General features: G+C 53.5%; 2 protein-coding genes across 3 annotated transcripts in view; one reads left to right on the forward strand and one right to left on the reverse strand.

Annotated features, from left to right (window-relative positions):
• Positions 1–9817: 9817 nt before the first annotated feature.
• Positions 9818–46470, reverse strand: COTL1 (coactosin like F-actin binding protein 1). Its single transcript, XM_045533709.1, has 4 exons — positions 46232–46470; positions 45994–46076; positions 24097–24254; positions 9818–11095 (listed from the first exon to the last, which is right to left on the reverse strand). Exons 1-4 carry the CDS (start codon positions 46306–46308, stop codon positions 10985–10987), a joined length of 429 nt encoding a protein of 142 aa, XP_045389665.1. The 5' UTR covers positions 46309–46470; the 3' UTR covers positions 9818–10984.
• An 18203-nt stretch (positions 46471–64673) lies between these two features.
• KLHL36 (kelch like family member 36) overlaps positions 64674–70506 on the forward strand; it is a 13248-nt gene continuing 7415 nt past the window's right edge. The window contains exons 1-2 of one of the 2 annotated variants that reach the window (XM_045533711.1): positions 64674–64689; positions 66999–67142. In XM_045533711.1, the coding sequence (XP_045389667.1) occupies positions 67083–67142 (60 nt within the window). In that variant the 5' untranslated portion in view covers positions 64674–64689; positions 66999–67082. Of the gene's footprint in view, positions 64690–64904; positions 64969–66998; positions 67143–70506 lie in introns of those variants that run through there. The other variant, XM_045533710.1, reaches the window with a different exon arrangement.

The following is a 70506-nucleotide window of genomic DNA, read 5'->3' on the forward strand; positions in this document are numbered from 1 at the left end:
AGACCCTTGCAAAACTGAGGGGCTGGCTGGGGGCCGGCTCTAGGCTGCAGTAGTGACCCCCAGAGCTGCAAAACTGACCCACCAGGGGAGCTGCCACGAGCAGGAAGGCAGAGAATCAGAAAGCTGCCTCTGGACTGCTGGGTCCAGAGCACAACCTCAAGCTGCAATCCAGGAGTCAGAGCCCCAGGCCTGCCTCTGCACCCGCCGTAGACACCCGCAAACTAGAGACCGACAACAATATCCCCAAACCTCACTTGCCAAGAGAAAGCAGGGCACCAAGAGGTGGCTTCTGCCTCCCTCCTGTCTTCCAACTCTCACGTGAACGCATTTAATTGGCACAATCAAACTCACACCCAGTACCCTAGCTCCAGGAGAACTTGGGTAATTTGTTTTTAACTTTTCAGCATTGGCGGCACTAGACGGAGTTGGGAATGAATGTTCATTGCCAAGAGTCATTATCCAGGACAGCGACTAAACCACCGGAGGTCAAAGACCCAGACTGGGGCCTGGGAGATGGGCAGAATCTCTCTACAAGGTCTGACACCATGTCCACGGGCCCAGCGGTAAGGAGAGGCTCGCCAGGCCCCTCTAGGCTGTTTCTAGGATGACCTCAGCCGCAGTAGCAGGGGTCAAGTTTTGCTGCTTTAACCTCAGTGCGGCTGTACAGGTTGACTTCTGCTAAGCTCACACTCGGATTATTACTGATAATCACCATCTTAACAGCCATTCTGCGCTGAGTGGCTGCTGTCTGCCAAGCACTGCGCTGAGTGCCTGCGGGTTACCATGCATCAGATACTTTGCAGCAACCTTATAAGATGCAGACTACTGTTGCGGTAATTATTTAAAAGGTGATAAAACCAAGGCTCAGAGAGGCTTTGCAACTTGCCCAAGGTCACACAGCAAGTGAATGACAGAGCCAGGATTAGAACCCATTTTCTTAACCACAATGACACGGGCTGCCACTATTCATTTTGGCTTTCTTTTTATATGAGAAGACAAACTGTGCTTCCTCCATGCAGTTCGTTTGGCAGACAATTGTTCCAAAACACAGAATGCATGGGGAGGTAAACAAGAAAAGGAATCATTTGTGGGGGAGGAACCAGCACCTGTGGTGCTGAATGATCCCTGCGCTCCCTTTCGGAGCTGACTCTGTTCTACGAGCACGGAGCCCGCCTGCTCATTCCCCACTCGAGAGCAGCTGGAACTGCATCCACGCTGGAAGTTACTACCCATGGAGTCAGGGTGCGGGTGGGGTGGGGGAGCGGTGCGGCTGCTTGGAGGATGCCCTGCAATCTTCCCCGAAGCAATCTGCAATATGGTCCCAGAGTTGCCATAGCAACTCCCCATCTGGGCGATTTAAATGAAATAAAGAAAGCATCTTCTGTCTCTAGACTATTGTGACTTTGGAGAATGATTCCTTCAACCGATACTAACAGTGTCACCGAGGGGTGGCAAACTCCAATGCTTGCGGGAACCAGAGAGTTAACAGAAAGAAGCTAATGAAAGGATGACAGAGAGATTAAGTGGATAGCCGGGGGCTGGGGGGCCCTGGGGCTGCACCCGCCTCACCCACCATCTGTACAGGCAGCTGTAACCCAGCCTCAGCCCCTTGTTACTCCACAGGAACGTAAATCCGGGGCTATTGGATGTTTGGATTTATCAATAATAATTGAGACGCAGATTTTTTATGTGAAAATCTTTCCATCTTTGAATGTTGGCCACCGATTCGAAATTTGGGGTGGGGATTCTGGGCACTGTTGTGCAGGTCCTGCACTGCACAACTCCGGGGCAACTGTTGCATGTTAGTTCAAGTGAGCAGGCTCCCCGCAGTAGGGCATTGCACCCCACGCAGCCAAGTGTGTGAAGTCCTGTCCCATCAGGGAGCCAAACACGGCTTGTGTGACACCAGCTTGCCAATCCCAGCTCTCTAAATATCCAGCCATAGAGGTTTGTCTAAATCAATCACGGTACAGCCATCCAATATAAACCAAAAAAAAGATGGGTAATATTCATTGATGTGAAAAAGTGTTCGCCATATACTGCTAAGTGAAAAGAGCAGGTTACAAAAATATAGAGTATAATATAGAGTATAACCTTAAATTTTGAAAATAAATATGTGCTAATTAAAAAGTCCACAAGGCTGTGACGACAGTTACCTCTGAGAGGTGGGGCGTGAGGTCATTTTTATCTTCCTCCGCTTTATCTGTTTTCTCAATATTTTTAGGATGGCATGTAATACTTATAAAGGAATTAGGTTCATTCAAAAATTCTTCTAAAATGGAATCAAAGTTTCTTTTCTAGCAAAAAGGAGGAGGGTGGAGCTGTGGTCAAAAATCACAGTTCTCAATCAAGCTGGACGTGCCAGCCTCGCCTTGCGCGTGTTTAAACTGCGCCCAAGTCGGGGTCGCTGACTCTACATCCCAGGTGTGCCTGGCCTGAGAGGTGGCTTGTGGACTTGCCTTTCAAACAAGCTTCCAGGTGACGCTGATGCTGGGGTCCCCAGGCCACCCGTTACTGGAGAAAGAGCGAGATTAGGCTCCATCGTCTGCTAAGACATTCCCATCAGAGATCTAAGAATCACCTGGAAACTTGCTCGACCTGCAGATTCTGGGACCCATCCCCAAAGAGCGGAACTCACTGGGTCTGGCGTGGGGCCCGGGGACCTGCATTGTGGCAAACATGCAGGGTGCTTTTGCTGCAGGAGGTCTGGGGACAGCCTTTGAGAAGCATAGCTCTCCACACTTACGCTCCAGATGGGGTTAGGGTTGCTGATCTCTGCGGCACGGGCCGCTTAGGTGCCAACCATTCGTTAAGTGGGGAGTTACTGGGCTCCTGCTGCTGGTGGGCACTGGGCCAGGCTCCCTGCAGGGGTGGTGGGCAGCGCGTGGGGGGCATCTAGGGGGCCGGGGAACTGGGTACACGGAAGACGGAGATGAGGGCCCTGGCATGGGCCTGAGGCAGGCAGTCTGCAGGGTGGTGCTGGGGACTCCTGGGGACATTCTCCCTCTTGGTCTTTCAGACCAACAATGTTGTTTACAGCAGCAACCAGCTGCACGTCAGTGTTTGAACCTTCAGACTCGAAACCCGTGCTCCTGAGCAGCGACCCGTCTTTCCTGCCCACGACTGGGCCTCTGGGCGAAGCCTTATTACTTTTTTCCTGAGCTTCCTGCTGACTCTCCGCCAGGTGTACTTTAAACCAAGGCACCTGTGCAGGTGAGCGGGTGTGCTATGTGAATTCCCTCGTCTGTTAAAAAAAGCATTTCTGAACTTCTGCATTCCAGACAGAAAACTAGGGAAGACCCTGCGCCGAGTTCCCACCTGCTCCCTGCACAGACGCCAACCTTTAACGGAGAATATTTCCTCCGGCTCTTTAGAACCAAGTGAACCAGACACACAGGAGCCCCCCTCCGCGCCCGCCCTCCCTGCCGGCACCCGCCGTCCTCCCCACTGCAGTCCACGGGCTTCTGCCCACGTGCTAAGAGCACAGCCCACACCCGAGACTGTTTGGAGACGTAGCCCGAGGGCGATCACTGTGCCCTCCTGGCTGTGTCAATCGCCTTTACAGCCACCTTTGTGTCTGGGATTGATCGTTAGCATCTCGGCTTGACTCGCCTATGCACACCCTCCCCGCTTTGGCACGGCCTTGGCAGTCACATCAGACACAGGAACCGCTGGGGACAAGCCAAGCAGCAAAGAACAGCCTGTCACCGTCTACCCGAGTTCTCTGGATTTACGCGACATAACCCACGGCCGCCTTCAGTGCCAGTTCACAGGGGCCCGTTGACTCCGTCTTCCCCCATCGCAGGGGCAGCTCCTCAAACAGGTTCCCAGCCAGGCAGACAGGGCAGCCCCTCCCCGGGCTCACGGGGGAGCGGAGTTCTCGCCACAGCCCTGTGTGCCGTTAGCTTCAGGGCAGCACCTGCCTCTCCAGCCCGGAAGGAGCCAAAGTCCCACACCTGCCACGGGGGAGAGCGTGGCAGAGCCCCAGCCCTGCGGCACAGTGGTGTCTTAAGGCTCCTCCAGAGATGATTAAAAGCGAAGAGGAGTCAGAGTCAGCGGTGCAAGCCTCTGGGGGTGGAGAAGGTGGACAGGGACACAGGACGGCTGCCATTCCAGGGACAGGACTGGGGACAGAGCCAGAGGTGGGAGCCAGCACTCAGGCAGACAAAGCCAGGAAGCCGCTGGCCTCTTTGCCTGGTTCGGGATGGACGGGTCTGACCCTGGTCTGAGCAGACCTGGGCCGGGCCCCACCTCCTCCCCGCTCAGGCAGGGGGGCTCCGGTGAAGCCCAGCTCGCCAATCCCTTAGTGAGCACCTACCGAGTGCGAGGCCTCCCGCCAGGCACTGGGGACAGGCACCTGCCCTGGAGGGGCTCCCAGCCAGGGGGGAGGGAAGAGGTAGGTAAGTTCCCTGGGGCTGCCGTAGCCAAGGACCACAGGCTGGGGGCTCACGCACAGACATTTGTTCGCTCACAGTTCTGGGGTCAGAAGTCCAAAATCCAGGTGCGGGCAGAGCCATGCTCCCTCTGGAGGCTCCGGGGGGGGGGGGGGCAGTCCTTCCTGCCTCTTAAAGCTCCGATGGGTGGATGGGGGGGTCCAGGTGTCCTCACCGCACTCCACCTGCGTCTCCCCGCGGCCTTTCCTCCCGTCTCTCCTCTCTCTCGTCTCCAGCTCAAATCTCCCTCTGCCGCCTCTCATGAGATTTGGGGTCCACCCTAAATCCAGGCTGGTCTTTCACTTAATTACATCTGTAAAGACCCTTTTCGCAAATAGGGTCATGTTCACGGGTTCTGGGGCACGGATGTATCTTCTGGGAGCCACCATTCTGCCCCCTTCACAGGGTGTGGGAACCTTCTAGAAGAGGCAGACCAGTAGAGACCAGTCTCTAGAGAGGGAGCAGCAGGAAGGACAGCAGGGTCCGGATTGGAGCACGGGAGGAGGGAGGTGGACAAAGTCCCAGCCAGAGAGACAAACAGGCCCCCGCTGGGAGTGTGACCGTGGTCCCAGGCGGTGAGGTGCTCTTGGTGGGGGGAGGGTTGACTGCGGCTGCAGTTTGGGGGTGAAATTCTCTGCTAAGTTTAGGATGAACTTTTCTGACAGACAAGAAAAGGCTTGAAAATAAGGCATAATCCTGAAAGAAAAAAAACACTAAAAATGCTTTCTCTTGGTTTCATGACTTGAGCATTTATTTATATCCAAATGACAATGGACCCTCGCAGGTCCCTGGGCTGTCAGGGTCCCGGGCTGCTCCAGGCAGCAGGGGGTGGCGGGGGACAGACCTCAGAGCTAAAGGCCATTCCGGGGTGAAGGTCAAGCTCGTGCCCACCGTGGAGATTCTCGCTCCAAACTGTGGGAGAAGGCAGCGGGATGGGGCTCCTCTAGTGTGACTCATTTTGTGGCACCCTGGAGCCCAAATACCTTCAGCCTCCTCCCTGGCTCTGCCCCTGGGGACAGAACTGCCCCGAGGTGTGGGGGAGTCACAGCTCCTTCCTCCTGAGACAGAACGGATCTCGCGGATGCCTCGGATTCCGGATTCCGGACGCGGCCTGTCCTGTCTGATGACGGCGCGTGTCGCCCAGGCCCGGGCTCCGTCTTAACTATTCTGCTTTGAAGTTCTTACGGAAGGTCACGTTGTACCTGTTCTTTGGCCAGACTTGCACGTGGCTCCCGGCCAGACTCTGACTTCTCTGTCTCTGGGATGCAGGTGTCCAAGGCTGTGACTCAGCACATTCCAATCAAGCCGTGGAGAATCAAGGTCGGGGCCACTGCCCGACTGAACTATGCTTCCAGGTCTTTCCTGGAGGGTCAGAATGGCTCGTGTGCAAAAGACCCCCAGACAGCAGTGTCACATGGTCCTCCAGGAGATGCCCCCAGAACTGTGCTGTCCCCTGAGCTGGGGAAAGACTGGCCATGGCATCCACGCAGTCGGGGACCGGGGCCGCGGTGGGTCTGGCTGCCTGCCCTACTCCTCTGTGTAGGCAGCAGCCCATTGCCGGAACCCCCGCTCCACCCCGCCTGCAGCCTGGGGGACCGCCTGTCATGGGGCTGGTCCTGGACACGGGGGCGGCTGGGGACCCGGGGGAGAACTGGCCAGTTGCTTCCCCTGGCACAGGGTACTGGAGCTCACTCCCTCCTGCGTCCGTGCCTGTGAGACCCCCCAGCACGGGCTGAGGAGGAGACGCTGGAGCCCGGCACTGCCTGGGTTCAAATCCCGGCTTGGCCGTCTCCCAGGTGAGCATGGTGGGCTGCATTTCTGTTCACACATATTTGGCGACCCTCCTTGCAGGCGGAGGATGCATCGCTGCCCTGCTGAACTGCTGACTTTCGTGGCTGCGAGACTTGCCCCGGGAACTCCTCGGGGGATCACGCACCCTGCCTAAGGTCGCACAGCCTGCAACGGTGGAGCTGGGATTCGAACCTTTCCCCTCGCAGCACCCCCCTTCCCACTGGGGGTCTAAGAGCCACGCTGCCCCCGCCCAAGCCCCACCCAGCTGTCAGCCTGCTCTGGCGTTGACAGCAGGGCGGAAGGGCAGACGGGCTCCATCACTGCCCTGGTGTGAGGCTGGGGCTGCTCATGGCCCCCGCCCTTTCCCAGGACAGGATGGGGTCCCAGGACCATGCAGAGTCACCATGGTAACATTAGCAGATGACATCGTGCCAGGCCCTTTACAAGTCTCATCCCGTTTAGTCCTTACGATGAATGCGTGAGGTCAGTACTGTCATCATGGCCCGATTTTACAGAGGAGGAAACCGAGGCTCAGAGAGGTGACGGAACCAGCCCAGGATCCCTTGGCTGGGAAGCTGCAGACCTCGGACCCCAGCCTGAGCCCAGAGCTGAGCTCTGAGCCCCGGCCTGTGTGGCTGCCTGTTCCTCACGGGTCACCTGGCGCCGGCCTGTTCTGTTTTTCTCTCTGTTCTACGGCTCACTAAGAAACGGGGCAACGGGAGCCTGTACCGAGGACAGCCCATCCGCAGGGGCGCTGGGGGAAGCCTCTCCCCAGCCAGGAGGGTGCCCTGGGGCTGGACCCCTCCCTCCAGCCCCAGATAACCCCTGGGGTGTAAACGCCTGAGGGAGGGAAGTTGAGGCACAGAAGCATCCCCGGGGTCAATCAGCCAGGAGCAGCCTCCCCGAGGGCACAGAGGTGACACTCTGAGTATCTGTTCTTCACCTGAGCGTGAGGACAGGACGGTTTGCTCCGCCTGCACCCCAGGCCAAGCACAGTGCTGATCATAGTTAGGTGTTGTGCTTTTGAGAAAGACCACAACTTTCTTGGCAAGCCTCCCATTGAGAGGTGCGGTCCCTGTCCCCTCCCCTTGACTCTGGGGGGCTTAAGACCACTTCCCCCAATAATACAGCAGGAACGGTGCCTTGAGACCTGCCATGGCCAGGTCAGGAAAGGCCACGAAGCTTCCTCCTGGTTCTATTGGGATGCTGAGAGCCAGCCACCGTGTATGAAGTCCAGCAACCCCAAGGCCGCCATGCGGGAGGGACCATACGTGAATGCTCCAATCCACAGCCCAGCTGAGCTCCTGGATGCCAGCCACCAGCAGCAGCCAGCCCCAGAAGAGGGCCGGTGTGGACATCCAGCTCAGCCAATCTGTCCACGACCAAATGAGAGAGCCCTGCAGGCAAGAACCGCCCTGCTGAGCCCTTCCTAGGTGCCTGCACTACCACGTCAAGGGCAAGATAAAATGGTTGTTATTTTATACCATTTAGGTTCATTGGGTAATTTGTTACACAGCAGTAGTAACTGGAACAGCTGTCGAATAAGTAAATAAATTCAGAGTGTATATACGCTAGGCCCGATCGGGGAGCAGCCAGGCCTCGGCAGGGGCAGGCCTGGGTGGGGTAGCTCCAGCTGCATTGCCAGCCACCTGCCAGGTGCTAGGTCCAGGGTTAATGGGAGGATAGAGGTGGAGCTTCTCTGCCTTCAGAGAGCTCACAATCCCATCAGACCCTCCAGTAAAGGCCCAAGCTGTACTTATTTGAATTAAAGCCAAACCCCTCGACATACAGACAAGCTGCTCCAGGCCCCAGGCCACCCCTCCTGGAGCCTGTGTCCACACTCCCATCCCCTCACCCCCTTTGCCCGCCTTACTCCTCTGCTCCCCGAGTTGTCAGCTCAGGTGCCACCTCCTCAGGGAAGCCCTCCTTGATACCTCAACCAGGTCCAGGGACTTTGCAATCTTCTCTTGTAAAACCTGGGCCTTTTTCTCAAAAGAGGGCTTATTCTCAGCTGTCACTGTGTGCCCACCGGTGGGACCAGCTGATTAATATCCCTCATCCCTGCTAGACTCAGCCTCCCTGAGGGCGGGCACTGTGTCTTGAGTTTGTTCACCACTGGGTCCCCTAATGAGGCCAGTGTCTGGCACACAGTAGGTGCTCAACAAACACCCATCTGCACTCACCCTTCAAGATTCCACTTGCAAGAGGAACCCACAGGAGGGAGACACAGGCCTTCCGGTTCCGCCTGCCCCAGGTCAGGCCACTTCTGCAGCCGTGTGGACAGGAAAAGGTGGCGTTTGCTCAGGCCTGGCACTCTGATTTCAGAGGTCTGGGATGGAGGCCTCACCTGTACTTTCAAAGCTCCCAGGGATCCTTATTCACAGTCAGGGATGAGACCCCGGGCCTAGGGGCAGATTTGAGAGAGTCCCTTGCTCTTGCTATGCCACCTCTTATTTGGGACAGGGAGTGGGGAAGGCGGTGAGCCGAGGGTAGGGTCCAGCAGGCCAGGAGGTTCCAGGACAGGATCAAGGGCTTGGAGGGCCAGAGTGCATGAGAGTGACGTGAAGACACACCCCTTCTGAGCCCACCTTCTGTGGCGGTAGCTAAAGCTCCTATGCTGGGAAGCAAGGGACCTAGTTTAGCTCCCTGTGTTCTAAGTATAGGAAAAAACACAAGCCCACAGAGGTGACGGGGACTAGTGGCAGGCATGAGGTGATAACATGGTACCCTTACAGACGCCCTCTGCAAGCGTAATTGTCACTGCTCCTTAAGCCTTCCTCTGCAATAGGCAAGGTTGTGGCCCATTTTGCAGATGAGGAAATCAAGGCTCAGAGAGGTTAACTGACTTGCCTAGAGCCACACAGCTGTGAACAGACGAGCAGGTATTAGAACCCAGATGTGGCTGGGGCAGGCCAGGGTTGGGATGGTGACAACCCTCAGCCCCCATCCCCTGGGCAGCGCAGCCTTGGCCTTGGCCTTGGCCTTGCCCACACCGTATAGGATTCCTTCCTGCTCCGATTTTGGCTTCTGCCCTCTCCCTGCCCCCGCCCTGCCCCGCACGCAGCTGCTCCAAGCCCGGTCGCCTGTGCGTGTAAAACTCTGGCCTGATTCTCAGTTCCCACCGGATCCGGTGTGCTGGAAGTGCAGGTTTTCAGCTCTAGGACAACCTCAGAAAGGGTGTCACGGCCAAGCCAAAGGGGACGCTTCCTCTTGGCTTTTCCTGAAAAGACAGAAAGGAGTGTTCCGGCTCCCACTCAAAAAGGATGGCAACCTGCAGTCATGTCACTATCCCAAATCCTGGGCCTCCCCACTCCCCTCTCAAGCCACAGCTCCAGGAACGGCGGGAGACCTGGGTTCAAGTCCCAGCCCTGCCGCTTTCTGCCTGGGTAACCTTGGGTGAATTAGTCTCTCTGAGCCTCAGTTTCCATAAAATGGGAAGCACCTATGTCTCATGGCTGTTAAGAATTAAACAAGCTACTGAATGTGAACAAGCCCCACGCAGCCCCACAAATGCCTCTTCCATCTGAACGTGAGGATGATTGCCTGTGTTCCTAAAGAAAGAAAACTCTGCGTGACAAATCGGAAAAGCAAACTGGTTTTTGAAAAACAAAAACGTTTATTTCTGTAAACTGTCTGAGTGCAGAGATGTTCCTCACGACCCCAATACAGTACAGATTTCTTCCCCAAAATGAAATGAGCAAGGAAAAAAAGAAAAAGAACTCTATAAAATGCGCTCATGAAGAACCAAGCCAATCTCATCTTTCTTTAGAAACAAAACCAATCCTTTTGCATTTGCGGTGCGGGCCTAGGATCGAAACCACAGACTTCCGGGTGGCCGTGGGGGCCGGAGCAGCCCTTGGGCCGGGCCATCCCCGCTGCTCGCAGGGACCTCGCTGAACGTAAGGGGTCAGTTCTCAGTTCTACCTAAATTGCTGCTCCCCACCCCGGGCCTCCCTCCCTAACATCTTGTCACTTTGGGAGCCCCTGAGGTTATCCCTGAAATATTCCTCCGGTCAACTCTGGACTCTGACTTGGCCTCCTCTCCAAGCCACAAGGAAATCTCAGTCACAAGGGTGGGAACAGGGGGCGGTTTCAGACCATGCGGCAAAGCCCCTGCCAGGCAAGTTTTAAGGCAAAATTTTATCTTATGGAGGCCAGACCCACACTTGTCACCACCCAGCAATGCTGTCGCTGCTGTTGACCATGGAGCGTAGGCAACTCTGAGTGGGACCGGGTGACCCTGGAGCCGACTCTGGGAGGTGGGCGGCGGCCCCACGGGATAAATGCGTGTGCTTATGAAGGCTGCAGTCGCGGGCGCAGCTCGGCGGTGACCGGGAGGCTGAGCCGCAGGAAACCCAGGTGGCGGCCCCGGCCCAGGCTGCGGAAGCCACGAGGGGTCATGGTGAAGCCCACGGGGCAGGCCTCGTCGCGTATGAGAGAAATGCCAGGAAAAGGGGTCACCGCCGCAGGCACCTCAGAGCTGATGACATGCAGGACCTTGGCATCCAAATGATTTTTCTTTAGAACAAAAAAGAGGGGGAATAAAGAAAAAGATCAAAGAAAGATGTTCCATGAGCTTCATGAGATGGGGCACAGCAGGGTTCGCGGGGGAAGCGGGAAGGGGTCTGGGGTGCGGACACAGGGTGGCGGGCGCTGCCTCTCGTGGCTTCTCCTCGGCCTGCTGGGCTGGTGGGCTGGTGGCTGAGGCCGGCGGTCCCCTCCCCGGGGAGCAGGCGGTGACCTTGGCGAGGAGGGCGGGGCTACTCCGTCTGGGCGTCGTAGTTGGCTCCCCCCGCCTTCTTCAGCTCGCTCTTGATGAAATCCTCCTCCAGCTCCTTGCGGTCGCTGATCACGAACTCTTTAGCGAAATTCTACAAGGACAAAAACACACATGGTTCCTATGAAGAGGAAAAGGACGTGATCCAAGTGCGGCTCCGGCAACACGCTAGGCAGTGTTGGCACCTGAAACAGGGGCGAGCAACCACGATGAAAGCTTGGCAGCGGGGCTGACTGGCAGGGGAACACGCCTAGAGACTGGGCCTGGGTGAAGGTGACACGCTGTGTCTTCCCACAACCACAGGGACGGGCCAGTGTGAGCTCTGCCACCTTCCAGCTGCGTGACCCGGGCAAGTCCCTTCAACTCTCTGTGCCTCAACTTCCGCATCTGTGAAAAACCATCTTGTCGGGAGAACAATAGGTTATGAGGTTGGGAAGGCAGGTGGATGTGCTGGTAAATGTTTATGTAACTCCTGACTCTCCAAAAAAAAGGAGGAGGAAAACTCACCTGTAGCGTTTGCCCATTTCCATGGTGTAAATATTCTATGCCCAGAAGGGTTGTGTCACCATCCGTGGAGTTGGGAAGGGAGAGGCATGACAGGTTCTCTCGGCCCCCACTGGTCGCAATGGTGCGGGGCTTCCGGTCCGAGGTCTGAGTGACCAGCCCGGGCACGTACTGGGCTGTCCAGCCACGCTCAGCTACTTGAGGGCAGGGGCTTCATTCGCATTCATTCAACAAACACCACTCCACGTTATGGGGCTGCAGAGCTGAGCAAAACGGGCACACAGGTGTCGCCCACGTAACCCACAGGCCTGGCACACACGAGGCACTTGGTGAATGTTCGTGGCGTGAATGAGTGAAGCGGGTGATGTGGCGAATCAGATAACCCTGAGCTATGGTGACAGACAGGAATACAGGAAAAGCTACCAAAACTACAAATAACAACTCTAAAGGTCAGAAAATCATCCACGTAAAAAAGTCCACAAGGAACTAATGTAAACAAGGACGACCGTCACTAAGTACTTAATATGCGCCAGGCACCGTGCAGTCGTGCTGAGAATGACACGTTAGCAAATACCATTTTCAAAACACTTCGATAGGACCAGCAACTCCACCCCTGGAGACCTGCGCAGGGGGGTGGAAGCACACGCCCACCCACGCGCTCGCACCCAGACGCACGTGGCACGGTGACGGCCAAAACCGGGAAACCACCCAATGTCACCAGCAGATGAGCAAATACACAAGACCTGGTCCAGCCACACCTGGAATATTATTCAGCCTGGCAAAGGAACGAAGTCCTGCTACGTGCCACAACGTGGATGAGCCGCAAAGACGTGACGCTAAGTGAAAGAAGCGAGTCACAAAAGACCACGTATTGTCTGGTTCCATTTACATGAAATGTCTCAAAAAGGGAACTCCACAGAGACAGAAAGCGGATGAGTGGTTTGGTTACCGGGGGCTGGAGAAGGGAACGGAAGATGCTAGAAATGTTCTAAAATTGGGATTGTGGCGATGGTTGCAAAGGTCTGCAAATTTACTAAAAATCACTGAATCGTATACACTGAGGATGAGTTAATTTTGTAGTACATAAATCACCTCAGTAAAGTTGTTTTTAAAAAATCCTGTAAGATAATCAATATTATTTCCATTTTAAAGACGAGAAAACAAAGGCCAGAGGTCACAATACTTGCCCAAAGTCACACAGCTGGAAGGTCCAGTTGACTCTAAAGCTGGCATGTTACGAGAGGCACCATCGCCTTTTGGGGTGAGGAAAATGTTTTGGGGACCAGGTGGAAGTGGTGGCCACACAACATCTCGAATGTACGAAATGCCACTGAGTCGTACATTTTGAAATGGTTAATTTTATGTTAAGGGAATTTCACCTCCATTTAAAACCAAAACCAAACCAAAAAAGTCACCATTCTACCAAGAAGAATGACTAAAGCAGGAGAACCCCCCAAGGTCAAGTTTTACAGTAAAAAGACAAACACCTGGTGCCAAAGCCTCCAAGAATGCTAACAGGGAGGGAGGAGGGAGGTTAACACTTATCGGGCAGCTGATAAGTGCCAGGCACGGCCTCCATCATTCTCTCATGCAATCGCCCTCAGTATATTGGCTTTCTTATTTTTTTTAAGATAAGACCCCTGGGCTGGGCTTGGAGAGATTTGTTCAGAATGACAAAACACCCTGCCGTTCCGCCACACCGTGTCACTGAGTGTGCGTGCAGGGGACCCGTGTAATGAGAGAACACGAGCTGAACTGAGAGCCAGAAAGGAGAACTGAGAATTCATGCATCTCTCATCCCGAGACCCCGCGGCATGCAAGAGGGGCAGAGAGCACCCAAGCACCCAGGAGCAGGAAGCCGAAAGCTCAGGATGCCTGTAGAAGGAAGTCCAAGGTCCCCGGCTTTGTGATAGCCATATATGGCCGTCTAAAGAAGTAAGAAGGCGTGATGTTTGTGTTGGTTAGCTATTACAAGATGTGGATTAAGCAGAAGTCAGTTTGATAAGGTCTAAGAAATCTAAAGTGAAGTGTTGATGGAGCTACGTGCCGTCCACCCTAAAACCACAGGTACCTGGGAAATCAAATTATAACCCAAATAAGCAGCAAAACAGGTGGCAGACTCTAGGAAAATGACATAACAATAAACGTAAATGAACAAAATTACGTTTAAAAATGCTGTTTCAAAGGACAGTAAAAAGCAACCCCAAACCCTATGCCACATACCAGAAACATGTTTAAAACCAAAAGATTAGCAAAACATGATTCCATGTTATAAAAACTATACATATAGAAAAGTAACCATAGGCCGGGTGTCGTGGCTCACACCCGTAATCCTAGCACTCTGGGAGGCCGAAGTGGGAGGATCGCTTGAGCCCAGGAGTTCAAGACCAGCCTAAGCAAGAGCAAGACCCCATCTCTACTAAAAACAGAAAAATTAACTGGGTGCGGTGGTGAGTACCTATAGCCCCAGCTACTTGGGAGGTTGAGGCAGGAGGATCACTTGAGCCCAGGAGTTTGAGGTTGCACTGAGCTATAATGACGCCACTGCACTCTACACAGGGCAACATAGCAAGACTCTGTCTCGAAAAGAAAAGAAAAGAAAAGAAGAGGGGAGGGGAGGGGAGGGGAGAGGAGAGAAAAGAAGAGAAAAGAAAAGAAAAGAAAAGAAAAGAAAAGAAAAGAAAAGAAAAGAAAAGAAAAGAAAAGAAAAGAAAAGGGGAGGGGAGGGGAGGGGAGAGGAGAGAAAAGAAGAGAAAAGAAAAGAAAAGAAAAGAAAAGAAAAGAAAAGAAAAGAAAAGAAAAGAAAAGAAAAGAAAAGAAAAGAAGAGGGGAGGGGAGGGGAGGGGAGAGAAAAGAAAAGAAAAGAAAAGAAAAGAAAAGAAAAGAAAAGAAAAGAAAAGAAAAGAAAAGAAACGAAACCATATGATCTCTGAAAAGGTTTAAAACAAACTGAATCTAACAAGATAGAGAGGCCACCATACAACTGGATGACCCTTTTGGATCAGCCCAATGTCCTTTCCTCTCTACCTCAGTAGACGGGATGGAAGACTATTTTGTCCACAGAAGGCATGTTGTTACAGTGACTGCTTACAAGTCTTAAAGACAGTCATCCAGTGATCCGATTACTGCCAAAAAGAAGGGTACAGATCAAGTGTCTTAACACAGTCAACCGGCTCGCGCCTCCAAGTCCTACCTTACCGTAACATTTCATTTCCAATTTATCCTCAGGGAGACACCAGAGAAACTGTAGACAATCAAGTCCTTCCTCCTTCTTTACTGAAACTTTTTTCTCTTCTAATGACCAACACAGGCCCTTGAAACCTGCGCTCACCCCTTCGTTGGCAGAGGCCCAGGGAGAGACCCAGAGAGGGTGAGCCATTCATCCTGTGGCACAGCGACGTCACGGCCAACGTCACCGGGGGGCCCCCGACTGCCCGGCCCCCGAGGCTGCCGGAGCAGAAGGAACCCATCAGAGACGCCAGAGCAAGATGTGCCAGGGTGGTGGGGGCACTGTCACCTGTGCCTGCAGAAAGATTTTCTGTGTTTTGTCTGGGAACGTGGTGTTCCTCTCTGGCAGCTTCCAGACAAGGGACTTTTCCTTTTTTTGGCCACAGCAGGACTTTTCAAAGAGGCCCCATCCAGCTCAGCCCCCATCAAAATAGGTTGGAAATATGCAACCATCAAGTTAAGACGAGTTTTGCTCCTGTGACCTTCCCAAGGGCACCTATGTTCATGCCTCAAAGATGCAGAGCAGATGCCGGCCCCTTGCCCGCGGAAGGCGCTCTGGCAAAGGATGAGGCTCAGGGACCAGCGGAGCTCTGTGCAGAGTCGAGCATCGGTTTGCAAGGCTCGTTTAAAAAGTACACACATATTTCCCATCCTTGGCTTTAAATCATGCCTTTCATTTTTAAATGGCTCCCACCTGCCTGGGTTTAAACCCCAGAGCGCTGGGAGTAGGTTTGGGCCAAATACAAACAGGGACAGTTGTCCACATGCCCCTCCGGCAGCTGGCCCTCCCTAGGGACTCAACCTCCCCGAGCTCAGTCTCCTTATCTGCACATGGGGACAGCAACAGCCCCTGTGTCCTGGGCCGCTGTGAGGATCTTGTGAGCGTGCAAAGTGCTGGGACACTTGATGAGTGTGCCCGGCACAGAGTGAGGGACATTTTACACGGCTGTGGGCTCCCCTTCATCCTCAAGCTTGTAGGGGAATTTAAGATACAAAGAAGTTCTCGGAACTGCTCAGAGCAAAGGCTGGTTCCTCTTCTCCCCCTTCCCAGTGTTTACTTTTCAGCGAAGGAAAGTCCCAGGAATTCCTCTGAATAACCAAGGCGGTGACACTGGCGGAGACAGGATGGTAAATCCAATCCCCTGGGTTGGCTGCGGGGGGACAGGGAGGAGCCGTCGGGGGAGAACTGTCAGGTCTTCTACTCAGAGCGTCTGGACCGTGGTATCTCCCTAACCGCCGTGGAGAACCCGGGTTTCGGGTTGGGGGGAAGTTCTGGGAAGAAAAAGGTGAGTGGGGATTCTTTGGGACAGTTAAATCTGTGATATCAGCAATGCACACTTTTATAAAGTGAGGCCAGGGAGGAGAGGTGATCTTCGTTGTATCCAAAGACAATGAAAGCTAAAGCAATTCATTCTTCCCACAAGCACGTGTTTATTGAACACTTATTATAGGCCATAGACTCTCCTAGGCTCTGGGAGTCGAAATTCTGGCATTTATGGGCCTCTCTGAGGGACTGAGACCAGAAAAAGAGGAGCAGGGCCCTAAAACGCCCTGAAGGGAGCGTTCAGTGGCTCTGGGCCCCGCTTTCCATCTCCGTGAAAGAAGGCGGCTGCACAAAGGGTCTCCCAGGGCTTTCCCCACTGGTGGTCCGGGGACCGACACCCAAGCCTCGGGAGCACATGGACATGGACAAAGTTCCACCGTGGACATCAGAGTCCGAGGGGCGCTGGGGAGAACTGCCACAGAAAAGTCGGCTTTGGGCTCAGGGCACGGCTCTCAAAGCGAAGGCTGAGCCGGCTCCAGGCCTATTCCACATCCTGGCAAAAAACGTAGGGGATAGAATCTCTTCTCCCACGTGCATGAGATGGGGGGGGCAGACACGTGCTGGCCACAGTGACGCGTCTTTCCCCCCAAGTGCATGAAGATTAATTATAAACCACAGACCGTAGAGGGCAGAAGGAAAGCAGTCAGTCCCGCACACCCTGCGTCTTGCTAGGAGAAGGACCACCTCCAGGGAGCGTGGGCCAAAGGAAAGCGCACCCCACACAGCTGCCAGCCCCTCCCGGCCCCACGCTGCCCCTCCTACAACTGTTCCAAAGTGCTTGAAAGACCAAGGTTTTTTAAATCCTACCAGCAAGGTGTAATTGACTCAAAAAGAACAGGTTGTTATAAGAGGCATGAGTCATCCTAGAAAATGGGGAAAAAACAAACAGATCAGAATGGCACGGCTGAGCGTGTGACAGATAAGGGAGCAATGGCACCTGTGTCACCCTCACAGCTCAGGAGTGAGCGACCCTGCTTCACTAGGGAGAGAACAAAGGACAAGAGAGAGGCACACAGCTATGATTCAGGTAGGCCCGGGGTGAGCATCTAATGAAGATGGAAGGAGGAAGGCCTGGCGTCCCAAGAACACGCTGTGACTAGGCTTGGGACAAAACTGAATAGGGACAGTTGTTCCTATGCCTGGAATCCTGACACCTGCAGGGCCGCCCACCTCTTTAGCATTTGGGCAACTGCCTAGAGTCTAACCCTCGGCTTTCCTAACCACAGATATGTACAGAAGCCCAACTCCACCTCGTCTGACTTCAGACTGTTGCTTCATCCAGCCCAGGGACAGCAAGAACGTGGGAAACGTACCCTACTCTCCCCTCCCGTGTCCACAGCAGACATCACAAATCAATCCTGGCACTTTCCCCGCTGAGTCCAGGCTTAACCTCAGAATCCCTCTTAATCCAGAACTCCAAATAGCCCATGCCTGCTGATCAGTTGATAAGCTAGAGATTAACTCCAGGTTCAGGTCAACTTCTGCTCAGTCAAAAGTGTGCCTAGCACTTCATGTTGCTCAGCCACAACCCTGTTTGGGAATTTTTCCCAAAGAAATAACAGAATTTTTTTTAAATGACAACACATATACTCAAAGATGTTCATTGCCAGTAAATACCAGACCATTTCCGTTTTTCAACAAAAATTGAATAAGTGAACAGTATCTATGTTGAACGCTTTATATACATCAGGCACTTATTATATACAGTACCTTACTTGATCTTCACAATCCCATGCGTTAAATATTATCATCCCCATTTTTCAGATGAGGAAATTGAGGATCAGGGAGGTGACGCAGCCAGCAAAAGGTCACGTGATTAACTCCACGCCAAGGTCTTTACGTGAAGCAGGGACACATACACACACCCCACGCACGTACACACACACACACACACACACACACACAGGAGCAAACACACAACATGGGTATCGGACTTACATGTGTTGTGCTACGCTCACAAAATAGTATTTGGTCATTAAAATTACGAAAACTGAAGACATTTGTGAAATGTTAAGAGAAAAGACACAGCTGTGTCTCTGCTACCATAAAGGCTGCGTAGAAACACGGGCCATGAGGCAGGGCCCCACGGAGGCAGGGAAATCTCTGCGCGGCGTGGAGGGTGGCAGCTGGCCACCGCGCTCCTTCACTGCATCTGAGCGCTTTTGCAAGCCACAGCGATTGGGGTAAAATCACCAACCGCCACTTTGTCTTCCTGGGAGAAGAGGGAGAGTGGGAGCCTGGGCTTGCTCCAGAGGGGAATCTCAAAAGACAGAATGTCCAGGGACAAATGCTGGCCAGAGGGGACAGAGGTGGGCACCGGTACCGGAAGCAACGGGAGCAAAGACGCTGGTGCAGAGCGACAGGACTGAGAGTGCGGCAGCCTCCAGCCTCCACCCAGCATGTGGAAACGCTCAGCTCACACAGGAGGCCCTTGGGTTCATTTCGTCCGGCCCCTTCGATCAGGACCTGTACTCGTCCTAGCCAGGTGTCCTCAGGGCACGGCGACTGCACTGGACTGACTGTCGGGAACCACCGCATCGGGGCATCAGGAGGCCAGCTGCTGGCAGGTGACCCGGGCAGGTGCAATGCTAAGGCAGGCCGGCTGGCCAAGGGCTGGCACCTGGCCTGGAGCTTCGCGAAGGGCAGGCAGCCCACAGCCTGCTGGGCAGACCTGTTTGCGCAGTAAAGTGGCCTCATTTACATGCTAGGCCCAAACCCAGGGTGTGGGGCTCTCCCCTCTCCCCTAAGAGCTTTTCACCCCTTTGGTAACAGGAGCACCAAGCTGGCTCCTCCACTCTCCCGTTTAAAGTCTTCCCAGAGCCCCCCCACGGCTTTAAAGTGGTCTCCGGTCCCTCACCACAGGCTTCTGCCTCAACACTCAGCGTGGCTCAAGAATGCATCCTCTCCAAGCCTCAGTTTCCCCATCTGTGTATTGGGGGTGAGACAGCACCTGGCACTGCATGCGTGGTACCTGGTACCACCGTTCATAGGCCGCTGGAGAGCTTTCCACTTTTCAATCAGGTAGTCTGTGTTTTCAAAATATATGAGAGGAGCCACGGGAAGCCCTGCTGCGGGCTGGCCCAGGTGACATGCATGGGACCGAAAGGCCTTCTGGCTTTGAGACTACACCTCCTTCCATGAGCCACTGGCTTGAAGAAGTGTAAACACCCCAGGTGAAAACAAACAGCTGACAGTCCTGGGGCAGTGAGGCTCCATGGCTGGTCCCTGGCTGGTCCCTGGAGAGCCGAGGCAGCTCATGCCCCGCAAAGGGGGGTGGTGGCCGGGCAAGTCTCATTGCCCAGAGCTGCGTGGGCTCCCCCAGCCGCCCCTCGCGGGCTCCCACTTCTGCTTTCCACCGAAACAAAAGCAAGGCCTTTGGAAATGTCACCCGCCCCCGAATCCCTCCCTGGGTGTAACCGGCTTCCACAGTTGAATTCAAACCAAAGAACAGTTACTGCGAGTTTGTTAGCGTCTGTCCTAGCAATACACAAAGAACCCGGATGGACAGCTTCATTTCTTCTCTGTTTGAGCACCTACCGTGCCTGCACACAGCACCGTCCAGGCGCTGGGAGTCCCGTGTAGTACGGTAGCCATGGCTCGGGGAGCCGCCTGCCCTCAGGGGCTTACTTTCTAGCAGGGCACTTAGTTATAATTCCTGGAACCTGGACCACAGTGGAAACAGATACCGAAGCAATTAACTCTGATGGAGCCTGGTAGGGGTGTGGGGTAAAGAATCAGGGTCAGCTGAGCGTGTGATCCCAGCATTTTGGGAGGCTGAAGTGGGAGGATCGCTTGAGGCCAGGAGTTCGAGGCTGACACTGCACTCCAGCCTGGGCAACAGAGTGAGACCATCTCAAAAAAAAAAAAAAAATCAGGGTTTTGAAGGATAAATAAGAGTTTACCAAGAGTCACCAACACTTACATTGTCATTTTCACAAGTGAGAACACAGAAATTCTAGAGAGAAAATTACTTGCCCAAGGTCCTACAGCTGTGCGCTGATGAAGCCAGAATACGGACTTGAGTCTCACTCCCCGAAGGCCAGGATGTTTTCCATTTGACAGAGCAGCACAACAGTGTTCAGTTTCCAGTTTAAAAAAGTTTCCACCATCGAGAAAGAGGGAAAGCCAGTAAATTTAAAAACAAATGTGCATGAGCAACACGAGTTTATACAACTCGTATAGCCGTAGACGCGTGTCTACACAGGAAAGCGTCCACATTCCACTTACAGCCTCTGACCGGTTTCCTTGGTGCGGGAAGACTTTGGAAACGTGTGGGGAGGGGATGTGACTGAGTCGGGGCCCTGAGACCACAGTCTGGCTTCCAGGCTTAGCCCCCGCCACATCCAACCCTGGGCAAGGCATGCCACTTCCTTCGGTCTCGGGCTCCGCATCCGGGAAAAGGAATAAATGACTTAATATGTGGAAGGTCTGCAAAGGGTGTCAGGCACATAGCAGGGACACGAGCTGTTGTTACTGATGTATTTGCCACATTGGTACAAAAGAGGTGCTCAGAGGGGAGGGCTGGGTACACCTGGCCCTGGGTGGATGGGATCCCGTATTGAAGCTGCCCCTGCTTCTGGGCTCAGAAGCATCAGAAGAGACCCTGAGCTGCGGGGTCTGCTCCACTCCTGAAACGCTGTCCTCCCGCCCCCACAGATCCTTGGAGGAAACAACCTCTGTCGTTCTCTTTTCCCAGTGCTGGAAGCTGGACATTCCCTCTGGATACTTGGCTCTGGGAACCCTCATATTATGTTAAAAAATAAATAAAAGCATCACATGAGGAAAACCGTTTTGCAAGACAAGCACGATGCATCATTGACCGGGTCTGGCTCTAAATCAAGATAGCCGGGCCCCGGCGCAGGGCAGGTCGCTGTCAGCAGCCACCACATTGTCCCAACAATCTCGTGAAAGACACGAGAACAATGGGGCCGATGTTCTGTCCCGGGCACCAGCCGGGCACTTCTGTGTGGCAGACGGCAGCTGTGGCGAGGCAGCCGTGCGTGCTGCGTGCTCAGCTCATTCCAGGGACTCAGGTCTGGGCGCCACAATCGCCCGGCCCACCACACCCGGCAGCCCCTGTGGCCTGGCTGGCACCTGTGGCCTGGCTGGCACCTGGCTTGTTTCCCCCCAGCCACAGATGCCACTCAGGCTCTCAGTCTGGCTCTGAATACAGACCCAGAGTGGAACCTCCTGACCATTCATGGGTCCAGGGTCTCGCCCCAGCTCTGTTACTTGTTGGCTGTGGGTTCAGGGCAGGACCTATCACTGGTCTGAGCCTCAGTTTCCCCCTATGCCGGCACACCTACGTGGCAGGCCAAAGATGAAGTATGGATTGTCTCAAGTTAGCACTGGCAAGCGTGGGTGAGGCCAGGACCTTTCTGTGTTGCTGACAGCTGTGACTTTGGTCCAGGCCATTTGCAAGACAATTAGGCAATTGGGGAACAAGATTCACATCCCATAGCTCAGCATAGGCATCTACCATCTCCTAAGGAAATAACCCACAACGTAGAAACATTTTCCACCCAAACTGTGCGTCATGGTGTTGTCTAAAAGGGAAAACTGGAAGTAACAGCTACTACTTCCAGGGTCATTACCAGACACTGTTCTAAACACTTTCTCTATATTTGTTTATTTAATCCCCACAGCAACCCTAACAGTCAGATGCTACATTAGACGTCAAGTGACTGAGGCCCAGAGAGGGTAAGCAACGTGCCCCAGGCCACACAGCAAGTGATGAGGCTGAATGTAAACCCACACCATCTGGCTCAAAAGTCAGACCACTGCACTCTACTGCCTCTTTGTCAAAGTCAAATAAGGTTCTTTGTTAAAGGTAAAATGGCTTCATAAAAAAATTACCCCATTTTAAAAAAAGAAAAAGAAAAATTTTCACAATATGCCAAAGTAGAATATGACACAGCAACTCATCCAATTCATCACTTCACAGATGAGGAAACTGAGGCCCGGGGAGAGAGAGGGACTCGCCCGTGTTCAGACGGGCAGTTAGTGGCACAAAGGGCATCCCTCTCGGTTCCAGTCACTCTGCCTCAGTGACGTGCAACCAACTTCCACTCGCCCCGTTTCCTGCAAAGCACCAGGATGGTGTAAATTACTTTATTACAACAGAAGTCAAGGATCTATTCATACCGTAATCTTAAAACTGAAAGTGAATCCACTTATTCTTCACATGGAAATGATGGCGAAAGGCAGCTGGAGAAGTGACCCAGTCCCAGGACATGGGATCCGGGGTGGCCCAGCCGGAAGCTCCCTTAGAGAACATCTGGTCTGAGTGTCCGTTAGGCAGAGGGAGAACTGACACATGCCAGTACCGGCATGACTTTAGTGACCAGCCTGAACAACATAGTGAGACCCCATCTCTACAAAAACTAGAAAAATTAGCCGGGCATGGTGGTGCACACCTGTAGTCCCAGCTACTTGGGAGGCTGAGGCAGGAGGATCGCTTGAGCCCGGGAGTTTGCGGTTGCTGTGAGCTACGATGACGCATACCTTTTAAAACTGATTCCCATGACTAATAATGCCAGAACAGAACCCCATACCTCCTGAGAATGTATTCTAAAGAAACAATTCAATGGAAGAGAAAAAGGAGCTGTGTGTATTAAAATGTTGCTTGGAACAACATTTATAAAAAGAAACATTGGAAGCAACTCAAGAGGCCACGCACAGGGGAACATTCAGTACATGACGGTGCACTTGTGAAGTGGGACACGCTGCTACAGAAAAACACTAACTGCAAAGACAACGCAGCCACATAATTTATGAAATGATATTAACCTGAAAACGAAAGCAGCTGCCGACCACAGTGAGATCTCGGGCCGCGCCTGCCGCAGCGAGGAGGGGCAGGGGGAGATCAGAAAATAGGCAGATTATTTTTTAAATAAAATTTTTATTCTGGAAGAGTTTTAGACTTACAGAAAAGTTATAAGAGATGGTACTGAGAGTTTCCCATCCCCACAACACACACACACACACACACACACACACACACACACACACACACACTCACACTCACACTCACACTCACACTGTTTCCCCAGCTGTTAACGTCACACTCCTGCGGTACGTGTGTCACAGTGAAACAGCCAGCTCTGGTGTTGGTGTTCCAATTAACCAAACTGGGTTGTATTCAGATTTCACCAGTTTTTCTGCTCATGAGTCTACTCCAGAATTGGATTGTGACCCAGAATCACATTGTATATAGCCTATTTTTTGTCTGTTTTTGTTTTGCAATTCAGTGGTTTTTGGTATACTCACACATATGTGCACCGACTGTGACAGTCAATTTTAGGGCATTTTCATCACCTCATAAAGAAATCCTGCATCTTTTAGCTATGCTCCCCCCCCACCGTTAGCCTGTTACTTTTAAACATGTATCTTATTGTGAGCCAATTACACTGTTTCGTATCTGCAAAGCAATGCACGTGGGGCGGGGGTGGTGCTGGGGCCCCTTGTCTGCGGCTGGGAGCGAGTCCTTCCTTTATGAGGTTTGGAGGGGAAAGAGCTCTCTCTCCCTCACCTACCCCTCCTCTGGGTTGGCTTTTTGGAATTCAGGTTTCCTCTTCTCAACATGACCCCACACCCTAACCCCAAACAGACCACCTTAAAAGCTTCCAGCATTGAAAGTGCTGATTTTCTTCAATGGCCAGAATGTTAAAGCACCATTGAGAAAGGCCACACGTTGACCCCCCACAGGATCCCCACGGCCACCACGGCCACCACGGCCGCCACGGGAGCCAGCCCCCTTCTCTGCGGGCGACCTGCCCCACCCACAGGGTAGACCAGCTGCCACGTTCCTGCCGTGGTGCCCAGGATCGTGAGCACAGTCACCTTCTCCAAGCCACATTCTTAAACAACTTGACCATTTCACCAGTGGCTCTAGGGTCCAGAGACACAGCAGGGCCTGTTCAAAGTCTCAGCAAAGTCCCAGACCCAGGAGTCAGGCCCAGCCCTCTCTGCCCCTGCCGGATGGCGAACCTTTTGCGTGGAATGACCTCCCCGGCCCCGAAGGAACACGGGAGACTTACCTGCACGACCTCCTTCACCAGGGTCTTGTCCGTGCCGGTCTTGGCGCGCTGCAGCCCGCTGACGTTCTCGCCGACCCACGTGATGAGGGCGAACTTGGACCTCTTGCTCATGGCGTCCCCGGTGGTGAAGCGCACGAACGCAAACAGCCGGACGTCATCTGTGGCCAACAGCAAAGACAGAATACCCAAAACCACGTCCTCGGAGAGGCTCTGAGCCACGAGTGTGGCCGGAGCCGCGCGGCGGGGGTCCAGGCACAAGCACCAGCGCGGAAGGCGGGAAGGAGGCTTCATACGTTGACCTCGGCCAACGCTCCCGCCTTTAATCCTGACAGTAGCACTTAAGCCTCCGGTGCCCGTTTCACGAGGGACACGAGGTTCAGCAAGGCCACGTGACACGCCCAAGGTCGTGCAGGCAGCTCGAGGCCATGCTGGGGTTTGAATCCAGGCCCCTGGCTGCAACCCCACCACCCTCACACCGTCAAGCCTCAAACTGGATCCCAGTTAGGGAACAGAAATTCAACTCTTCTTACCCTCAATCCTTGAGCTCCTGCCTGGAATGGGAAAGCCACGCCCAGAGCGCCCGGGAAGGGCTGGGGTAGAGGCGGGAACCAGGAGAAAGTGGCCCCTACTCTGGCCTGGGCTGCAGCTCCAGGCCCAGCGGGGATGCTTAGCTTACGGCTGGACAGTGAGGCCAGGGACGAATCCTGCATGTGACTCCACTGGGCGTGTCATGCTTGTTATACAGTCGCTTCTATTAAAATGACTTTGGGGGCAACTCTGTCCCACTGATCTATGCTAAGCTTTGTCTCAGAGCCACGCTGTTTTCGTTATCGTCACTTCAGAGTCTCTCACAACCCACCTCACCCAGCTCCCCATCCCTTGATGCTCTGCGTCAGCAAAATGGCATTCGATGTTCCTGAGCGTTTAAAGTGACGTGTGTGCGAGCAGCCCCCTAGGACAGGCCGCGACTGTGGACCTCAGCACTGGGGACGTTTGGGGCTGGCCCATTCTCAGCGCCGGGACCACCCCACACTTTGTGGGGTGTTGAGCAGCATCTCTCGCCCTCACTAGATGCCAGGACCAGCCCCCAGTTGTGACAACCAAAAACACCTCCGGACATTGCCAGATGGCCCCTGCGGGGCAGAACACCCGAGTTGAGAAACTCTGGTCTAGACACAGTTTGTGTCTGCATTTAATCAGGACCCATGTCGGGTTCCCACCACAGTTCTGCACTTCACGGAAGACATCGCATAGCTTCACTCAGCTTCACTCCTAAGTACTTCATATTTTAATTTCCATTTTCAATGAGATCTCATTACAGTTCCTAACCGGCACCCACAGGCCCACAGGGACGCGACTGGTTTGGAGCTCTTCGTCTGTGTCAGCCACCGTGACGAACCCCTGTGTTCTCACAGGGCTCTCAGTTGCTGGCTTTAGGGCTTCTCGGGTACCCGAGGATGCCACCCAGTGATACATTCGCTTCTTAAACATGGGAGGGACTCGAGCCACAGGGGATCTTCCCAAATGCAGATCCTGATGCAGCAGGTCTGGGGGGAGCCCCAGGGGGTACCTGAGCCCAGGGGTCAGTAGGTGACAAGGCAGTGGGGACAGAAGAACGGATGGTCTCAGAGGCATTGCAAGGGCCTGGTGACCGGCTGGACACGAGGACAGGAGTCCCCAGGAGACCATGCAGGCAAGAGCTCCACCTGTCCCTCCCAGGCCCCTGCCTTAATTCCCAAGCCTGGGTCTCGGATGCCTCATCTGTAAAACAGGTGATTCTTCTTGTCCTTCCCAGTTTTTTCCTTTATTGAGATAAAAAGTCAGAAAATTCACCCTTTCAACCATTTTAAAGTATACAACTCAGTGGCTTTAAGTACACTCACCTGTTGTGCAACCATCGCCCCCATCTAATTCCAGAACATTTACGTCACCCCAAAAGGAACCCATGTCCCCGTCAGCAGTCACTCCCCATTCTCCACCCTCCTCCGCCAGGCCCTGGCAACCGCTAATCCACTCTCTGTGGCTACGGATTTGCTGTTCTGGACGTTTCATAGAAACGCAGTCATCAGTGCATGGCCTTTGTGGCCGGGTTCTGACACTCGGTGTCTTGCTTTCAAGGTCGGTCCCTGTTGCGCCTGTATCAGCACTTCCCTCCTTTAGACAGCCCGATGGCACATTCCATCGGACGACAGCCCACATGTGGCCCGTCCACTCATCAGTTCGTAGACATTCAGGTCGCTACCAAACTGGGGCGATTCCCCCCCATCAGTCACCCACGCAGAGTAAACGTGAAAGCTACAAACCCACCTGGCCCAAGAGGTACAAGGACAGGACCTTGTCCTTGTACTTAAAGCCACTGCCACAGGGCAGAGCTGCCAAGCGGTCACCACACACAGGAAACGCGAGAGTGAGTCTGCAGACCGGCACCCGCAGGCTGAGACGGGAGAAGCCCGGCAGCCGCAAGCCTGTCCCAGCAGCCAGCGTGGCCGGGACGCCAGTGCCGCTCTGCCTAGTGCTGTCCCTGGCGTTGTCCGGGCACCGGCACCGAAGTGTTTAATTAAATTGCAGCCTTGACCTGAGGGGGAGGAGGGCCCGGCACAGCCCAGCTGCCTCCCCGACTGGATCTCACAAGCAAGAGAGCACAGCGAGTCTGTTTCCATGGCAACCACTCTGTGTTTCCCATTTCCACGCTGGTCAGCCCAGACACGCGGGTTCCAGTGACTGCCTGTGGATCAAGCTGCCCGTCTCTGGCCAAAGCCTCTGTGTGGGAAAGTCACTGGCCCCGCTTTGGGCCAACGCAGTTTTTGGAGGCCCTGACCCCCTGTTCAGCCCAGTGCCGAGCCCCCACCGCCTCTCTTCCCGATGTCACCCACTCCCGTGGCCCTGGCCAGCTTCTCTGGGCAACACTACGCCTGTTCCAAGGTCCGCCCTCTCCGCTGGCTGCTGCATGTCTCCACCCGGCCGTCCTCGGCGCACCCCCAACTCTCCAAGTCCGTTCCTCCGCCTTTCAGACCTTCCCGTTCTACCTCGGGCAGCTCCGCCTCCCTCTAGGGTCGTCCAGGTTCTCGCTGGAGAGCAAGCGTTCTCCCAGTTAAACTGTCCCACACACCGGCCCAGGGCCTGGCAGAGAGGGACGCATGATAAGTCAGTCACCCCACCCCTCGCCCCAAGGGCATTGGGAACCTTCCAGAGCCACAGGCTGATGATGTCATTTAAATTATCATGGGAGGGGGGGAAGAGGGACGTGGTTTCCTGGGTGACTGCTCAGTGCTTATCTGACAATAGTTTGGTCAAACAAGATTGCTGACAGGCGTGTTTTTGGAAATCCACTGGAGATGTGGCATGACCGGGAATGTCAGCTGAGTCCCAGGCTGCTGGTCCGACCTGAGGCTGCTCCCCCTCGCTCACCCTGAAGGAGGTTCCAGCCCCTTCGACCTCAGCCTGGGCATCGCAGGAGGAAGTGCTGGCCCTTCATCCCGGCTCGCTGGGGGATTTCCTTCCCTCTCCTGGTCAGACAAGGGCAGCCATGGCACCGTCAGTGGGGAGCGTCATGCGCCCTCGGTCACCTCCTGCTGACATCGCTGTCATATGCAGGAAAACTCGGGCACATCCACGGAAGAGCACAGCGAAACATCATCATATATATATTTTACTGCGTGTGCGTGTATGTGTACAAGTATGTATGTGCGTGTGCTGAGATGGCCAAACTGGCCAGAAGAAGGTTGGAACCTGGGCTTCCCGTCACCCCCACTGTGCCACTCGGTTCCAGTGAGGCCAATGGTCCGTCTTTGCAGATGGAGGTGGAGGGTCCAGCTCAGGCAGAGGAGAGAGGGAGACTGGGCCACCCCCGAGGGGAACACTGGACCAGGACGTCACCCATACACAGGCACCGGGAGACAGGGGCCCCAAGCTCCTCCTGCGGGGGGGCATCTGCAGGGCAATGGTCTGCACCTGCTGCCCCAGGCTCAGCCTGCTCTGCGGCATCCAGGGTAAGAGTTTGAGTCCCAGAATCCATTAGAAACTTCCCCTCACTGAGCACCAGCTCTGTGACCTAGATCAGATTCCTGAATGTCTAAAGGCCTCGGTTTGCTCATCTGCAAAATGTGTCCAATACTTATCTGATAAAGTGGTTGTGAGGATGAAATGGAAAAGAAATGAGAGGGAAGGACTTGGCCCCTGGGGACAGGTGCTGGGTTTGGACCCCCCCACACACAATGACTCGGCTCTCAGGCCCCCAGGGGCCTCCTAATTGCCAAATCCAACCAGCAGCATCTTCTCTGTGCGCATATGCGCACCTGAGCCCTTGGTGCCACGGCACTCTGAACCGTTTCCAACCCCGCCCTTCTTGAAATGCTCCCTCCCCGCCGCACCCAGGACATGGCGCCTCTCGGTTCTCAGCAGAGCGCCAATCCTGCCTCCTCCTTCCTTCTGCCTCCACTTGAACACTCCCCGAGGTTCCAACTCGTCCCTCCTTTCCCCTGACACTCTGTCCCTACGGGATCTGGGCTATTACGGCCAGGACACTGGGCCCTCAGACACCCTCGTCCCTGCCCTCACGGCTGCCAACCAGCCTGTGCCCCCAGCTAGGCGGGCAGAGTCTGCACCTGTTGCGTTCCGTGTCCTGGCACCTCACGCGCCTCACATACCAACATTCGCCGTGGCAACCTGGTCCGCTGACGGGAGCACACACGCCAGAGACAAGCGGGCCAGGGCCCGAGCCCAGCTAGCTGCCTTTACAGCTCCGTAACGTCAGATAAGAATCTTCATGCTCTGAGCCTCGGTTGTTCCAGCTGTAGAATGGGGACAACTTTCTATACCCAGCAAACCTACGCCCATTCTGCCGGGTTTCAAAGTGGAGGCTCCTGGGCACACACAGAGTCCCTGGGTCACTCATTGCATGAGTCTTTCTCACGGGCCTGCTACGTGCCAATCACAGGGCCATGTGCCGAGGGAGACAGAGGAGACCGTGAGGGCCCAGGGGGTGCCAGAGGCCCACGGCTACTGCATACTTCTAGGCACTAGTGTAAGTGCTTACGTGGATTGGCATGTTTTGTCATCCCAACTTCTCTATGAGGTCAGCACTGCTCACGGGCCCATTTCACAGATGAGGAAACGGAGGCTCGGAGACATGAGATAGTAAGGAGCCCGACAACTCCTCCCTGCCCGCTGGAGAACAGGTGACGCCTGGAGCAGCAGTTCCCACAGTGTGGCCCTGGGACCAGCTGCAGCTGCAGCCACAGCCCCCAGGAACTTACTAGAAGTGTGAATTCTCAGGGTCCACTCAGACCTACTGATTCAGAAACCCTGAGGATGGGGCCCGGAAATGATACCTGAAGGAGCCACCCAGGGTGATTTTGACACTGGCAGCGTGAGAACCACTGGCTTAGAGAGAGAGGTGAGAAGGGGAAACCGGCAAAGGCCTCCAGGGCCAGAAGCTGAAGCCCTCAAAGTCCAGCCCCGCCCCCTTCCCTCCTGCCCCTTTCATTTTAGGGCAGTGACAGTGTAAAGAAGCTTCCTGTGTGGCCTTTTCAAGGCTGTCATTTACAGAATTGAAGCACCTAGGCGGGTTCCTGAGCAATGCACCAACACAGACCACCGGCGACTCTCCCTCCCCGCAAATCCCACACCCCCAGACGGGGAGAAGCCAGGGGTAGGAAAAGACCCACTGAACAACGGCCCAGGTAACAGTGAGCTCTTTCTGTGGGCGTAGCTCCAGCTCGCCTGTCTGAAAACAAGCCCCGATTAGCGAGTAAAGCCCCATCTCGGGGGAGACGTCACCCGTGACAAAGCAAGGCCAGGAGCCCCTTCCTGGGGACTGTCATGTCCTTCTGGCCAGTGCCATGCGCTCAAAGCCCAGGCCGACTGCCCTGAGGACGGCCCCGATTCAGGGGCTGTGAACACCCTCCACTTCCCACCCGCTGAGAATCTTGCTCATGGAAAGCCAGTTGGCACGCAGCATTAATGAAACTCCACTTTCAAAAGAACTTGACCCTTGGGTTGGTCTATGAAGCCTCACCACGGGCTGGCAAAGGGCTGTCCTTGTGAAATGGCTCCTGGTGAGGACCCCTCGAGACCTGGAAACCCCAGGCAGGGCCCACGGGTAGGTAAAGGGAACCTTAGTCCAAAGTCCAGCTCACCTCTTCGGGCCTCTTTGCCTCCATTTACTGGGTAAGTTCATGTACGTCAACGAATCATCACATGTCTGTGTCTCCCCTTCCCATTTCCTCCTCCTCCCGACCCCCTGGAAGAGAGAGAGAGGCAGGAAGGAAAGGCCCCGCACAAGAGGAGGAAAGGCCAGGAGGGGCGAAGGGGAGGAGGCGAGTGGGGGACTGAGTAGGGGTGCTGGGGACGGGGGAGAAACACAATGGTGACAGAGGGAGAGGATGACCCTTGGGGGATGGGAAGAGGGTTCAGGAAAAAAAGGGGGCAGTCAGGATTCACCAGAATCACCAAAGCCACCAGAATGAGCTGCTCTAACAATTTCCCCAAAATTATAAGTGGCATAGAATCTCTACCAAGCGCTCAAGCACTGCCCCTGCCCTCCCGTCTCCCCTCCCACCGGAACTTGAACTCTCCGGAGGCTCAGGTCATCACTGAGGAGCAGATTCCGACCAATCCCACGCAGCATTCTCTCCAGGGTGTCCCTGAACCAGAATCCACATTGACTGAGGGGCCCTGCCTTGCCCCAAAAGGGAAGTGAGTCTCTGGCTGTCCCCAAAGCCAGTCCTGACCAGAGGACCAAACTCCAGGGGACTGGGGATCTGCTATGGACCAAGCACTGTGAGACTTTCTTACTGTTTTGCAAATGCTTTGAACAATTCTTTTTTCATTATACACAAAACACATACTAGGTGTAAAATAATAAGAAATACAAATAAGGCCCCACCACCTAAGTAACCCCAATAAACTTTTTGGCACAAGTCCTTGTGATCTTTTTAGCTACTTTCGTATCTGTCCCATTCTTGGCATAGCCCCAGCACCCATCACAGCGCCAGGCACCCTATACGTTATCTGTGGACCAATGGAAGGAAAAAAAAGAGAGAATAATTTCATAATTTCCACCCAACACTGAACTTCAGAGCAAGACAAAAGAAAGGAGGAAGGTGAAGACGGGAGGAAATTGCCCCAGGGCCCGCCAAGATTGCAGCTGGCTCTAAAGCTGACCTTACCTTATATAGACTCCTAGGAGGTTATGCAAACAAGGTTCAGGAAGGGGAAAAACAACCCACACACCACAAAGCTGAGCTGTCAGCTTCCACCCAGGGAGCTCCCTGGAGTGAGCATGAAAGGAAATGGGAAGGGATTCTAAAGTCCTGCCGCCCAGAACAAGGACGGAGCTGGACAGGAGCCACAGCAGCGGCTGCTTCTAGCGGGCTGCTGATGGGGGGAGCCCGGGCAGCGACAGGGCAAGGCCTGGGGAAGGGGAACGAAGGGGACCGTGTCCTCTCTGCACCAAGGAGGAAGGAGGGCCCGGGGTGCCCGTATCTGTAGGAGGGAGGGGACGGAGGCCCGAGGCTGGAAGGAGTCAGCTTCATCCCTTGAAGTTGAAGGGAGAATTCTCATGTCTAAGAGGCCTCACTTTTCCCAAAGTGACTTTTATACTTTCCATTGATTGATAAAACAAAACAAAACAAAACAAAAAGCCCTCCTCCTGTCCCACTCAAAAAATTTTTAGAAAATGCTAAAAGGCATTAAAAAAAATAAAGAAAACCCATCACCCCAGAAACAGAGGCCCTGTTTCCGTTTTGCTTTATTCCTCGCAGAGGATGAACGAGGTCGTGCTCATTTCTGCCACCTGCGCTGCAGGTGCGCTACCTACACGCACCGTTTCCGCACCGTTTCCGCACTGAGATCGCAGAAAATGCTGCTGGAGGCTTCGTCCCGCCCACGACCCAAAGCAGGAGCCCTCGCCAAGATCCTGACTAATTGAGTTTTCATTAGCTGTGAATGACCCAGCTTCCCCAGGGTGACAGAACACAGAAAGTGGAGTACAAGATAGCCAGAGGGAAAGAGAGATGACGACTTCGGGAGACCCCCGGGAACAGGCTGATCTGGATACACAACACGACAAGGAGAGCGGAGGCTTCCCCCCATGACAAAGCACCAGCATTTTTTCAAAAAATGATTATACTTTACTTCCTTACATGGAAGTCAGCATGCTGTAGCCAGCTCGGCCTTCTGACTCAGAGCCTGGGTCCCGGGGGGCTCTGAGCACATCATTGCAGCGTCTGTGACGAGCCGCCCGGGCCCGCAGGCGGGTCCGGCGCCCGACCGCCCCGGCACCGCCCGGCCCGGCTCGCGCCACTCTGTATTGTGACTGCTTTGTACAGTTTTGCTGCGTCTCCCTTTGCTGCTGGTGGGTTATTTGACAAACGCCAACTGACAATCTGTGATACAGGGACTTTGCTGAGTAAGACACAATCCCTACCCTGAAAAAACACACACTCCAGCACGGCACACAAAAACCCGGCGTGCGAATGCAATGAAATCACTGCCGTGCCAAAGGGCTGTTACCGGGTGTTACGGGAACATCAGAGAAAGCAGGAAATTTAACTCTGCCTGGGGAGTTGTGATCAGGGCGGGCTTCAGAGAGGGGGTGATGTCTGTTCTGGGTCTTGAAGGATGACTTAGAGTGCACCCAGCAAGCAGGGTAAGGACGAAGGGGACGTGTTAACAATTTGAGGAGTAGATTCTAACCAGGCAAAAGCAACAGCGTCTGCTGGCAAGTTCAAAGTGCTTCCCCCACCATCCCTCTGTTTCTGACTCACTACAGGCTAGAAGGGCATATAACTAAGCTTGTCCCAACTGTGTGTAAAACAAGAGTTTAAAGGCTCAGAAAGACTTCCCGGAGGTCCCCCTGTGGCTTGCGCATCCCCACTCCAGCAGGGAAGGAATCTCGTCCCCTCTCACGTCCCAAGCGCCCTAACGCTGCCTGACACGCCGCACACGCTCAATAAATAGTTCTTGAATTAACGGGGAGCGTCTGCACGTCATCTTTGACTTCTCAGAGGCTTTCGGTTCCCAGTTCTCAGCGGCCTTTCAGTTCGGCGGGAGGTGCCGTTTTATAAGAATAAAACCCATCCCCCTCTTGGGATTTTAGGAGTGTGACTTCCACCCCAGACAGCGGGAATGAGGGAAATGACTGGATGTGGATAGAACAATTGATTGGTTTTGACAAATTTGACCTTTCATAAAAGTGCACGGAAAGGGCAGGCCAACGACGGGAAGTTGCTAGAATCAGCGGTCCCTGCGCCTGGAGGGGCCTCCTCTACCGCCTCTGCACCCCACCAGGTGCATCTCTGCACCCCACCAGGTGCGGAGCCACCGAGGGGCAGAGCCAGGACACCAGGTTCCAAGTCCCAGCTCTGCCTCTGTCGTCCCCTCTCTGATCCCCAGTTCTCCGGGCTGGAAACGGCCCCTCCAGCCGGATGGGGGCTGGTTTCCCGCCCCCAGGGATGTTAACAAGGCTCTCAGCCCACACACTGCCGCTGACTCATTTCACTCTCATTGATTCACTAATTTATTAACCATACAAACACCCAAGGCAGAGCCTGCAAGCTCTCAAAGTCCTGAGACAGCACAGCACTCACGGTGGCTCCCGGGAGGAGCTGCAAACAGCTGTGGGCGCAGCATGCCACGGCGTCCCTCCCCTCGAGCTGGGCCGGGGGACAGAGGGACCCACTGCTGCAAGGCCTCCTCGTCACTAACATGGCATGTCCACCGCCATTAGAATAGCGGACAGTGCACAGCTCGTGGCCCTGGGCCAGGCGCAGCACGCAAGAGGAGGAGGAGAGCAGCGGGCCACGCGACCCAGGCCACAGGGCGCCTGCTATGAAGCGAAGGGCGGTGGGGAAACGGGGACACAGGGCTCGGTTCCAAAGGGGAGAGGGCCTGGGGGCTGGCGAGTTGTCCCTGGGGGACGTGGCAGAACGGAAACTGCCTGCTGGGAATTGACACACCAAGGACCCAGGCGAAGTCCTGGGAGGACGTAGAAGAAAAGTAGTTGGGACAGAATGGGTGCCGCTCCAGCGAATCCAGAGTCCACGCCGTGCCCCGCCACGCCCTGCCCCGCCACGCCACGCCACCACCACGCCCTGCCCTGCCACCACCATGCCACACCACCACAACTGGGCCATGCTCCACGCCTGTCCTCCCCCTTTTTCTTTACATTTGAACCCTGAGATGTCATTTACACAACGTAAAATGGACCCTTTTCAAATGCACAGTTCGGTGGTTTCTAGAACACTCAGGAGGCTGCCGGTGCGACCACATGGCCGAACCTCCCGGCACCGCAGTGCCCGGCACGCAGCGCCTTCCACCTACACGTGCTAGGCGGACGCGTGGGTACGATCACCCAGGAAGACGGTCCGCTCCTTCTCCAGAATCGCAAGAGAGCAAGTGGTACCCCAGGGCCCCTGCGAGGGCTCGGTGTTGGCCACAGGCCCTGCTCTGTCCCTCGGTGTTGGCCACAGGCCCTGCTCTGTCCCTCGGTCGGGCAGGGGTCACACGGGGGCCGCCCAGAGCCCGGCTTTAGCATCTCAAGCCAGGTCCTTCCCACCCCCGCCCCAGCCCCAGCTGACCCCCGGCCTGCCTGGCGCAGCCGCTTCCTTTATTGCAAACCGTGAACAACACACCCCACTGTACAGGCAGGGTAGAACTGCAGCCACAGAGGGGAAGAAAACTACTTCTGGGTCAGATCAGATGACCTCCAAGGGACCTTTCTTCAGGCAGAAGTAGCCAAGGCAGAATTTTACCCGGGGAAGGACAGAGCACTTGAAAGCGGACCCTGGCAGGTTTCCCACTTCCCCGCCAAAGGGAGAAACACTGGCACTAGGACTGTCCCTCAGGGTTCGAGACAAGAGCCTCCTCTTGTCTTCCCTGCTACTTTCACTAAGATTTTAACTGGCGGATTTTAAGAAGCAGACGGGGTGGGAGTGGGGGTCTGAAGCCCAGGTACCAGGTAAGACATGGGTAAGGGCCGTCACACATCCGAGCCTCAGCGTCCTCCTCTATGAAACTGGGATAACAGCTGAGGGTGACAACAGGGCTGTGACGTTGTAGCGGGTGGATGACTATGGCAGGCAAAACAAAGGCCCCCGAGACGTCCCCACCCTAACCCCTGGAGCCTATGAATACGTCACCTCCCAAGGCACAAGGGACTTTGCAGATGGGATTAAGTTAAGGACCTGGGGAGGGGGAGATGATGCTGGATTATCTGGGTGGACCCCGTGTCATCACAGGGGTCCTTAAATGGGGACGAGGGAGGCAGGAGGGCAGGACGCAGAGATGCGCCAGGGGAAAGGCTCCACCGCCGTGGCTGGCTTTGAAGATGGCGGAAGAGGCCACCAGCCAAGGAGTGTGGGCGACTCCAGAAGCTGGAAGGTACGGAAACAGATTCTCCCTGGAGCCCCCAGAAGGAACCAGCCTGGCGACACCTTGATTTTCGCCCCCGAGACCCACGTCAGACTCCTGACCTCCAGAACTGCCAGATGAAAAATTGACGTTGTCTTAAGTCACTGGGTTTGTCTTTTGTTACAGCGGCCATAGGAAATTAACACAGTGACCTTAGCACAATGCCTGGCACAATAAAGGCCCATCATTAGTATCATTATTAACTTATTTCTTTATTACTGGCAAGGAAGCTTACATCAATGCGTAGAAGACAAAATAAAAGCTTGTGCCGAGGAAGAATGAGATGGCCACGGACTCGGTACAGAACTGAACCCAGGATCCCGGGCAGGCTAACGTCAAAGTGCACGGATGAAATAAAATATAAAACGCCCAGGTGACGCCCCTGCCTTCAGAAACAGGCCTCTGGGGACCTGCCCCTGCCGAGGCCACTGAGTTGGGTCTGAGAAGCCAAAGCTGGGGGGAGAGGAGCAGCCTGCAGGGGGTGGGGGAAGGGGCTGGGCCTTACTGGCCACTGGGCTGTTCTCTGGAGGAGGGGACAGAGGCCTTCCCGGGCAAGCTGAGCTCTCAAATATCTCAGGGGATGATTTTGCACTTATCTGTCCAACAAATACCCACGCAGAAGGCCAGCTCTCTGCCAGGCGCTGGCCGTCCGGCAGAGCAAGGCAGACCAGGTTCTGTCTCGCAGGCAAGTCACACAATAAACAGCCACGTGCATGCACTCGTGGTATGGCTGGGGCACCGCTAAATGCGGCAAGGAGACGCTTCTTGCCCCGTGTCACTTTCTCACTGCCCACCTCTGATTTCGGTGCTGTGACATCCTGCCTCAGCCAGCCTCTGTGGTTCTGCCGGTGGCCTTTCTCTGAACCCCCGGAAGGTGCTCAGACCCCACAGAGATACCATCTGCAGTGCAGCGGCCGTAAAGCCCCTGGGTGACCCCTCAACAAATGGGGAACAAGAGTCTATGGCTACTATATGGCTCCCAGGGCAGCACCCCACCTGTGCCTCCAAAGGTCCCTGCGGGATTTGCCCCAGGCGCCCACAATGCCGGGCTCTCCCTGCACCCTCACTCCGGCTTCCTGGCTCCAATTGCCCCGCCTGCACTCAAGTCCGGGCCTCGGGGTTGGCTTTGGGAAGACCCCAACCCAAGACCAGTGCCAGGAAGAAAAACAGAGCTGGTGACAGAGAGGGTGGCTGGGCCATCAGAGAGGGCCTTTCAGAGCTTGAGACGCTTGCTCTTCCTACAAGGACACTTTTCATTTTCCAGTTCAGGACACTGAGGCACAGAGAGGTTAAACGGCTTGCCCAAAGTCACACAGCTCATAAGCAGCAGAGCTAAGATTTGAACTCCGTAGTATGCATTCTCTTCTCTAGGCAAGGGACAAAGGGAGGGGGAGCCAGCACTTGCTGGGAAAGCCTGTCACCCAGGCTACAGCCTATGCCTTGGGCCCATTCAAGAGAGCAACACATCTATGAAAGAGAAAAGTAATTGGGAGCTAACAAACCATGAAGGGCAGGGATTCTCCCCTGAGGATGCCACCAGCAAAGGGACAAAGTCCCTCTCTCCAGGGCCTTGTAATGGAGTGGAAGAGACAGACGTGCACACTACCACCACACAACGCATGAGCAACACCAAGACAAGGAGGAGGTTCGAGCACAGGAGACATTTACACCGGGCCTTGACGGGTGTGTAGAATTCCTCCAGAAAAGCAAAGCTGACGAAGACAGTGCAGGCAGAGGGAAGACCGTCCACAGGCACAGGGCAGGGACAAAGCTGGGAGGCTGAGACACAGACCTGAGCCCGAAGTGCAGCTGGCCCCACTCACTGCACCATCCCAAGCAAGCGACTCTGGGTCTCCAAGGACAACGTCAGGTTCCCCATCAATAAAATGGGGACAACTCCTACTTACAGGTGTCATTGTGCTCATTGGTCCCTCACAAAGAAAAGAAATTTTATGAGCTAATACATGCAGCACCCACACAGTGCCCGGCGTTTGGACATCCATGAAGTCAGAGCCACACGTGTTGGAGATGTGCACAGGAGGGTTAGCTAGCAAGCACCTGTCATAAAGGGCACCACGTGTCCCACTGAAGCATTGGGACCTAACAGGCAGATGCGACAAAAGGTTCTAGGGGTAACACGACCTGAAGTGAACTTTAGAAAGCCACCTCTGGCCAGCACTGCAAGCTCACCAAGGTCAGGGAAAGGACGGAACTCAGTGCTTGGCACATAGTAGATGCTCAAAAAATGCCCCGGAGAAGACAAGGCCATGATCAAGGGTGGAGCCCTAAGAAACGCCTAGATGTATGGGACAGGAAGGGGAACGAGAAGTAGCACAGGGAAGTGAGAGCAAGAGAAGACAGACACACAAGGGGAACTAGGCAAGCTTAGCCGTGCAGAAGCAGGCAGGGAAATTATCTTTTCAGTAGGTGATGGTCACCGACAAACGCTGGAGGGAGGTCAAGTGGAATAAAGACAAAGAAATGGCCAAGAAATCTGACAAGCAGAAGATTACCAAAGACTAAGGCACACGGTCCCGTGCTCTGGGTGTGGGTGGGCACCAGAATGTAACGGGGTACAGAAAGCATGGGGGGGTGAGTGATTGTGGCATCTACAAAATCTGCAAGCCATGCTTCCAAAAAGTTTGCATTAACTCCTGACGTTTTTCAAGGAGCAAAAACTCAGTTCAATTCAACTAAAATTGATGGAACATCTTTTCTGAACAAGGGACACCCTATGTATCAGGAGGATGGACATCTGCCAACCTTCGTCGTGGAACACATGGCCACAAACACAAAAACATGCACAAATGTCACCACACAGTAGGCCAAAAAAGAGCTGTCACAAAGCCCAGGCACCTTAGGAAACAAAAGAAGCCATGCCGTGTGGCTCAGAGCCTCCCAGGAACCGATGTGTGGGCAAAGAAGGCAACTATAAAGGTAACAACGCCATAGCCCTGCAGGGTGCCACTTAAAAACAAAAATCCAACTTTGTTTCTAGAGCCAAGCAGGTGTTCAATAAATGTTTGTTGAATGCATGACCGACAGACTGTTTAGCACTTTATAATGTCCAAAGCCTTGTTACAGATGTAAAACTTCCTTTTGATCTCAGATTCCCTGAGACCTACTGGGAAATTTCTCTCCTTCCCTTCTCACCCAAATTTCTGAAATCTATATGTGGATTTCCATATGTGGATTTTTTTCCGCAGGGAAAAAATATTGCAAGGCAAACAGCATGACAAATAGAGTGCCAACTGCATGCGTGTTGTACTACTATGTATGCAGAGTCCGCGGACAGCAAGTGTTCTGTGTCCTTGGCATTCCATCTCCCTTCTTTGGGTAACCACACCGTGGTTTTCCGTAGGAACCACCTCTCTGGCACTCTCAGTTCCTGTCATCCAGGGACAGAGCCCCGAAAGACAGGCAGCACCCAGGCTGTGCTGATGCACACGAGGCCATTCTTCCCAGGGAAAGGGGCTGGGGGAGAGAAGAATGTACAGTCAAGGAGGGCCTCTTGCAATCTCTTTCTTAGACATCTATGCCGAGTGGTTAGTCAGTCTCTCCTGACATACCTCCCAGGATGGGGGTCTCACTACCTCTTGTGGTAACCTATTCTCACTTGAGAGCAGAATTCTTCTCCAGGCTAATCCAAAATCTATCCCTGAAATTTCTACTGTTTGGTTCCCTTTATCATACGGAGTGGGGGCAGGAACATCAAAGAAGTCCACACCTTCCACATGACAGCCCCTCAAACATCTGAAGACGACACTCATGTCCTCCAAGGTGTCTCTCCTCTGGGTTCAATATGCCCAGTTTTCTGTCATGTCTCACGTGAGACGTTTTGAATTCCTGTCCAGCCTGAATTCTCCTCCTCTCTGAGCGTATTCGTAGCTGGCTAACCTGGGGACCACGGTCAGGACTCCTTTAAGTGGAAATAGCAGAGAACTCACTCAAGTTGCCTTAAGGAAGAAAATTAATCAACTCATGAAAGTGAACAGTCTAAGGAGAGCGCTTCAAGCATGGCTGGATCTAAGAGTTTAAGCCATGTCATCTGTTCTCCACCCCTGACCTTCGCCTCTGTTCCTGAGTTCTCAGACAGATTTTCTCTACAGATGGTAGATGGGCCCTGTGAGCTCCAGGCCTTCATTATTCTTTCAGTTCTTAACCCCAGAGAAAGATAAAAGGACTCTTTGTGCCAACAGCTCAGTCCAACGTCTCAGGGATGAATCTGATTGGCTTGACTTGAGTCACATGAGCCCAAGTTTGAACCAATCAGCAGAGGGAATGGCTTACTCTGATTGGCCAGGTCTAGGCCATGTGCCCACCCCGTGGAGAAGTGCAGGGTCAGCCTTACTGTAACTACATTGGCCAAGCAGGATTCTCGTGAAATGGAAGGGAGAGGTTCTCGCAAAGCATGGGACGCCGGACAGACAAAAACATCAGTCCCTGCATCCCTCTGTGAATGAGCTACAGGTTGACCATGGCATCATGGGAATATGGCCTGCACCCAGACCATCACCCAGCCAATGTCACAGGGCACCTACTTCCAACCGAGCTGATGCTGCCCTCCATGAACACACCTTGAGTTTATTTCAACCCAACTGTTGATGTGCAGCACCTTCCAAGAAGGTGCTTCTTTAACAAGAACCACACTTACTGGACATTCACTCTACATTAGCCAGTACCCTACTAGCTTTAAATGTATCATGCCAATTTACCCTTCCAATAACCTATGCATTATATGCAGTCATGATCCCTATCTGTCAGACAAGGAAACAGAGAACCTGGGAGACCTGCCCAAGGCCACACAGCACAGCAAGGCTACAGTTCAAAGCAAGACGCTCCGGCTCCACCATCGATGCTCTTCGCCGATCAGCTCTAAAATCTGCACCAACAGAAAACTGGATTCATTCCCAGATGCCTGGATTCTTTCCAAAATAAAACTGCTCGCCACAGAGTAATTTGAGGTCCATGGAGAGAGGACTGGTTAAACAATGTTGCGTTTATGTGAGAGGGGACTATGTGGCCATTTTAAAGGGTGCAGGGGCAGAAGAATGGGAGAGAAGAAAAATGCTCAGGAGTTACAGTGTAGGGGGAAGTCGGCTCAGAAATATCTATATATGATCCTTTTTGTAGCAGAAAGTGCATATAGAAAAATATTTCAAGAATATAGATAAAAATGAGAACAGAGGTTCATCTGGGGTGATGACAATTAAATATCAGCTCCACGAGAGGAGAGGGCCCTTCTCTGCTTCTATATTCATGCTCAGTGCATAGACTAGTGCCCACGGGGTAGCCACTCATGCACATTGAGTGAATGAATGAATGACAACGGAATAAATGAATGGTCAAATGAATGGAGGAACAAATTTCTGAGTGGAAAAACTGTTAATATTAATATATCCAAACTATATCTGGTTTGCATTCTCTTCTTTTTGTTTCGTCCTAGTTTCTGAACATTCCACAAGGCATGTGCATTATTTGTACAATGCAAAAACAAAATGCGACTGCACAGACAGCCTGAGCCACGGCCTGGTCACGTACCCACGCTGTGAAAGCCTCTCTGCGTGGCCAGACGCATCACGTGCCCGGCCGGTCTCCCCCTTCGTCCCTGCCGGCCGAGCCCTGCTTGCTCCCGACTCCAGGTGGTTCTGCTGAGCAGATGGAGCCACGTGGCCCCACTCCACACCGTTTCCTTCCCTTTGTCCTCCCCCCCCGCCCCCCCCCCCGCTCCTTTCTGGCACTCAGACTGTGGACTCTATTTCCACATCACTTGAATTCTACAGACAAAATGACAGTCACAGTAATGGACGCGTATGGAGCACTGACTGTGTCCCAGGCACCGTGCACTTGCTTCCTGAACCCTCCTAAGGACCGCGCTGCGGCAGAGGAGCTGCCGGATGGGTAACGCACCTGCGCCCGGTCACACGATGGGCAAGTCCGTGAACCCAGGCCACCCCGTGCAGCCCAAGCCCTACCCACCACGCAGACCCCTAACCATCAGGCTTAACCCCCTCTCGCCATCTACGGAACGGCCACTGCTCGTGGACCCAGGCCAGGGGTCTAACGCGCCCACGTAGAGCCGGATGCCTACTGCATGCCAGCCTGGGGTTGGCGTCTACTGTGCCCTGAGCTGCGGCACTTACTGAAAGCTTCACCACAGAAAGCGCACGCCACCGTCAGTGCTATAAGAGTAAAAATAATTATACAGAAGTGACGGTAAGGACAGCCCAGGCACGTCGGGGGCTTGTGCTCTCACTGCAGTTAACCACTTCAGTTAGCCCCCCAGCCCCCCTCAGAGGCAGGCACGGCCAGGATCCCCATGTTACAGACCAAAAAACAGGCACAGAGGAAGGGCTACACTTGCCCAGGGCCACACAGTGAGTGACAGACAGAGTTGACATGTGCATCCAGAACTTTCCTTATTCCAAAGTGTCCTGACAGTTGAAATAAAGAGGAGATCACATTAAGCTGGGCTGAGTCCTAGAGGGGCTGATGTGGGGAAGAGGAGGAATTCCTCAGGGATGGAGCTTCCCCAACCAAAGGCCCCCAGGCTGGGAGTGATACAGCTTCGGGCTGCAAGTGCACAAGGAAGAGTGCTCGGAGCTATTGCACAGGAGATACGGGTGGGGACAAACCAATTAGAAAGCCAAGCAGCCATACTGGGGTTAATCCAAGGGGCACAGGGGAGCCATAGAAGGTTAATGAGCAGAGGAGTGAGTTGATTAGAGATGTGCCTTACAAAGACTTACTCTAGCAATGGCGGACAGAATGGATATGAGACAAGGAAGATCAAGGGCTAAGAGACTGTTGTAACAAAGAGGAAGAGATGGGACAGGGATGGACCTGTCTGGGTTTGTCCCCCTTCTAGAAGCAGCACCCCACTCTTGCCTGAGGAAGCCACCCTCCCTCAGTCTGTCTCCTGGTTTGGGTGGGGCTGCCCCCTCCGCACCCCAGGGGAGAGGACGTGTGACCCAGGCTTGGCCACCCAGAGGCCCAGTGCGTGGTTCAGGGATGGGCACACGACCTCAGCCAGGAGGGTCAGTCCAGGGACCCCCGACATTATTGGCAAAGAGGCTCGCTGTGTCCCTCCACCAGGATGGCTCTGCCCGTTGGCTGAAGCTGGAGCAGTTGAGGACCATCCACGTCACCACTCAAGGAGAACCCTCCCCGCCACCCCCAAGCAGGGACATAAAGGGGGAAGGCAGAGCTAGGAGAGGGCGAGCGGCCAGCCGAGGGTCCGGCAGCCTTCGCAGCAGCTAGGACCTCCCTCTCCTCCTGCACCTGACAGATCTCTGGCCATCCCGGTGAGCTGAGCTCCGGGGCAAGAAGCAACAGCAGAGGCAGTGAGACGGCTGGCAAAGGAGGAAGGGAGGCGGGCGAGCCCAGGGTCGGGCAAGAGCCCATACGGCCCCGGGGGCTCCACATCCTGCCAGCAGAAAGGCCAGGAAGATGAGAGCAGGGGAGCTGGTGGGGCAGCCCAGACACCCCGGGACCTTCCAGAGGACAGCTCTAGAGCAGAAGCCAGGCCTGGGGGCTGAGGAGATGAGAGGAAGAGGTGGGATGGGCAGATTCCATTCTGGAAAGCACTGGGGGAGGAAGGGGAGAGGACAGACAGTAGCCTGGGGTGGGAGGGCGGGGTGTTTCAGAGAGAGAGAGAGCCTGAGCGCCCTGGCGGAGCCAGTGAGGAGGGGAAGCCCCGGGAAGGCCCCCAGTGTATTGAGGAACAGACTGGGTGCTGTTTCTGGGCTTCCAAGTTGCTGCATACTGTGAGATGGTTGGAAACGCTAAGTCTGAGCCGGACTAGGAGCCTTTCTTCTCAGGCCTCTCAGGACACCTGGCGGGGAATTAGAGCCACAAAAGAACCCCCCTGCATCACAAGTGAGCAAATATGCATAGCATTTGGTAACCTTCAAACAATCCCACTCACGGCTGTAATCCTAGCACCCTGGGAGGCTGAGGTGGGAGGATCACTTGAGCACAGGAGTTCAAGACCAGCCTGAGCAAGAGCAAGACCCTGTCTCCACTAAAAATAGAAAAATTAGCTGGGCATTGTGGCATACGCCTAAAGTTCCAGCTACTCGGGAGGCTGAGGCAGGAGGATTGCCTGAGCCCAGGAATTGGAGGTTGCAGTGAGCTACAATGACACCACTGCACTCTACCCAGGGTGACAGAGCAAGACTGTCTCAAAAACTAAATAAATAAATAAACTACTTCCTTAGAGGCCAAGAGCATGGGCCACTGAGGCCATCCTCCCTGGGTTCAAGTGCCAGTTCTGCCGATTCCTAGCTGTGTGATCTCAGGCAAGTTGCTTAACCTCTCTGGGCCTCAGTTTCCTCATCTGTAGAAGGGGAATGGTCTCAGTATCTGTTGCACCGGGCTGTTAGAGGGCATAGTCAAGATAAGACATGTCACAGGCAGTGACTGGTATGCAGCAGTGCCAGGAAAAGTTACTAGTCAGTGTTACCAGTCAGTGTTCTGAGTCCGCCGTACTGGGTTATGAGGAAGCCACAGCGGGAAGGAACAAGCTTTTCCAAGGGGAACAAGAGCAGACCCGGCAAGCATAACTCGCCTGTGCATTTGTCCAACAGATGGCCGGGAGAGAGAGCAGACTTCAGCTGAGCAGACAGAGCCCGCAGCTCCCATGGCCCATTCATAAGGATCAACACGCAGCAGGGAAAGCATTTTCAGCTCCCCTGCCAGACGTGCCACTCCCCGCTCCCCAGGGTGGGGGTGGGGGGGTCTGATCAGAAAACCACAAAGCCTGCTGGGGGAAGGAAGTGTTCTCTGCACCAGAGTGGGCTGCGGCCCAAAGGCCACGAGCATCGGTTAGGAATCTAATGACAGGATGCTCTCTTTCTTCCCGGTCACCTTCTCCAGCTTGGTGGAGACAACAATGGCTTCAACAATAGCTTCAGAGGCGGAACACGGTCTGCCGGGAGAGGGGGCAGCCATAGATGACCAGCAGGAGGAAAGAAGCCCAGTTTGGGGAGCACAGCTGGCCTGCAAAGCGCAGCCTCAGGGGCAGAGACTCTGCTGAGCCTCCAGGTCCTGCACTGATCCGATGGGGGAGAGCGCAGAGTTTGTGCTCCTGCCACTTGCAAAAACATCCGCCACACAGGCCGAAGGGGGAGAAACCAGCTCCCGAGTCAGAGCCCTGGATTCAAAGCCTGACCCCACCAACTCCCCACACTGCTGTAGTACTTTATGCTTCTGATATTTTAAGCCAATTATTTATTTGCAAAAGTGATGAATGAAAAGTCTAGAGGCAGCTCTCAAGGAGATATTTTAGTTGCGAGTGTATGTGTGTGAGTATATGCACAATCTCAGCACCACCCCGCCCATAGTAGACACTTCACAAATATCCTTTGAATTGAACTAAATGCAAAACGTAATTTGACTAAGGAAGCAGTTACGGAAAGAAACGCCCACATGACCCCTGGCATAATTTTGTGCTTTTTATTTATTTCACAAATGATCGTGTGGCTTGTACAGACACCGTTCTGAGCATTCTACACACATTGACTCACTCACCCTTACAACAGCCCTGTGAGATTACAGGTGAGGAAACCGAGGCCCCGACCACACAGCCAGGAAGTAGCCGCTGGGGATTCAAACCCACACCATCTGGCTCAGGGTCCACGCCCTAACCTCCAGGCCTTTGTCTGAGAGTTTGCTCCCAAGCTAAAGACCAGAGACTGAGAGTTCAAGTTCTCCAATCTCCTTAAAGGGTCCTCTTACCAACCATGTGGAGCCTTCAGCCTGGGTTGAGGAGTCTAGGGCTGTCCCTGCCACGTGTTCCTTCTTCTCATGGTTCACACACCACAGGGAAGTGTAAAAAGCACAGAAATCTCAAGTACACAGTGAGATGATTTTTTACGTGTCCACACACCTGTGTCACCCCCTCCCAGATCAAAATATGGGACATTTCCAGCTACCAGCAGACTCTCATGTACCCCCTCCGATCGGCAGCTATCTACCCTCAAAGCTAACCGCTACTCTCATTTTTCACACAATAGACTAGCTTTGGCTTTTCTAGAATTTCATATAAATGGAATCATATGGTGTGTACCCTTTGGTATGTGGCTCTGTTCTTCAAATTTGAAAAGCACACATCCTCAGCACACAGACAATGACTTGCGGGAGAAAGAAGGGTGCAGCTAACAGTTTCTTTCTCTCCCAAGCAGTCCCCAGCTTGGTTTTATTTTGGTGGCTACTCGACCTATCCAAGGGGCAGGTGGGGAAGGCTGAACACTGGAGTTTGGAACTGCGGGAGTTGACCTTGGAAAACCCGCGAACCACCGGGGAGGCAAAGGAGCTGTCCGGCCCGGAGAGGGTATGATGGGAGGGAGGTGGAGGGTCACCTCTGCTGCTTCGGACGTCCAAAGGGGACAAGGCTGGAGGAGGCTTTAAACCTCCCCAACGCCAGCACCAGAGGCGCGCCCGTGGCCACCGGCCCCCAAAGGTCACGACTGCGCGGACTCCTACCTGTGCACTCCTGGATGAAGTGCTGGTACTCCGCTCCCTGCTCGCCGGGGACGATGGTGGGGCCGTCGTATTTAAAAGTCACCCTTTGGAGTGGAAGAAAAAACACACACGTGAGCGCCGGCGGGTGCGCGGGAGCGGCCGCGCTGGCCGGGACGGTGCGGGGATAGCCCGGGACGGCCCGGCGCGCCCCGGCGGAGGGGCTCGGGCGGGGCGCGCACGGCAGAGGGAGAATCCTCACCAGATGACGGCCGAGCTGTCGTCGCGCACCAGGTTGTACGCCGCGCGGCAAGCCTCCTTGTCGATCTTGGTGGCCATCGCCGCGGGGCGGCGGCGGGGACTCTGCCCGCAGCGGCTGGGCGCGCCCCGGGCGGGCTGCAGGGGCCGGAGCGCGGCGGGGACGCGCTGGGAAGGACGCGCGGGCTGGCGGCGGCGACGGCGACACGGGGCCCTCGAGCTTCCAGCGCGGCTGCGCCTCCGACTGCGGACGGGGCGCGCTCCAGAGCCCCGGGCCGCAGCCGCCCCGCCCCCCCGGCCGCCCCGCCCCCCCCGGCCATTGGCCGTCCGGGCCGCGGCCCGCCTCGCCATTGGCGGCTAGGACGCGTGGGCGGGGCTTCTCCACTCTCGGGAGGCCAATCCCAGACCGGGAGGGTTGCGCAACTCCGCGGTGGGGGCTGGAGGGGGGCTTCTTCCTCCTCCCGCTCTGTCCTCCCTCCCGCTTCCCCTCCTTGACGCTCCCAGTACCCCAACTCCTCCCCCTTCCTGCTCTCCAGCCCCTCTCTCCTTTGGCTCGCCCTCCGCCTTCCTCCCGCTCCTGTGTGTCCCTCCTCCTCTTCTCCCTCCCTGTCCTTGCTTCTCCCGCCCCCAACCCCTTCTCCCTCCTCCCTGTTCCCTTCTCCCGGGCTCTCTTCCTCCCTCCTCCTCCCCCCACTTTCCCCTTGCCTCCTCCTCCCTCTCCTTCCCTCCTCTTCCCTTCCCCCTCCTCGCATCTCCCTCCTCCCCACCCCTCCTCCCTCCCACTTCTCCCTCTCTCCTGCCCCCTCATTCTCTTCACCCCTGTCCCCCAGGCTGCAGGGCTGCTGAGCTCCACAGGGTACCTCCAAGTGGGTGATGTAATGCCTCAAAACCAAGAAGACAGGCTGGCCACTGCCCCCACCCTAGAGTTGGTTCCAAGGCTTCTGGGGGGGGTGGTGGAAAGAAGGAAGCATTTCAGACTGGAGGGGTAGAGAGCAGGACTGCTTCCAAAATGCTAGTGGGTCACTGTTTACTTTGTATTCTAGTTATTTGCATTCACATCTTACCTCACCCTTGGGGCTCCTCTGAGAGCAAGAGCTGACTCATTCTATCTTCCTCATTCCTTCACTGACTCATTCATTCATTCCCTTGTCCAGTCATTCCTCAGAGACCAGTTACGGTGTCAAGGCAGGACCCAGCGGACCCGGCTCTTGAATCGCATCCAGTGCTGCCACTTTCCAACTGGGGGCCGTTGGGCAAGTCTCAAAACCTCTCTGAGATTACTTTCCTCCAATGGGAAAAATAATAGAATGGACATCACTGGTTTAAGTTTAATTGAAATGATATGATACATGTAAACAAATAGACATTTGATAAAAGCTCATCGTTTTGGGTTATTAGATAATAAAAATGAATACTAACTAGAAACCCAAAAGGTCAGGAACAATGTCCAATTAGTACTAGAATTCCTGAGCAGATCCTGGTGGCTCTCACTTGTAATCCCAGCAACTCAGGAGGCTGAGGCCATTTGAGATCAGGAGTTCAAGACCAACCTGGGCAATATAGCAAGACCCCATCTCTAAAAGATTGAAAAGAATTAGCCAAGCATGGTGGCACAAGCCTGTAGCACCAGCTACTCAGGAAGCAGAGGCAGATCACTTGAGCCCAGGAGTTTAAGGCTGCAGTGAGCTATGATTGTGTCACCATATACTCCAGCCTAGGTGACAGAGCAAGACCCCATCTCTAAAAAAAGAAAAGAAAAGGAAAAGAAAAAAGGTGGAATTCTCAGCAAGCAAGAAACAAACACAAAAAGATGACTGAATCAAGCAATCAGTGGATGATTGAATGGGTGGTAGGTGAACAGGACCACAGTTTCAGAAAAGCAGGAGCAGCTATTGCTATAAATAAAAAGACAAAAACAAAGAAATTCCCATTTGAGGCAGTGCAAAGTGATTCCTGCCTTACTCCTTGATGAAGGTAATGAGACAACTGGCTCTCTGAAAGAAAAACAAAGATGAATCCATTCCTCACACCATTGATCGGGAAAATTCCAAAAGGATCAAAGATTTAAACACAAATAAAGGAAACCACAAAAGAGCCAGAAGAAAACACGGGACCTTCCTTTATAAGCCTGGAATGGGAAAGGTCTTTCTAACCATAACTCAAAACCCAGAAGCCAAAAAAAGATGGGTACATTCAAATATATAAAAAAACTTCTTAAAAAAAAATCTTGTTCTAGAGAACAAAAAGATACCACCTCATGCAAAGTGTGAAAATAAAAGACAAAGCAGTAAAAAGTGTCTACAGCTCAAAGGATTAGTCTTGCTAACATATGAGAGATCAACCTAAAAAGAAAAAGAAAAATGGGCGTAAGATATAACCAGACAGATCAAATGGCTTTTAAACATGAAAAATTCCTCAACTTCAACCCCAAATAAAAGAAACGCAAATTAAAGCAAGACTGAAATACACCTTTAAAAAATCTAGCAGTTTGACAAAAATCAAAGTTTGGCAAGCCTATGAAGGCTGGTGAGTCTATGAAGACCTAGGCCCTCTTACACGTTGCTGGTGGGAGTGTAAATTGACACAACTCCCATGGTGGCCCCTTGGCAATATCTAGCAAATTTACAAATCTATGTGCCCTTGACCAATCCAATTACCCTGTAGGATCAGAGGTGCCCAGCCCAGCTGGACACTGGAATTACCAGGATGGTCTGATCCTACGAGACTCTGATGTAATTGGTCTGAGGTATACCCTGGGTACTGGGATTTTTAAAATTCCCCTGGGTGATTCTCGTGTCCAGTTAGAGCTGAAAGTCACTGCTATGGATACATTTGCATGTGTGCAAATTACATCCAGGATTATTCACTGAGCTGTATTTCCAATAGCAGAAGGTTGGGAATCACCTGAGTCCCCATCAAGAGGGGCTGGATGCATAGGTAGTGACGCTGACAAGCCATCAAGGACCCCGCTGTAACAGAAAGGACAGTCTCTATATGCTGACATGGCAGGTTCTACAAGAAATACAAAGCTAGGGACAGAACAGCCTGCTCACAACAATACTACCTCTGGGGGAAAGGGGGAGGGATATACGGATATTTGCATTTATTTATACGTGCATAAAAACCTCTGGTAGAACACCCAAGCGAAAAGTAACGGTGGTCCTGGGGGGGGGAGCAGACAGCCCGGCAGAAGGGGTTGGGTAGGAGGGAGATTTCACTATATACCTTTTATTTTATTTATTTCATTTTATTATTGAACCCTGTGAATGCATTATTTATTCAGAACACTAAATTACCACCAAAACAAAAAGTGGCTCCGGTACTGAATTTGACCGCACGTCTCCAAGGTTCAGCGTTACTGGAGCAATAGTACTAATGTGTTGAGAATTTGGAACCCCCACTTCCTTCTGCCTTTAATTGTTGTCTGTCTGTTCATTGTTGCGATCGCCCTCTACTGGACTGAAGACGTAAAGGATTCGTTTGTAAAAGAACCCAATTTTAGCACTTTGCTGCCCATTTGCGCAGCTAAGGCAGAAAAACAAACTGCAGACCAGAAATAAATATTGTGTGTAAATAGCTGTTTAAATTAAGACCCACACAATATAAAATGCCATCTAATTCAACTCATGCCTCTTTAAGACAAATCAAAATATTTGACACTTAGTATGTGCTATGTACTGAATTAAGAATTAAGGCAGGCGAGGCACGGTGGCTCATGCCTGTAAGCCTGGCACTCTGGGAGGCTGAGGCGGGTGGATCGTTTGAGCTCAGGAGTTCCAGACCAGCCTGAGCAAGAGTGAGACCCCCGTCTCTACCAAAAAAAAAAAAAAGAAATAGAAAGAAATTAGCTGGACAACTAAAAATATATATAGAAAAAATTAGCCAGGCGTGGTGGCGCATGCCTGTAGTCCCAGCTACTTAGGCAGCTAAGGCAGCAGGATCCCTAGAGCCCAGGAGTTCGAGGCTGCAGTGAGCTATGATCCCACCACTGCACTCCAGCCCAGATGACAGAGTGAGACCCTGTCTCAAAAAAAAAAAAAAAAAAGGCCAGTGGTGGCTCATGTCTGTAATAACAGTACTCTGGGAGGCTGAGATGGGAGGATTGCTTGAGGTCAGGAGTTTGAGACCAGCCTGAGCAAGAGTGACACCCAGTCTCTACTAAAAATAGAAAAATTAGCTGAGCGTGGTGGTGTGTGCCTGTAGTCCCAGCTACTCAGGAGGCTGAGGCAAGAGGATCCCTTGAGCCCAGGAGTTTGAGGTTGCTGTGAGCTAGGCTGACGCCACTGCACTATCTAGCCCAGGCGACTGAGCGAGACCTTGTCTCAAATAAAAAAAAAAAAAAAAGAATTAGGGAGTGGTATAAACGTATTCATTCATTCATTTATTCACTCCTGGCACTGGGCCTACAATCCAAGGGGGCCACAATCTCACTTGCCTGTAGGGGGCAGGCGTGTAACATACATGAACCAAGCACACAGCACGTAAGAAAAATTTTTCTGGAAAAGGTGATCTTCTCTGTTCTGCCTTCCTCTGGGCACCAGTTTCATCTTCAGAACACCTTCCCCATCAGAGAGGGGCACCAGTTCTCAGCTCCGCCCTGGCTGCTGTGCACGATAGTTCCACGCGTCCAGTTGTTTACACTAAGCAAAACATCTGTATCTCTTTGAGAAATCTCTTATTCTTAAACTTTGGCAATAAAAATGTGACATTTAAGAGCTACCTGTGTGCAAATGTGAACTAGGCAAATATCTCCCAGCCCTCTTGGGGCTTAAAGTCTAGTATGGGTGACAAGCAGTTACTCCAGTGTGGACCCTGCTGGTCGTCAGCAACAGAAAACTCAAGTCAAATGGGCATGAACAGAGGGGAAGGAAAGGCCACTGGCAAGGGCTGGGATCAAGGCTATGGCTCTACAGTACTGATGTCTCTGTTTCGCCCTCCTTTGTGTATCAGACTCATCTTCAAGCAAATTCTGCCCCTCTGCCTGGCACACCCTCTCTCCAAATCTGCACGACCAACTTCTCATTCAGACCTCAAACGCTGCCCCTCAGAGAGGCCTTCCCCAGCTTCTCAGTGTAGAATAGTCCCCTCTGTAACCCTCCACCATTCACTATCACATAACCCTTCTTGTGTTTTCCATAGCATGCATTCATCACTATCTGAGATCACCGTTTTCATTTATTCCTTACTTGTAGATTGTCCACCCACTCCTAGAAAAGTGTTAGATCTATGAGGGCAGGGACAGTGTTCATCTTGCTCACCACTGAATGTCCGGCTCCAACCGCAGCATCAGTCCCAGACAGACACACGGATCATTGTGGAGTGGAAGGATGCAGCAGGGTGAGGGAGAGGGAAGAGTCAAGGAAAGTGGTGCCACGTGGCCACATAGATCAGTGGCATAGAATTGAGAGTCCAGAAATGAACTCTTATATTTATGGTCAATTGATTTTCAACGAGGGTGCCAAGACAGTTCAGTGGGGAAGGACTAGTCTTTCAACAAATGGTGAGGGGACGATTGCATAGCACATGCAAAACAATGAAGTTGGACCCCTACCTCACACCATAGACAAAAATGAACTCGAAGTGGATCACATAAATGTGAGAATTATTCTTACATGAAAATATAGGCATAAATCTTCATGACCTTGGAGTAAGCAATGATTTCTTAGATATGACACAAAAAGCAGAAGTGACATTAAAAAATTGAATAAGTTGGACTTCATTGAAATTAAAAAGGTTTGTGACACAAAGTGCACCATGAGGAAGTGAAAAGACAACACACAGTTTAGGAGAAAGTATGGGGAAATCATATATCTGATAAAGATCTGGTATCCAGAATATATTAAAAATACTCTTACAACTCAACAATAAAAAGGCAAGTAACCCAGGCCTGGTGCAGTGGATCACATATAGTCCCAGCTACTCAGGAGGCTGAGACAGGAGGATCGCTTGAGCCCAGGAGCTCAAGGTTACAGTGAGCTGTGATGATAGTGCCAATACACCACAGCCTGGGCAATAGAGCAAGACCCCATCTCTAAAAAAATGGAAGTAAAAAAATGAAAAATAAAAAAGGCAAGTAACCCAATTAAAAAAATAGGCAAAGGATGTGAAGAGCTATTTCTCCAGAGAAGTTATACAAATGGCCAATACGCACATGCAAAGACGTCCAACATCATTAGGGAAATGCAAATCGAAATCACAATGAGATACCACTTCACGTGTACAACAGACAGTAGTAAGTGTTGGTGAGGATGCGGGGAAATAGGAGCCCTCACACACTGCTGGCAGGAATGGAAATGGGTGCAGCTGCTTTGAAAAACAATTGAGCAGTTTCTCAAAATGTCAAACATAGAGTGATTATAGGGCCCAATAATTCCACTGCCAGGCATATTCCCAAGAGAAATGGTCCACATAAAAACTCGTATGTGCATGTTCACGGCAGCATTATTCACAATAGCCAAAAAGTGAAACCTAAATGTCTATCAGTGGATGAACAGATAGATGAAAGTGATGTATGCATACGGCGGAATATTATTCACCCATAAAAAGGAAGTGCTGATTCACACTACAGTGAGGGTAAACCTCAAAAACATGACACTAAGTCAAAGCAGCCTGTCCCCAAAGACCGCATGTTGTATGATCCATCTATGTGAAGTGTGTAGAATAAGCAAATGCAGAGACAGAATGCAGATCGGTGGTAGCCAGGGGCTGGGGGAGGAGGAATGGGGAGTGACTGCTAATGGGGATGGGGTTGCTTTTGGGAGTTGATGACAACAGTGGTGACAGTTTCATAACTTTGTGAATACACTGAAAATCACTAAACTGTAACTTTAAAATATATTTTTGAACTAAAAGAAAAGAAGTCAAGGAAAGCTCCCAGGTTCAGGGCTGAGTATCTGTGTGGATGATGGATTGCCACAGAGGAGGAGCTGAGTCCAGTTTGGGGTGGGTGCCATTTGAGCTGATGACAAGGACGTGGAGACATCCAGCAGACCCGCAGGTCTGAGACCCAGGACAGAGCCCGAGGTGGAGATCCGGATCTGGGAGGCCCAGGTCTCCCGGTGGGGATTAGGCCATGGGGTTGCCTGAGACGGCCCAGGGAGGGTGCTCAGAGGGAGATCTGGGCCAGAGGTTCCAGGAGCACCAGCAGTTAAGGGTGTCAGGTGAGGGGAAACTTCCCCTCCCGAAAGGGCACTGAAAGATCAACTCACAATTAAGGTGGATTAATAAGAGACAGAGTTTATGTCCCATGTGCACGGGGAGAATCAGAGTGATCACCCAGTATCCCAACAGGGCCCAGAAATGTATATACCTTCCTTTTAGAGGGGAGGGGGAGATGAGGAATATAGGTGACTGTTTATGGGCAATAAATGGTTGGTTGTCAGGGAGGATGAGCAGACACTTGGGAGAATGAATGGATGGGGGAACAGACTGACTTGTAAATGAACTGGAGAGACACGTATTGTATTTACAATGATTCGGGCAGGTCTGGCTGCATTCTTGGTCTTTCCTGCAGTACAGTCCAATGTTCTTTCAGTGGGTCCGTCTGCTTTATGCAGATAGAGACAAAGCCCTTGCCAAAGTCTGTTGATCTTTAAGGACCTTTAATTCAAAATACTTTTTATACCAAGGAGTCATATTTTGGGGTGAAATTTCCAGAGCTCCTTCAAGGGGAAAGGAGCCTGCAGAGAAGACGGAAGGACCGTCCAGAGAGCAGGAGGAAACCCGGAGAGATGGCATGTCAGCAGAGGGGACGGGATCACCGTTGGACTAGGTGGGACTCGTGCCCGCAATGCCAGACGGGGGAGAAAGGGGGTAGGAAGTGGGAGGTGGCATAGTCAGTGCACAAACACACTGCTGAGTCTGTTCCTCAGACTGGCGTGAGCACGCTCCTTTCCAGTTAGTGCCTCTTTGGAGCATAACCACAACAGACAGAAAAATGTATTATACATATAAAATATATAAATCATATAATATATAAAATTTTATTATTATAATTTTATACATTATTAATAGCATTATCTGTCATCTATGTAGTGTAGTAACTGCATTACGTAGAACTAACGATAGAAACGTCTTCCTACACGTTGCGCACCGCGTGCCAGGTGTCATGCTATTTTCTCAGTGCATTCTCACAGCAGCCTGAGGAGGCGCTGAGACTATTCCCCCAGGATGAGGGAACCGAGATAGTGAGATGTGACACCAGGTCTTCAAGTTTGAACATTGTGGAGATGCTATTTGAACCCAGAGAGTTTGACCTCAGGGGGTCTCAGCCTCTACAGCAAGGAGCCGAGTTTGGAGACCGTGACATGGACCCAGAGTAGCTCGGATGCACGTGCTCTGAGGCTACTAGAAAAATCTGTGCTTGGCTGGGTGCGGGGGCTCACGCCTGTAATCCTAGCACTCTGGGCTGAGGCAGGAGGATCGCTTGAGGTCAGGAGTTCGAGTCCAGCCAGAGCAAGAGCAAGTCCCCGTCTCTACTAACAATGGAACAATTAACTGGGCATGGTGGCACATGCCTGTAGTCCAGCTACTCACTCGGGAGGCTGAGGCGGGAGGATCACTGGAGCCCAGGAGTCTGAGGTTGCTGTGAGCTAGGCTGACTCCACAGCACTTGCCCGGGCAACAGAGTGAAACTTTGCCTCAAAAAAAAATCTGTGCTGGCTTTTTAAGAACGTCGTTTTTGCACGGGCTTTATTCCGTTCATTGCACAAAGCTTACGGACTCTTTAAGGTCAGTGTCCGGGTTTCCACATTTTCCTGCAGGCTACAGATTTTTTAAAAAATCCCACCTCAGCTGTTATTAGAGACTGGGAATAAAACAGAACCCTGAAACTTGCTTTTCTCAGCAAGGTGGCTGGCAGTCGGAAGCAGGTGCCTGGCACGGATGGATATTTATAGACTGTTATTTATGGAATCTGCACTGGTCTCCCTGATTGTCAAATCTCTGAAGAGGCTCCCAGGAACACTTGAAAAGCAAGACGCAGAGCCGCGGACTGAGGGAGGGTGAAACGGGGCTGTCGAATGGGCCTTCCCGAGGCAGAAGGGGCCCAGGTCACGGCGCCAGGCAGTGTGGTCCAGTGGTTAGGGGCGTGGCAGCCACTCACCCAAACCCTGGCTCTTCCACGCCCTTCCTGAGCTTCGGTTTCCTCCTCCGTGAGTGGGGTGTCTCCCACAGAGGGTTCTGTGAGGATTACGTGTGGAAAATTCACGTAGAAGTACAGCATGGCAGCCGCTTTGTTAAGGGCCCGTCCCCCGCATCTGCATAGCCGTGTGCAATCTTAAACTACGTCACCAGGAGTAGCACACGGTGCCGGGTTCCACACTGGAAAACAGAAACTACCAAGCATATAAAAGCACGAAGCAATTAACGAGAGCACTGGCTGCACCAGGGTGAGTGAGCTGAGAAGCTGAACAGGTTGGTGAGATGCCCCGAGATTGGCTACAGCACAGAGATTAGCCTCCAGCCCCGGGCTGGAGGGACGTGGATGGGGAGGGGACACTAGAGTCCAGGGGCTGGGGTCACCCAGGGAGGCTGGAGATTCGCTCCAGAGGGGGGCAGAAATATCTCAGCCTTTTCTCCCCTCCCACCCGCCCGGCTCTCAGCAGTCTCCCACGGTCCGGACCCAGCCAGAAGCCCCTAACTGGGGAGCCTGGGAAACGCAGCACAGGGGGAGACCCTTCCCGAACTGCAGCTCCCCGCTGCCCACCCCAGCCCCCCAGTGACACAGAGCACAGTGGGCAGGGCAAGGGGCAGCAGAGCTAGCAGATCCCAGAGCAGGACTCACCTGGGACAGGGGAAGAAAAGGTGTGCTCCACCAAGAGCTGTTGGACCACACTTCAGGAATCCTATCTTCCGGCCACGGTGGCTCACACCTGTAATCCCCGCACTCTGGGAGGCCGAGGCGGGAGGATCACCTGAAGCCAGGAATTCGAGACCAGCCTGAGCAAGAGTGAGACCCCATCTCTACCAAAAATAGAAACAATTAGCCACTGTGGTGGCACAAAAAATAGAAGGAAGAAGTTCTTTCCAATGGAGATGGTGTGGGCTGCTCTGGGAGGTGCTCCGTAAGCACCATCCGTCCCGTTTCCCCCAGGAGGCTGTGAATTCCTCCCACACAGGAACTTGCTTGTGTATCTGCCTGACTTTAAGCAAACTTAATAATATATGAAAACCTGGGTTCTTGGTTTTTCCAAAAACAAGCAAACAAGGGTACCACAGAAGTCCTTGAAACAGTAATTGTTCCTAGAACATTTAAAATATAATCTCAGGTTCCCATGGAATTTTTTTTCTGAAACGTTTATTATGTGCCGGAGAAGAGAAAGAATTATACTGGGGAGGCCACAGAGAGGAAGAAATTAATGTGGACAATTGCAAATAAAAGGCCACAATTATCTGTGGTATTTGTTAACGTCAGTATCCCTTTGGCTTTATGCCCGTGACAGAGGCATGCAGTAGGTAAAAAGAACATTGTGTAAGTAAATTAACAGAGAATACGTCGTTTTATTCAATAAATGTAATAAATTAGAAATTTCTAGTTCCTTTTCTCTTTTTTTTTTTTTTTTGAGACAGAGTCTCACTCTGTCACCAGGGCTAGAGTGTAGTAGCATCAGCCTAGCTCAGTGCTCCAGCCATCCTCCTGCCTCAGCCTCCCCAGTAGCTGGGACTACAGGCATGCGCCACCACACCTGGCTAATGTTTTTATTGATGGGGAGGCTGAGGCTCAGCCATTTGTCCATTGTCACACACATGGAAAATAAAACTGCCAGGCCTCAGACCCAGGTCTCCTGATTGTGGCCCCACTGTGCTTTCTGCTGTGAAGTGCTGTGGGCTCAGATTGACTCTCCCATGAGAACAGAAGGGTTCTCCAAGTTCACGCTGCAGCTTCTCCAAGTTCACGCTGCAGAGGTGTACAGCAGACATCTCTGGAAGCCATCATGGGAATGACAGATAAATGGATTGAAGGTCACTGTGTCCCAGCAGAGAGTCAGGAAGCTGACAACAGACAGAAGACACATCAGGTGGCACTCTGGAGAGAACCTAAACAAGGGATGTCTCAATAACTCGGAACAGCCGGCAAGAGCGACCGAGGCACCCGGGGGCTCGCGGGAATGAGTGGTCACCACGCTAGGCACAAGGGAGGCAGGCAGGGGGCCCTGTTCCTGGAGCCAGGGGAGCCAGAGCCAGGGTGATCGGGGATTGACAACGGCCCCTCCTCGACCAGACTTCAGTGAGGCTCCTCAGCCTTGACCTTGGCCCCGTCCAGTCTTTGGCCTGCTGAACCCTGTTTTAGCAAAGAATCCTGCTACGTCGGTTTAGGGGGAGGCCCCCTCCCTGATATCTGATCCAAGTCCTCACCCCTCCACTGCCGCCTCCATTCCCGAGTCCTTGGCCTGTCTGTGGCAAGGGTCCCTTTGGGATGTCTTCTTTCAGGACATGCCTGTCCCTTGCCCCTCGCTCTGCTGTCGGCTCTCGATCCCCAGCTGTCTTTGCTGTGTTCAGAGTTGAGCTCAGTCTCTCTCCCCTAAGGCAACAGCCTTGCGGACAGTGTCATCAGAATAATTTCTGTTACAGGATGGCCCAGCAGGAGCTGCGTGACAGAAGGATGCAGCCAGCGACAACGGGCACCTCGGGCTGCAGCAGGAGTGTGATGGGGGGTGCCCCGGCCTCTCTCCTCCCTCCCCTGTCTCCTTCTGCCCTCCTGCTGAGCCCAGTAGGAAGTCACTGGGAAGGAGCCAGTGATGCATCTGCCAAGGTCAGACAAGGTCAGAGAAAGTGGAGAACAGATCTGGGAGCAAACCGGGAAACACCAGCCCACCCCACCTGCCAATGGGTGGCGTAAGCTGTGTTCAGTTAAAAGGGTCAGAATTCTCTTTTCTTTAAAATGTTAAGAAATCTCCGAGGCTGACCCAAGAGGACGTGGCAGGTGCAGGGAGAGGACATGCCAGGCAGGGCGGTATTGGTGCCAGCCTCCTGGTCACTCAAAGGGACTGGGCAAGGTCAGGGCACTGCCTCACAGACTGAAGCAGGCCGCCAACTCTCTTAGTGCCAGAAAGTGACATCTAGAACAGACAAGGGATTTTATCAGAGAGGGCAGGTCAAGAAGGCAGACAAGGCGGTGGCAGAGACAACTCTACGTTCTCTCAGGGATTCAAGGCAGGCCCAGGAAGGGCAGGGCTGTGACCTTCAGCCTGTGAGACGGCACTCGGGCACCGGGTGAGGGCACACCCTGCAAATCCTCCCTCGCCACCTCACTCCTGTCGCTGCACGGCTGGCCCTTCTGCACGGGCCTCTGTGTTTGTGCCAGAGTAAAATGACTTCCGCTCTCTGCCCCGGGACTTCGCAGGCGCAGTGGCATGCAGCACTGCAGAGCCCTGCAGGGACGCAAGCACGCACCAGCAGAGGATGGCGTGGGGTTTCACGCCCGTGGGCCAGCCTTGCCCAGTATGTGTGTGGGAGCCATTCTGTCTCCTGGGTGCACAGCTCTGAGATGCGCTTCACATAGCTCCTCAGGACATCCCCTGGGATCGACCACACAGTCACCCGGGCACCGGATGACGTGACACTGCATCTCCAGACCAGCTTCCTGCAATTCCCTGCTCCACGCCCCCATCCCGCATTCCAAGTTACATGCGTTATAGAACTTGGAAAAGAAAAATATGAAGCGTGCCAGTTTCCTTCTGGGAATCGACAGCATGGGAACAGCCTGGCCTCGTGAACGGACTCATAACCCGGCGCTCAGTCCGCAAATGTGTCTTCATGCCTGAAATGCTGCCCCTCTGAGTTTGACAGGATGAACTACTAACAGACCCTGCGTTAGTTAGGACTTGGGTCACGAGTGAGAGGAACAGGAAGCACACCAGCTTACGCCAGCAGTTTTGTAAGGTGGCAGGAAGATGAGGAATTTGCTGGCACCTGTGACCACCCTGTACAAAGAAAAGGTACAGTGCACCCAGGGATTTGATCATCTTCATCCTCTCTCTCCCCTCTGTCTTGTTCATCTCTCAGTGCTGTTTCTCTGCGTGTTGGCCATATTCACTTCTATTGCGGATGAGCTACTTCCATGTGAGAACTTTTTTTGTTTTTGAGACATAGTCTCACTCTGTCACTGTGGTCTAGCTCACTGCAACCTCTAACTCCTGGACTCAAATGATCAATCCTCCTGCCTCAGCTTCCTGAGTAGCTGGGAGTACAGGCGTGCACCACCACACCCTGCTATTTTTTTCTATTTTTGGTAGAGACGGGGTCTCACTCTTGCTCAGGCTGTTCTTGAACTCCTGACCTTAAGGGATCCCCCCACCTTGGCCTCTCAGAGTGCTAGGATTACAGGCATGAGCCACTGCACCCAGCCTCCATGTAAAAACTGTGAGCTTTCACCACCCCAGTTAGTGACAGAGGGAAGAAAGAACTCCTGTCTCCCAGCGACCATATAAAAATCCTAGGGAAGGATTCTGATTGGCCCTGTTTGGATGACATGTCCACCTTTTGGGCCAATCACTGTAGCCAAGGAATGAATAGGCTCCTATGATTGGCTGGACCTGGGTCATGTGCCCACACTTGTGGGCGGGACTGTGTGGAATTCTCAGATTGGCAGTTTCAACAGAAAGCTCTGGAAGGCCGCTGTGGAGAAAGAGCCCCCTAAGGGAAGGTGCAGTGGTGGATCCTATTCCCCAGGCCTCACTTCTTCAACTGCCAGTGTCTGCATCTCTGGGCCTGGGGGCTTTTCCCAAATTCCCAGAAGATGGCTCTTCCGGGTTGCCCAGCAGGCTGGAAGCGAAGGCTTATTAACACCCGGGAGCGGCTGCTCCACAAGGACCCCACAGCCGCAGCCCTCGGGTGGGCTGGCTCTTGCCTGGTGTGAAGCTCCGGTCACCCTCAGGCATGGCTGACTTCATATATGCCTTTAGGAAATTTTCTGCACTTTCCAAATTAGCTGCTTAAACTTGACTCCTGTTCTCAGGCCCCTCAGGACGGGCTGGGATTGGTGGGGCAGGGGTTTCTGCTCTATCGAAGGAAAACAAAACCAGTGTTTGCCAGCCAGGGCCCCGCCCATGTGGCCTTGGATATCAGGTTTCTAAGAAGCAGGACCTGAGACAGGAATTCTCCTGCAGGGGCTTTGGAGGGAAGGCTCTCGGGAGAAGGGGGAGGCAGGACAGGGCGGAGAGAGCGTAGTGAAGAGGTATCTCCAGACAGACTGGCCTCAGCTTGGTTCCCTGGGAGCCTGAAGCATGAATAGCGCCACAAGATTGTCCCCTATACCTTGAGGCAAGGGAGCCAGGCCTTTATATCATGACACTGGCCAGTCATGGGCTGCAGGCTGCTCTCAGAGGGAGGGGGCAGAAAACTTCCAGGCATTTTCAGGACAGGAGGCTGTCCCCTACCAAGGCAGGCGGGGGCGGGGCCGTGGGCCCAGAACCGAGGCTATGCCGAGGCCTGGACAGAACCTTCTGCTCGTGGATTGCAGCTTCTAGGAAAAAGGAGAGGCGTGGCTTGCTCAGGGTTACCTGCTGAGCTTGGGGCTCAGCCAGGTTTGCATCCTTGACATCCTAAGTCCCCAAGCTACTGCATTTTAACAATTGACAGAAAGAGACATGCGGTCAGGTCCAGAGGACCCAGGCTGTGGGCAGTGCCAGCCTGGTTAGGGATCTCAGTGGCAATTCTGCGTGAGAACAATTCTAACCCAACAGACGTCACAACAAGAGTTGGTGCGGGTAACACAAATATACGGGAGCCTCCTACCTGACACCTGGCCCTCCCTCCTCTGTGCTGCTGTCTGGGGGCTGGAATCTTCCTTTCCCTCCAATCAAAACATGATCTCTAAAATGTGCCTGGAGCTACAGTATAAATGACTAATAAAAAGTGTCCATTCCAGGCCGGGCGCGGTGGCTCACGCCTGTAATCCTAGCACTGTGGGAGGCCGAGGCGGGTGGATCGCTCGAGGTCAGGAGTTCGAGACCAGCCTGAGCAAGAGTGAGACCCCATCTCTACCAAAAATAGAAAGAAATGATTTGGACAGCTAAAAATCTATATAGAAAAAATTAGCCGGGCATGGTGGCGCATGCCTGTAGTCCCAGCTACTCGGGAGGCTGAGGCAGTAGGATCGCTTGAGCCCAGGAGTTTGAGGTTGCTGTGAGCTAGGCTGATGCCACGGCACTCACTCTAGCCCGGGCAACAAAGTGAGACTCTGTCTCAAAAAAAAAAAAAAGTGTCCATTCCAGATGATTTCTATTTTAATGGGAATTAAAGGCTTAAGCCAAAGAACATGTCTCTAATCAGTAGAGTGTCCGGTATCATTAGGAAAAGCTAGTGTTACGGAGCTTCACGTACCGGGCACTGTTCAAAGTGGGTGACATGCTCTAATTCCTTGAACTCTCATGACAACCCCATGAGAGAGGAACAAGTGCTCCATTTGAAGATGGGGAAACTGAGGCACAACAAAGCTAAGTAGCTGGTCCAGTTCACACAGCTGGGAGTGGCCAGGCCAGGGCTCAAATCCAGGCGGAGCTGGGAGAAAAATATTGGCAAGGAGAAGGAAGGAGGAAGTGGAACGTGCCAACTGAGGGGAGGTCTGGTCCTTTAATCTGATGTCAGGGACCACCCAAGCGCTACCCGCTCAGTGGTCCGATACTCTGCAGGCATGTGTTGCTTCTTGTCCTCTGGTCTAACAGCTACAAATGCATGGGAGTGTGCGGGCCAAGAATCCCACGTGCGGACGCGATCCACCTTGGCCCACAGGCCTGCTATTTTACGCTAGGCTGCGATTTTTCTAGATTACTCAGCTTTGGAAGGGAATCTGGGCCAAGGACAAACCTTTGTGAGAAGAACAGGGTGTCTGGAGAACCGGCCCCCTCCTCCTCACAGCCTCCTCCCTGCAGAGAAAAGTGCTGCAGCTGCAGCTGCAGTTATCCGGGCCGCCCCTTCCAGCCCCAGCTGTTGTGGGGGTGGCCCGGCCTGTGGCTTGGCGACACTGCCTTCCAAACGATCTCGAGAAGGAGCCAGAGAGATGCTCCTGTCCCTCATGTGCACCAGGCAGGGCAGCTTGCAGCCCTTCGAGGAGCCTGCTAGTGAGTGTGCTGGTTAACTGGTGAACTGGTTAACGGGTTAACCGTTTGAGCGCTGGCATAAGACCGCCTGGGTTCTCAACCCAATTCATGCACTGAAGTCACCTAATCATTCGGAACCTCAGTTTCCCCATAGCAGGTGTTCCCTGAAAGTCTGTGGAATGAATGAATGGAGTACGTGAATTCACGTAATAACAGAGACACATACGTCAAGGTACAGAGATAGACCAACATGGGGATTACTTTGTTTGGGGTGGGGATGGGTCCAGGAAGGGCCAGAGACGGGCAAGTAGGGCTTCAGAGTGGACTCTGAAGATGATGCCCAAGTAAGGTTTAGAATGGTGAACTTGTATTTGTCCCCATAGAAAAGGGGACAGCGATCCAGTCTGTGAGAACATGATTTACAGGATCCTCTAGGTCTGCTGTCCCCAACCCCCAGGCCGCACGCAGACTGCTACCGGTCCTCAGCTTGTTAGGGGTCAGGCCGCAGAGCTCCCTTGCCCCTCCCCCATCCGTGGAAAACTTGTCTTCCGTGAAACCGGTGCCTGGTGCCAAAAATTTGGGGGACCACTGCTGTAGGTGGTTGGTTCCAGGGCTAGTGTTGCCATAACTCCCCTTAATTTAAAAAGATAATTTCTAAACTTTTGTTTCTGAAGACATTAATGATATTTAATAAAAATCCCAATTACTAAAAGTGAACAACAAAAAGTCCCACAATGTGATGCTTTACAGAGAGAAGAGGGTGTGAGTGAGCAGTGAACTGAACCGGGAACCGGAAGGCCAGGAAGATTAGAGTGGGCTGGCCCTCCTCTTACTGTCCCGTTTACAGATGGGGAAACTGAGGCTCAGGAGGCATATGTCACTCAGAAGACATCGCTGGTGCTTACCTCACGCCAGTCTGCCTGTCCCGCATGCATGAGACGTGCAGTCATTTGATCTCTGCACAAACCCTTGTCTCCCCCTTGCTTCCCCCCAAGAGGTGACAGAGGTGACAGTGATACATCCACACTGGACCTGCAGGAGGCGGCCTCTGGGGCCCCACCCAGGGTGCCAAGGGGCCACAGAGTACCCTGCTGGGAACCACATGATGGCAGCTGGCCAGGCAGAGAGCTGCCTCTGAACAGCAGGGACAGAGAGAGGCCCCAGGATGTGCCTGGGCATGACTACGCCCCACCCTTCTTTTTCCTTTTTTCTGGCCCAACTTCAGTGGCTAAATCTGGTCATGTTTTATGCAGCCCTGAAAGATATCCTCAATCCTTCCAAGAAAAGGAAGGGAATAGAAATACAGAGAAATAGATTTTGTTTTGTTTTTGTAACAGCATTTTTGGGACGAATTCACATACCATAAAATTCACCCTTTTAAATTATTTAATATATAATTACATGGTTTTTAGTAGATTCAGAATTGTGCAATTATCAGTACTATCTAATTTCAGAACATTTTCATCACCCCAAAAAGAAATCCGTTATCCTTTAGCAGCCATCCCCCATGTCCCCAACTTCCCCACCCCTGGCAACTACTTTGTGTCCCTACAGATGTGCCGATTCTGACATCTCAGGGACATGGGCGCATACAGTACTGTTCTTTCGTATATGGCTTCTTTCACTTCGTATGACGTCTTCAAGGTACGTCCCGCTGTAGCGTGAGAAGTTGACTGATGATGGTTAAATGCATTCAACAAATATTCGCTGAGCTCCCACCGTGCCAGCCTTGGGGGTCCAGCCGGGAATGAAACTGACAATGAACCCTGCCCTGGGGCGGGGCTTCTAGTTGGGAAGAGGGACACTAAACCAAATGAATAAGTAAATTAATCATAATATTAGACCCTGGATAAGAGCTGAAGTGAAGCTTAAAGCCGGAGGCAGGCGAAGAGCGTGGATGTGACTTGGAACGGAGCGGTCAGCCGAGGCCTGGCCACCGGGACGTCCCGCCCAGGCTGGAAGGAGGCGAGGAGCAAAGCTGCCACGCGATGCCTCCCGGCCCGCGCCGAAGTCCCGGCACGCAGGTCTGTCCCCCGGGGCCGGGGCCGTCGCCGGTCCCTCCGCGCCCCGCGCCCGGCACGGGGGGCGACACGCGGCGGGCATTTCGCGCGGCGCGGCCGCCGCCCGCCTCGGGGGCACGGAGCGAGGCTCGGGGTCGCGGGGGCTGCGGGCGCGGGGACGCCGGCCTGGGTCCCGCCCCGCCGCAAGCCCCGCCCCGCGCCGCCTGAGCCCACCTCCCCGCGGCCGCCGCCATTGGCCGCGCGCGCGCCGCCGCCCTCGGCTCGCACTTCCTGGCGGAGCCATGGCTGCGCTCCCCGCCGGCCCCGCGGCCCCGCCGCCCGGGCCCCGCCGCGCCGCCCGCCCGGCCCGCCCGGCCCCGCCGCCCGGGCGCCCCGCGCCGCGCCCGTAGCGCGCCCCCCAGGTGGGCCTCCGCGCGCCCACCCGCGCGGCCGGGAGCCGGGGGCGCTGCCGTCCGGGGCGCGGGGCGGGGGCGGGGACGGGCGGGGACCCGAGGGTCCCGGCCCCTGCGAGCTGCGATCCCCCAGCGGCCCTTTGTGCTTGGGTGGGTGCCGCGGGGCGGGCAGGGAGGGCGAACCGGGCGCCGCGGGCCTGCGTCCCGGCCACGGCGGGGTGGGGGAGTGCCGCCGCCCGCGCAGGTGGGACAGGTGCGGCCTGTGCGCCGGTCCCCGCGCGGCCGCAGGTAAGTGTCCCGCCGTGGGCGCCGGCCTCGGGCGCGTCCCAGCGCCGCCTCCTCCCCGCCGGCTCGAGCCCGCCCGGCGACCGTTGTGCCGGCCGTTCCGCCAGGGGGTGCGGGTCCGAGCGAGCGGGTCCCCGGAGACCCGCCGGCGACACCCGGGACGGTGAGTGCCGCCGGGCAGCCGTGTGGATTTCGGCAGCCTAGCGTTTCCTCGAGCGCTGCGGCCGGGAAGGAGCGCGGGGAGGAGGCTCCCTGGGGACCCTCCCGTCCCGGACGTGGCCTCTGTGCCCCTGTTTACCAAAAGACCTTTTCCTTGTAACTTGGGATCGCCACTGCGTTTGTGGGTGGCCTTGACCCTTCGCCTCCTTCCGAAAAGCACAGGAGGCGGCTGACACCCAGCACGGGTAGCAGCAGCCCCAGACCACTTGCCGGGGGACAAAGGCAGGCGCCGGCGCCGGGGACGCTGTCCTGAGATCTCGGCCTAGAAAGGAAAGCGCCGGCGTCGGAGGGCGAAACTGAGCCCTGGCGGCTGCCCGGGCTGGTGGAGAGAGAGGACACCTGCCCCTTTCTGCAGTGTGACCTTGGGCGAGCCCCCAAGCCACCCAGCGTGGGTGCCTCGCGGTGGAAGTGATGGTGGCACCTGTCTCAGAGGGTGAAGGCGGAATGAGGAAGTCAGGGGCATGCAGTAGGCACGGCTCGAATGCTGGTTTTCTTCCCTTCCCTCTCTGGGCCTCCCAGCAGCCTAGGGGCACTCAGGAAGGCCGGGGGTGGGAACAGCTTGTCATTGTCACAAAGTTGCTAGTTTGTCAAGAGAAATCTAGTTGTCCTTTCCTTCCCCCGGGGGAGTTGCACGGGATGGAGTGTGCCTTAATCCATTCCTCCCATGGGAACACTGGAGCCCCCTCCCTGTGTCCCTGATTATCTTGGAACAGTGCTGACTTTTTGTCACATTGTGCTTTATTAGCAAGGGCTGTTTGCTTAATAGGTAACAAATTGACTCTTCTCGTGAACTCAGGTATCAGGGGGAAAAATTACTCTTTAAAACCTCAGTCCCAGTATGTGACTTGTGCTAACACTACTAGCTTAGTCCTTCCCGTGTGTGCCCCCCATACTCCAACCAATTCCCCTCCCCCCTAGCCTAGCGCTGTGCTGTTGGTGAGTTGCTGAGCGTTTCAGTGCTGGTAGAAATGCCTAGTGCACCAGCCCATTCTATAGATTTGACTGTGAAGTTCAGAGAGGTTAACACACTTGCTCAAGTTCATGTTCAAGGCAAGGCTTAGGCCCCAGCAGAGGTTTTCTGCCTGAGAGTTTTTTTTTTTTCTTTTTTAAATGGCGGTATAAGCTAAGGGTTTAGAGGTTGGAATCCCGACTCTGCCAGTTCCTAGCGTGCAGTGCTGTGCAAGTTATGTCACCCCACTGCCATCAGCGTCGTCCTGGTAAAATGAGGCTGGTGATAGTGCCAGCCCCATGGGGTCGTGGTAGGAATTAAATGAGTGAAGACACGGAAAAGCACTTAGGACAGTGTGTAGGTTTAAAAGTAAGATACTCTCAAAGACTGGGCCTCATCTAGTATTGTGTCATGGTGGAGGGCCTAGATTTGAAGCTGGACAGACCTGGGAGTAAATCTCAGCCATTTACTAGCTTTGTAACCGTGAGAGAGCAATATCCTCACCTGTGGAGTGTGATAAGTGACATCAGCCGGGCCAAGTATTTGTGGGGGTTAAATGAGACAGGATGTGAAGCCCCTGAGCTTGGTCCCAGGGCCATAGTCTGGGCTCCGAAATGATAACTATTGTCATAACCTGGATCTAGCCAAAAGCCCTAGTTCAGATTAAGAATCAAAAGGTAGCTAAAAGGACGGAGCTTCATGCCATGATGTTGTGAGATTTCCGATGATGACATGGGTGAAATGTCCAATTCTAACAACCTAGTTCTCAACGCACAGCATAAAAGAGACCTTTGTAGTACACTGTCCTCTCTCTTTCCTCCACGTGACCATTGTCACTCTTGTTGTCCTTGTTATCTGCCAGCAGGGCCTGAAATCAGTGAATGACCTAGAGTTGTGACTACATGCTCAGGAATCCCGTTCTCGTCGCAGGGCTGCGATCTCCTTTGCAATGGAGGGAGGCAGGCAGACGCGGGTGTCTCGGCCCTACAAGATCAGCGAATCGTCAAAGGTCTGTGAGCATTCACTTTTTGTTCTAATGGTAGTATAAGCGAAGGGTTTAGAGGTTGGAATCCCAGCGCTGCCGGTTCCTGGCGTGCGGTGCTGTGCAAGTCATTTCGCCTCACCTACCACCTGTGCCAACTGCCTGAGAAGTGAGATTGTTTTTCTGATTAACTTATCTCTCATGCGTAGACTGATGTTTATGCCGTTCGTATTGCTGTTAATCTCCTTAACAACCAAGAGAGGTGGAAACAGGCAAAGAGGGGAAAGTGTCATAAAATCAGAGAGAGTGGGAATTGCAAGGGACATTAGAGACACTGTGGCCAGATGTCTTTATTTTTCAGTGGGACATTCCAGAGCTCCCTCTGTGGTACAGTTTAGCTCGTTTATTCCGTGCACCCACCGTAAGAGGGGGATGACACAGGAAAAGAACCAGGGGGTTTCTGTCCCTGCTTGGAGGCTCAGAAACTCCAAGGACGTGTGCATTGGAAACCCAGCCTTCGACCTTGTGCTGGGGCAACATAATGTGTATCCCTGGATGTTAAGGGCCTGGGTTGCCCTTAACCCAAGTGAGGGTGGGTTGCCCAGGTCCAGGCTGCCAGGGGTTTGTCCATTTGAAAATATATACACCCGGCCCCACCCCAGACCTGCCCAGTTAAAATCTGAGAGCAGAAACCGGCCCTTCAGCAAACTCCCTGGCATGATTCTGAGCAGCCTCTGGCCCCACAGCTGCTGTTGACAAAGATTGGGGGGACCTGTTAAAAGTGTCCCTTTTGGGGATTAAATTTTCTAGTTACCTTAAATCGTGCATTCTCAAGGAAGGCGACATTGGCCCCCAAGCAGCTGAAAGTTGGTTCTTGGAGATGCGGAAAGAATTTTACTCTTTTTATATGTAAAGCACAGCTCTCTACACGCAGTACCCAGGCGGACATTCAGTGCATCTATGGTGTTAAAATTTTGCTGGGGGACTGTTGGGGGGAAATATCCTAAAAGGCTTCTTAGGGGGATGATAATATGCCGCTTTAGGTAGAGGGAGTTGTGAGCGGCCCGCAGGTTTGAGAAAAGGGGCAAAGAGGTTCTACAGATGTGCATGAAGGAAAAGCGGGGTGTCGTTTTCAAGAGAGGTTGGTTCTCCCAAGAAAGAATCTCCTATTTCCGTTTGAGTTTACCGAGAAGGCTCCTGCCAAGCCCCGCTTTGTCGAGAGGGAACCCAGAAAGGTCTCCCTGCTCTCTCAAAGGAGCTTTGTTTGCAACTTGGCTGTGAAGACAGTGTCGCTTTCTAAGTTTGATAGCGCTAGAAATCTTTGTCCCTCGTGCCAGACTCTGGGTTTGTTTCTCTCTGAATGGAAGCTCTCAGGAATAGGGTCTCTATCCTTCGGTTGATGATATTTATGTTTCTAATTTTTTATTTCAAAAAGTGCCCAAATCATAAGCGTACTGTTGAGTTTCTAGACATTAAACACACCCACGTTGCCAGCACTTGGATGGGAGAAAAAAAAAAAAAAAAAGAACAATCCCAGACCCTTCCATCCGATGCACTCAAGACAGCCACTCTCACAGCCTCTAACGCTGTGGTTTTGCCGGCTTTTGACCTTTATTTAACTGGAATCGTGGGGTGGGTACTCCTGGGTGCCTCTGAGTCTCGCCCACCTTGCTGCGCGCAGGGCAGTGATGGGTGGTCTCGGCACAGCAGAGCCTTCCTGCCGTGGGGCCACCACCGTCCGCTCATCTACCCTGCGGTGCGGTGGTCCATTTTGGTGCTGAGTTCTTATCTCACGTATGAGACCCCACACCTGCTGCGTTCTCGCCCGTGTCAGCCCCGACCACCTGCGTTCCTCCCTCCCCACCCCTTGGCCTTTCCGTGGATGAAGGCACTGAAGTAGGAAATAAAGGATTAACACCATCGGAGAATCTTAGGGATGGGCGCTTCTAAATCACCCGACATGCTGAAACTGTTACTGATGTCCCTTTAAAATTAGAAAATCCCGTTTGTGTGTTTTTGGAAAGTTGTCATCTACGCAGCTATGCTAAAACGCCAGGTTGCAGCCGCGACCCAGGTGAGGGATTACTCCTGCCTGCTTAGTATGGAGACCCAGTTCTGGAAACAACGGCTGCTCTTTTCCCCGCGCCGGCTCGCCGGAGCAGATGGCTCCCCGGCAGCTGGAGTCCGGGGCCTTCCCCGCTCCCACCCGGGCCGTCTCCCTTTCTGTGCAGCAGCCTGGGGTCGTGGGCACCTCCGGCTCGGTGTGGCAGCTCCCGCACCCTCCGCAGCTTAGAGACAACCCGAGGCCCGGGCTGGGCAGAGCGCTACCTGGTTCTCAGGCCACTGAGCCTTCGCTGCTGCTCGATCACTTGCCACTCCAGTACTGTGTCATTTCCTGCCTTCAGTGCACGCCAGGGAGGGGGCCCAGACCATTCCTGCTTAATGAGAAGCCAGAACTAGGCCAGCCCGGTGCTGTCTGTGCGTGAGCAGAATAAACAGAGGTATCCGCAAGTGGGGCCTGGGAAAGCCCGCCTGTGACGGAATGCACGCAGCAGGGCCTGGCGCTCTGAGCTTGGAAGGGAAGGAAACGTTAGGTAATATCTGTTGGCACCCTCCACGGGTTGCGAGGGCATTGCCCACTTCTGTCGCGTGGCCAGGGCGCTGACGTCGGCATTGGCTGGATGTGGAAGGACCGTGGGGAATAAAGTTTCTCAGTGACAAAGGCACCAGCAGCAGTAAGGAGCAGATGTGAAAGGGAAGAAAAAAAAATAGTAAGATCCACTATTTAGCAGGACATATGTTGAGAAAGAAGTAATTTATAAGAATTCCGGGAAGGGCCTGGCACAGTGGCTCACGCCTGTAATCCCAACACTTTGGGAGGCCAAGGTGGGAGGGCTGCTTGAGGCCAGGAGTTGGAGGTTGCAGTGAGCTTTGAGGGGCCACTGCACTCCAGCCCCAGGGAAAGAGCAAGACTCTTTCTCCAAAAAAAGCCAGAATTTCAGGAGGTGCCTGCCAGCCACAAAGCTGCTAGCTCCTAATCAGCCACAAGCCCTCGGTCCGTTTGTCCCTCCCCTCCACGTTTCCCCTCTGTAGGCTTTACAACCAGCCAGTTCTTTGCCTCAGTCTCCCTTGCACAGACCTGCGTGATATTTTTGAATGGTCTGTTTCTCCCTACGTTGAATTTTCTTGTTTGTTTTTGTTTTACAGTGAATAAATAAAGCAGTGTCAGGATCCCAAAAGCACAGTTAGTCAGGATTTAGAAACTGTTGTCTGGGCCTGATGGATCCTTGTATCCCCAAAAGCACGTGGCAGGCACATAGCGCTCAATAAGTGTCCGCCAACTTAAATTTATTGAATTAATTAATCATAGTAAATATTCGTATTAATTAAT

Source organism: Lemur catta, chromosome 20 (genome assembly GCF_020740605.2).
Source record: "Lemur catta isolate mLemCat1 chromosome 20, mLemCat1.pri, whole genome shotgun sequence".
In the NCBI taxonomy this organism is placed as follows: Eukaryota; Metazoa; Chordata; class Mammalia; order Primates; family Lemuridae; genus Lemur; species Lemur catta.

Excerpts from the sequence above, each read along its gene's own strand:
- COTL1 (XM_045533709.1), bottom strand. The coding sequence starts at position 46,308 with ATGGCCACCAAGATCGACAAGGAGGCTTGCCGCGCGGCGTACAACCTG. Across the intron at positions 46,077-46,231 it reads GACAGCTCGGCCGTCATCTG|GGTGACTTTTAAATACGACG; the intron begins GTGAGGATTCTC and ends TCCACTCCAAAG. Across the intron at positions 24,255-45,993 it reads CTTCATCCAGGAGTGCACAG|ATGACGTCCGGCTGTTTGCG; the intron begins GTAGGAGTCCGC and ends TGTTGGCCACAG.